Here is a 72,089-nt window from a genome sequence, read left to right on the forward strand (position 1 = left end):
TCTCTGACGAATTCAAGGACTGCTTAAAAGAAAATAGGATAGTATCACAATTAGCTCCTCCTGCTACACCACAACTTAACGGTGTTTCAGAGAGGAGGAATAAGACCTTATTAGATATGGTCCGGTCGCTTCTCATACACTCAGAGTTACCTACATCCTTTTGGGGTTACGCATTAGAGACTGCGATTTACGTGCTGAATCGGGTTCCAACCAAATTGGTTCCGAATACTCCATATGAACTTTGGACCGGAAAGAAACCAAGCGCCAGACACTTGAAGATTTGGGGTTGTCCAGCACATGTTAAAAAAACGAGTGCAGACAAGTTAGAATCCAATACCAACCGTTGCCTATTTGTAGGCTACCCAAAAGGCTCTGTAGGTTACTTATTCAATGACCCAAGTGAGCAGAAAGTGTTCTGTAGTCGAAATGCGCAATTCTTGGAAACCGAGTATATCCTGGACACCCATCATCAGGAAGTTGTTCTTGATGAGGAGAGCTCAGGAGCAGTGGGAGATGTCCTACAAGTTCCAGGTAGTGACCAACCTAGAAGATCCACCCGGGTATCCAGGCCATCAGTCCATTATGGTTATGCCAGGATAGTTACCTGGTGGAAACCTTGACTAGTGAGGAGGATCCCGTGACTTACGCGGAAGCTATGTTGGACATAGATTCCCATAAGTGGGTGGAGGCCATGAGAGCAGAGATGGAGTCAATGGAGACCAATGGAGTTTGGACTCTAGTAGATCTGCCCTCCGGGGTAAAAGCAATCGGTTGCAAATGGATTTACAAGAGGAAGAAGGGCCCCGATGGTAGGATTGAGACCTTCAAAGCTCATATGGTGGCAAAAGAGTACACTTAGAAAGAGGGCATCGATTATGAGGAAACCTTTTCGCCTATGGCCATGCTTAAATCCACTAGGATCCTACTAGCTATAGCAGCATACCATGATTATGAGATTTGACAGATGGATGTCAAAATTGCATTCCTGAATGGAGATCTTACTGAAGATATCTATATGCAGCAGCCGCAAGGCTTCATTGCTGTAGGTCAGGAAAACATGGTATGTAAACTTAATAGATCCATTTATGGACTTAAGCAAGATTCTAGAAGTTGGAACATCTGTTTTGACTCTGCTGTCAAATCGTTTGATTTCGAGCAGAATCCGGATGAACCCTGTGTCTACAGGAAGTATAGTGGAGATAAGGTTAGATTCTTGGTTTTGTATGTAGATGACATTCTACTCATTGGGAATGATGTAGGAATGTTAACTACGGTGAAAGTATGGATTTCACAGCAATTCTCCATGAAAGGCCTTAGAGAGGCCTCCTATATACTGGGTCTTCGACTTTATAGAGATAGATCGAAGCGGATAATAGGATTATCCCAATATGCTTATATTGACAAAATAGTCAAAAGATACAGCATGGAAAACTCTAAGAAAGGAAATGTTCCTTTCAGGCACGGAGTCACTCTCTCCAAAAAGACGTCTCCCAAGACTTCTGAGGAGATTGATTTAATGAAAGACGTTCCCTATGCCTCTGTAGTATGGAGCATCATGTATGCCATGCTGTGCACTCGTCCTGACATTGCTCAGGCAGTGAGTGTAGTAAGCATATTTCAGACCAACCTAGGACATGAGCACTGGACTGCTATGAAGAACATACTTAAGTACCTTCGAAGGACAAAAGAATTTTGTCTAGTAGTCGACGGTAGCTCACTACAGATCCATGGGTATACAGATGCTGATTTCCAGTCGGAACCATATGATAGAAAGTCTACATCTAGATATGTTTTCACGATAGGATCGTGTGTTGTTAGTTGGAAAAGCAACAAACAGGGGTCCACTGCAGACTCCACAACCCAAGCCGAACGCATTGTCGTAAATAAGGTTGCCTTATGAATGAAAGTGTTCATTCCTGAATTTAGAATTCAGGACACCACCCATTCCACTGTTATGTGACAACACTGGACCTACAGGAGGATGGTCAGAGGCAGCATCAGTGGAGAATGTGGTAGGCCCATTGCCTAAGCCACTATCACAGAAAGTGTTTGAGAAACACGTGGAAAGCATGGGACTCAGGCTTGTACCTGATTGGACCTAAGTGCAAGTGGGAGCTGTTAGACAGTTTTGTATGCCCTCAGCTTCAATCAGAATGATGTATTTTATGAGTTTATTGTAAATGAATAAAAGTGCATGTTTGATTCATGTTCCCTTGGTATGTTTCTGTGTAATCCCCTTAAACTGGACACTTAATGAGACTCGTGTTAGTTTAGAATGTTCACTGCCATTGGGTCGGTCTAGGGAACCTACCCTGACAAGGCTGACACTGTGGTGCCACCAAGTCGGTTGGGGTGGCCTGTCTCAGCTGCCAGGGTGAGACCCTAGGCACATACAGTGTAGGATTAATTGAATCTATGAACTGGACCAGATTTCCAATATTGCCCTGGACTTTGGAGATTGATGGGCAAAACTAGAAAAGTTACACCCGACCCATAGACTCGATTATGATACTACACTAGGTGTCGGATTGAGCTGTCTTTGATGTATCAATCAGTGAGATCCTTAGCGGGGCTCAAAACCTGAGTATGTTGGGACAGTCTGAGAATTCATCTGAGTGGGTGATCATAGTGACAGGATCAACCCCTTTGTCGGATAAAGGAAATGATCGGGGGTGCACTCTCACTGATGGAAACCAAGACTATCGGTATCCGATTTCAATCGTTGAGATTTGTTTTGCAAAATATGTTTTATATGAGATATAAAAGTATATATATAATGGTTTCTAAAAGAGTTTGCAAAAGGTTTTAATTCCCGGGATCCATACAAGTAGAGACTGCAACACTGTTCCTTGCAGCCGAGGGAGAGGTCCTCTCTTGTCGGGCAGTGTATGATCATTATAGGCTGAGTGGTCAAATATAAGACCATTGAGGATAATGTCTGGTGGGTTAATCTTGCATCTGCCCACAGTCCCTAGGTGTTACAAGGTGGCTTGGCCCAGGGACCACTTAGGGTAAGTGTTGGGCCCATAGAGCCCTTTTGATGGGTTTTAGGGGGTGCACTGTCCGTAATAGTGTATTCGGCCAGGCCTTGTAACAAAGGCTGGGCCGAACCCATGTGGCTGATGTGTAGATCAATGCTTGGGTCCCACGCCATACAAGGAAGTCCAACTGGGTAGCAGTTTGGAAGGTTAAGTGAGCACATAAGATTAATGGGCCTAAAGCCCATTTCGAACTGGGCTATTTAATTAGTTAATTATGGGGTGAATTCTGAGATGGATTAGTAGATAGAATATGGTCTTGACCCTATCCACTCAGAGAGTCCAGATCTGAATGTGATTCAAATCTAGAAATCTCCTAATAAGTTTAGGAGAAAGCTGATCTAATCTTCAGATAAGATAAGGGTTTATCCTTAGCACCTAAATAGAAGGTTGATCCAAATATGATTTGGATAAGCAGCTCCTAATTGGATTCATAGCTGATCTTTTAGTTTAACAAAAGAAGGAGGGGGTGGCAGCCTTGAGAAGACACACAATCAGATCCTCTTCTATGCTGAAATCACAGAGAAGAAAGAATTAAGCAACCTTGCAGAATTCTTTCTTGCCGCCCTTGTTTGCCAGTTTGATCTCCAGTTGTGGGAGAAGTCAAGATTTGATTTTGACATCAGTTCTTTGAGAAAGAATTGATAGGAAGTTGTGCTCACGTGCCATCCTGTTGATTATTGCGAAGGACAGAGTTCTTGGAGAAGAACACTGCTGATTCTGCTCCATCCTGCACTGCGTCATCTTCAGTGAGAGCAGTCTTTGGATCCTTCATTGGGCGTGAACACCTTCGTTGGGGGATATTATTTCTCCGTATCAGGTATAATCCTCTCCTACTCCTTTTGGTTCAGATCTGGTTCAGTTTATGATTCAAGAATGATCATTGAAAATCTGATTTTCTAAATAGGGAATGCGATTCTTAGTTGAAAGGAGAAAAAAAATTTTGAAATTCGCCCCCCTTATTCCACAATCTTTGGGCGTCCATACGATGGATCTCTCATCCCTTCAGAAGAAAAGAGTGTAAAAGTGTAAGAGTGTAGGTCGCAGTAGATCACTATGTCTCAAGATTAACTCGTGAGCAAGTAAGAGTCCAAGTTCAGATCTCATTCCAGAGAGCCCTCTCCTCTTCGATAAAAGGGCTTTTATAGGGGCGTTCTTGTCAAATCGGGCGTTACTGCCACTAGGCTCCTGTCGCAGTCGTTACCTGCCAGGGCTGCGTAGGTGATTGTTACAATGTATTGCCCGCTTGGATGAGTGGCACGTTTTAAAGGGATAGGCACGCCACCATCTGTCGAAAGACGTGGATGCAGACTGTCAAATGGGTAGGGACTGCATCGTCAGTTGGGAGATGTGGTGCAGCCTGAAGAGTATGGTCTTGTTAGATAGAAGCTTCCTGAGACTATCGCGTTGCTTAGTCGCGAGTTACTTTGCAGCGAGCTACCCTATCACGCAGCGAGCTACTTTGTAGCAAGCTCTTAGGAGTATTTCGAGGTGACCCTCTTCAAGGTTGGTCTTTGGGGCAGTTCTCGCTGGAGCGAGCTGGTTTTCCTAGCTCGCGAGTTAAAATAGTCTTGGAGTATTCCCTTCTTCTTGGTAGCTCGGGGGACCTGGAGCTTGCGTTGTAGCAAGCTCCCCCTATAGCGAGCTATGATGTAGCGAGCTGCTCTATAGGCTCGGTACTTAGCTGGGATCAGGCCATGACGCTGAGCTGTTGCTCGTGCTGAGTCAGATCCACGTGTCATCATCTCAGTAGGTTGGGTCAAGTCATCCTCCATCAATTGCTCTCCACTCCTTGGGCTAAGAGTGTTGCGTTAGCGTGAGGAGTTCTTGAAGTGTGACAGGTTGATTTAACCGAAATTCAAACTTGATTGATTGCTCATATTAAATGCGCGCACGGGAATCAGGGGATTTCTGACTTTTTGAATACCGAAAATGTGCTAAAGCGGCTCTTAACTCTGGATGTCGTGCTGCCGCCATTTCCTCAATCATGGGAGATGTGCAGCCAGTCACATTTCAGTTTCAAAAGGTGTGCGGTCAGTTTGACTACGAACCGTCGGATCTGTCTTAATCTGGGTCGTTGATTCGGGGACGTAGTGGCTATAAATAGGAGGGCCCCCTAGGCCTATTTCCTTTCATGCCATCTTGCTATCTTCAGATTCTGAGGTCGTGAACCTTTCTAGCCTACCCAAGCTCTTTCGTTCGCTTTGTTTCACCTTTCCCGGTGAGTCTCAATCGCTGTCAATCATGTCTGGGTATCCGTACCATACCTATTACCGGGATAGTAACTAGGACGACGATGCTCCCTCGAGCTCTGGGGGAGCTTGGGAGTAGGTTCCGGAGGCTTGGGAGACCTCCGGTGATGTGGCCTCTACTTAGGGGAGGGAGCCTAACACCTTCGGTCCTTCTTCTATGACGACGGAGAGACTCAGGTCTTTAATCCGCTATTTTCACCTTCTAGGGACCTCGTCTACAGTCTCCCCACTAGTAATTTTCCTTTGGGAGCATGGTCCCGATGAGATAGTTATTTACCAGGAACAACTCGAGGCTAGCCTGCATCTTCCCCTACACCCCCTTATAGTGGAGGTTCTAAACCACTTCAATGTTACCATCGATCAGCTTCATCCCAACGTTATCCGGAACATGATTGGGACCATTTCTTTGTGTTATGAGTACTGCCTCCCCTTGAACCTTGACATTTTTGTTTCTATTCTTTGTATTAAAAATGTCACTCCTAGAGTTCCTCCGCAAAGGCGTTTTTACTACCTCTCTCCCCGCCACGGCTACAAGCTCTTGTACGAGCTACCAAATAAGATTCTGTGTGGAAGCCGAATTATTTTGTGGTCCACAATCCTAAGGGGTGGCCCTTCCCAACTTCTTGGAGGGGCGCCATCCAGGACCCCGGGGCCGAGCTGGATCCTAAAACTCGAAAAACGATGCTGTCCTGGGCATCGGTAGGCTTCCTCTGTTCGGACTACTTGACTGAGGAGAAGCTCGCGCAGGCCGGTTTGAGCCTGGGTAGGTGCCTTTTTAGGTCGCATAGTGCCTTGTAACAATATTGCGTATACATACATTTTGTTTCTTACCGAATTAATATCTTGTGGACTTTTTGGCAGCTATCATGTCTAGTGTTGATGTGTGCCGCCTCCTCGCAAGCAACTAGAAGCGCAAAGTGAAGAGACCGCGTCCTGACCGGACTCCCACCTTTGGGGGTACTGAGTTCGGGTCTGCGGAGCCAGACTTCACTTCCCCACCGCCTGAAGTTCTGTTGCCTCTAGACCTGTTCTTGGGCCGGGTGGCCCGACGGGCCGACCCGGCCCCCGGATGGGCTTGAACAAGCTTTTTGGCCCGCGGGATTAACCTCGGGCCAAAAAGCTCAGCCCGTATAAAATTCAAGCCGGGCTCGGGCTTTTCCAAAATAGCCCGGCCCAAGCCCGACCCGACCCGACCTATAGTTAAACCTAAGTAAAAACCCTATGTGATGTTCATTTGAATAAATTTTTTGATTTAAGAAGGTTGTTGATTCACTTGTAGGCCCATTGTTCATTTAAATAGGGGAAAAACATCTGAATTAAAATAGGTAATGTCCATTTGAATAGGAAAAATTCGAATTTCTTTTATTAGGTCGGGCTTCGAGCTTGGGCTCGGGCCCAAGTTGTAGGCCCGTTGGTCGGGCTGGGCTCGGGCTTGGGCCTAACATTTTTCTGTTAATAAAGAGTAAATGCCCAGCCTGAGCCCAGCCCGACCCGGCCCATGAACAGGTCTAGTTGCCTCCATCTGAAGGAGGTGCGGGCGGAGTTGGCCTCGAGGAGGGCGAACTCCCGCAACAAGGGGTGATTCCTCCTGGTCCTTCTGAGTTGTTCCCCCACCTGCGGCTCCCAGTGGGGAACTGGGAGGGTATTAATGACTATGTAGTGGCCAGGCAGAAGAGCTGAAGGGCGATCTACCACGAGGAGATCACTTAGTGGGGGGAGATGGATCCCGGGGAACCTCGTCGGACTCGCCTCTGCTCACTATATGTTGGTAAGTGGTCCTTCCCCTCTCCTTGTTTTTGCTTCCTTTTGTTGCCTTTTGACCTTAGTTTCCTGTTGGCAGGTGAACTCCGCCATCCACGCCATGGCCCTCCAGATGAACATCCACTCCGGCAACGCTCGCAACAAGAGGGTCATCGTTCAGAAGCTCCAAGGCGAGCTCGACCGGACCTGGGGCGAGCTCCATCACACTCGTAAGGGGAGCGAGTCCCAGGAGCAGCTCGTTCGGGACCAGGAGGCACAGATTGCCAGGCTTTCCGAGGAGAGTGCATGCTATAGGGAGGAGTCATCGAGGGTGGCTGCGGAGAGGGAGCTCCTTCATCAACAGGTTCGGGACTTGGAGTCCACTCTTCTGGACCAAAGTCGGAACTTCGACAACATGGTGGAGGCCGAGTGGGAGAGAGAGGTTTGGGACTTCAAGGACTCCCAGGAGTATCACAACCTCCAAGTGGAGTATGGCTCGAGCTCGTACCACTCTGGATTCAAGTTCTGCTGCTGCTTGGTCTGAGAAATTTTCTGGGCTCAATCTTGATGGCATCACCATAAAGGGCCTGTCTCCCGAGACGGCGGACCAAGCGGAGGAGGAAGAGCCTGACTCCCCGGAGGATGAGGACGAGATGGAGGAGGTGGACCCCTGAGGCTGGCGGTGTTGGTTTTCTACTCTAATTTCTGATGGCTCCCGGGTGCCATAAACCCAGTCTTGAAAAGATCTTGTTGGGTGGTTGTGCCCTTTTACCACATGTTAAACTTTCTCGAGTTGTTTAGCTTGAATTTTTTTTTTGGAATGGTAGTGAAATTTCTTTTTTGTTCGAAGTATGGCGTGCTCCCTTTATTTTTTGTCAAAGCGATCTCATCACCCGAGCTATTAGCACTGCATATTCGAAGTAGGACTTTTCGGTAGTCATTATCCCGAGCTGTCCCTTACCGTTTAAGGCATCTCTATGGTATACCGTGAAGTGATTATCATGTAAGCCCGAACTATATGCTTGTTGGTGATTCCTTAATCCAACGTACTAAGACGAGCTATGCTTTGTGGGGTTTAAACCTGAGTTGCTTACGCCTATGATATTTCATAATTTGCCTTTACCACTGAAGTGGCTAAGTCTTTCTTGATCTCGAGATCTTAGTTAGCTTGGTTTTCTAGCCCTTAGGCTGAGGGAGTGACTTATAGTCTTCCCTTGGAGTTTGCCCGCCATGGAGGCGACTAGATCTTATTGCACTGAGGTCGTGTTAGCTCGGCATTCTGGCCCTTAGGCTCTGAGAGTGACTCGTGGTCTACTCAGTAGCTTACCTATGCCATGGAGGCGATTGTGTCTTGTTGCGCCGAGATCGTGCTAGCTTGGCATTTTGGCCCTTAGGCTCTGAGAGTGACTCGTGGTCTACTTAGTAGTTACAAGTAATATCGCCTTAAGTTGACAATATTCCATGCCCGAGGTACTTGTTTCCCTTCGAGGGTTTCGAGCTCATATGTTCCTTTCCCGAGTACCCATTTCAATCGGTAGGGTCCTTCCCAATTCGGTCCGAGCTTGCCAGCGTCGGGTTCAGGTACCATAACTTTACGAAGGACAAGGTCGCCGACGCGGAGGTTCCGCTTCTTGACCATGGCGTTATAGTACCGAGCTACTATTTGCTGGTAGGCTGCAATGCTGATATATGCGAGGTCCCTTACTTCGTCGAGTAGGTCGAGGTTGGTACGGAGCTCGTCTTCATTTGCCTTGTCGCCGTATGCTTCCAGTCGTAGCGACGGAACCTTGATCTCAGCTGGGATGACTGCCTCGGTGTCGTAGGTGAGGTTGAATGAAGTCTCTCCTGTGGCGGTTTTGTTTGTGGTTTGGTAAGCCCATAGAACACTAGGTAGCTTGTCCGCCCATAATCCTCTAGCTTGGTCTAACTATGCCTTCAGTCCGCGAAGTATAGCTCTGTTTGTGACTTCTGCTTGGTCGTTGCTTGAGGGTGCATGATCAAAGTGAAGTTCCGTCAGATCCCCATGTCTTGGCACCAGTTCTGGAATTTGATGTCCTCAAACTGCTTTCCGTTATCTGAGATTAATATTCGAGGTAACCCGAAGCGGCACACTATGTTCTTCCAAAAGAAGTTCTGAATGTTTCGGGCTGTGATTGTTATAAGAGGTTCGACTTCTACCCATTTGGTGAAATAATCCACTACTACTACTAGAAATTTCCTATGGTGTGTTGCTGGTGGAAACGGTCCAAGTATATCGATGCCCCATTGCACAAAAGGCCATGGGCTAGTGAGATACTTGAGATCTGCAGCGGGCTGATGGTGGACATTGGCATGTCTCTGGCACTTGTCACACTTTTTGATGAACTCAACAGCGTCTGCTTTCATTGTTGGCCAGTAGTATCCCTGTCGTAGTGCTTTTTGGGCGAGAGCCCTACCCCCCAAGTGTCCGCCGCACAGGCCCTCATGAGTGTTGCAGAGTACGAGTTTGGCTTCGGAGGGTCGCAAGCAGTGCAGGTAGGGGAGCATGTAGGATCTTCGGTATAGCCATTCGTCTATCATGACGTATTTGGCTGCCTGACGCTCTACCCTTCTGATGGCATTGCGATCTGCAGGGAGGGTCCCATGTAGCAGGAAGCTCATGAGCGGGTCAATCTAGTTCGACTCTGCTTGAACGACAGGAGCAACCTCCTCGCACCCCCCCCCCCCCCCGAGAATGCTAGGCCGAGGCAGGTTCTCTATGTACACGGTTCTCATGGTGTTATCGCTGGTGCTGGCTAACTGGAACAGGGTGTCGGCCTCAGCATTCTTGAACCTCGGGACTTGCCTAATGAAATGTGACTGGAAGTTGGGCAAAGTCTCTCTTACTTTGGCCAGGTAGGCAATCATAGTCGATTCGCGAGCTTCGTATTCTCCTGTTACCTGATTGACGACGAGATGGGAGTCACTGCAGATGATAATGTGCTTGGCTTTCATTTCTTTGGCTATAGCTAGCTCGGCTATCAACGCTTCATACTCTACTTCATTGTTAGATGCGGTGAACTCAAAGCGTAGTGCGTGCTCTAGTTTTGTGTCGCTTGGGCCGTGCAAAACTATTTCGGCTCTACTGCCCTGCTGGTTCGAGGAGCCATCTACGTGAAGGGTCCAGGGCTCCTCATCCCAGTTTTCTCTTGGCCTAAATAGGAGAGATGCTGCACTGGCTTCTACCTCACGGTGCTCGGACTCAACCAGCCTGGGAGCTCCGGGCTCGCCTGAGCTGGGGGCCTCGTGCTTAACCGACTTGGGGACTTCAGAGCTGAAAGTGCACTCCGCAACAAAATCTGCTAAGGCTTGGGCCTTAATAGCAGTCCGTGGCTTATATTAGAGGTCGTACTCGCTGAGCTCAACAGCCCACTTCGTCAGTCGACCAGAGACCTCGGGCTTAAGTAAGACTTGCCTCAGGGGCTTGTTGGTGAGGACGGCAATGGTATGAGCCTGAAAGTACAGGCAGAGCTTTCGAGCTGCAATGACCAGTGCATACGCTAGTTTTTCTATATCTGGATATCTCGTTTCTACTCCCTGCAACACTTTACTAACATAGTTGATAGGTCATTGGACCCGATCTACTTTTATTAGTACCGAGCTGACCACTTCGTCACTTGCCAAGAGGTACAACTCTAAAACATCGCCCTCTTCGGGCCAGGTCAAGACCGGTATTCCAGCGAGGTACTTTTTGAGCTCGTCAAACGCGAGCTGACAATCTTGGGTCCATTCAAATTCTTTGTTTTTAATTGCTTTAAAGAATGGTAGGCAGTGATCTGCTGACTTGGACATGAAGCAGCTCAGGGCGGCTATCTGGCCATTTAGCCTCTGAACCTCCTTCGTTTTTCGGGATGGTCTCATATCTAAGATGGCCTTTATTTTGTCCAATTTGGCTTCAATGTCGTGCCGGTTTACGATGTATCCCAGAAATTTACCCAAGGTGACACCAAAGACACACTTATTCAGGTTTAGCTTCATATTGAATCTACGCAGGATTTCAAAAACTAAATTCAAGTCTTATATTAAATCGCATGAGAGCTGGGGTTTGACGACCATGTCGTCTACATAACATTCTATCTTTTGGTCAATCAATGGCTCAAACAGTTTGTTCACAAGTCTTTGAAAGGTCGCCCCGGCATTTTTTAGCCCAAAGGGCATGACCTTGTAGCAGTACAGGCCGAACTCGGTTATGAAGGCAGTCTTTTCTTCGTCTATTGGGTCCATCCTGATCTGATTGTAGCCCAAGTAGGCATCTAGAAAACTCAGCAACTCGTGCCCCGAGGTCGCATCCACCAGACGATCGATTCTGGGGAGTGGAAAGCAGTCCTTTGGGCAAGCTCGGTTCAGGTCGGTGTAGTCGACGCACAGGCGCCATTTACCGTTAGCATTTTTTCACCAGGACGGGGTTGGCCACCCAACTCGGGTAATGGACTTCCCTGATAAAATCGGCTGCAAGGATCTTCCCGACCTCCTCGTCAACTGCCCTTCATCACTCTGGGCCTAACTACAGGATCAATATTAAGTTTATGAGTTATGATGCTAGGGTCTATATCGGGCATTTCTATCGCAAACCATGCAAAAACATCTAAATTTTCAAGTAAAAAGCGTATCAGTTTAGATTGCAGGGGCTCCTTAAGGGAAGCACCGATTTGAAGAGTCCGGGTTGGGTCTTCCGCCAAGGCTGGGATGGAGACGGTCTCTTCTGTGGGCGCAGCTTGCTCCTTGCTTTGCTCCGTAGGTCGCTCCAACTCGAGGTCATTGGCCACCTTGGTTTTTCCCTTAAGGGCGGCGATGTAGCATTTGCGAGACTCAAGCTGGTCACCTCGTGCTACCCCAATGCCGAAGTCCGTGGGGAACTTCATGGCCAAGTAGTAGGTGGACACCACAGCCCGTAAGGTATGGGTAATCGATCGACCTACTATGGCGTTATACGGGGAGGGGGTTGCAACCACTAGGAAATCATGGTTGAGCCTCACTATGCTTGGCCAGGTGCCGACTTCCACAAGTACTGTTACCCTTCCCAGGGGCCGAACTTCCTCTCCACTGAAGCCTACCAGGGGAGTGTTCACGGGCTTTAGGTCGCTCTCTTGAAGTTGGAGTTGGTCGAAGGCCGCTTTGAAGAGGATGTCTGCTGAGCTGCCCGAATCAACTAGGACACACCTAACTTCGAAATCGTTAATCTTCATCTTTATGATGAGCACGTCATCATGGGGGTAGTGGACCCCGCGCGTGTCATCCTCTGTAAAGAAGATGGGGTCTTCTGTCCTTGGTCGCTTTGGTGGGTTTCGCTCTTCCCTGCCGGTCTCGCGAGCTTATGCACGAGCTGCTGCTGAAGTGCAGCCCGCCACAATCGAACCTCCAACTATGACATGGATGGTCCCCCGAACTGGTCTCTCTTTGGGGGGCTGCTTCTGCGGCTGTTCCGCCTGCCTACTGGACTCGGGAGCATCTCTACTTTGCTCCCCTTGTCAACATGATTTATTATTATTATTATTATTATTATTATTATTATTATTATTATTATTATTTTGTACAAAATTTCTCAAATATTTGCGACGGATGAGTTCTTCTATCTCATCACGGAGATTTTTATAATTTTCGGAACTATGACCGTGATTTTTATGAAAGATGCAATACAAATTTTTATTCCGGGTGCTAGGGTTGGCCTTCAGCCGAGGTGGCCATTTCACGTACGGGGCATCTTTGATCGCCATGAGGATCTCGGCCCGCTTTGCGTTGAGGGGTGTATAGTCCCTTTCTACTACTGGAGCTCGGAAGGGCTGGACTGGCCTTGCCCCCCGAGCTGTGTCCTTCTTCTTCCTGCTGTTGCCTTGAGACGGGGGTTCTGGCTCCCTCTTTCTTTTTTCTGGGGTTTGCTCGCCCTTCTGGTTGATTTCCTCCTCTGTCCCTATAAACCGATCTGCGAGCTTGAGGAACTCGGTCACGGTCTTAGGTTGGTCGACAACTACGTGCCACTTGAATTCCTTGTGGGTGATGCCTCGCTTGGCTGCTGTGAGGTGAACTGCGGGATCCATGTCGAGTATCTGCAAACAAGCGTCATTGAATCGCTTGATGTAGCTCTGGATGGACTCCCCTTCCTTTTGCACTATGCCGAGGAGGCTCTCCTGAGTTCGCATGCACCTTTTGCTAGTGATGAAGTGAGAGGTGAAAACTTGCACGAACTGCGCCCAACCTCTTATTGAGCCGGGTGTGAGGTTTCGGTACCAGGTGTGGGCTACTCCTTTGAAAGTGGTGGAGAAGGCCATGCACATGCAGGATTCGCTGGCTCTTGCCAGGTGCATCTAGGACTAAAAAGCGTCCATGTGGTCATTTGGATCGAAAGACCCATCGCCCAGAGGAGAGAGCTTGAAATTCCTTGGCATGGGGACAGCGAGGAGTTTTGGAGATAACGGGGAAGATACTGAGAGAAGAGGGGTAGCTTCCACTTCACCTGAGCATACCTCCTCTTTTCCTTTGAGCTCATGAGAGACTAGAGTAGTAGTTCAACGAGCTTGCTGACGTCTTCGCTGCTGCTTTGCTGGGTCGGCGTTGGTGCTTGATGCTTCAGTATCGTCGAGCTCGATAGGCTCAGACTGTCGGTGGTGACTCTAGACCGAAGGGCCCTACCTATAGTCTGCGGCCAGGACCTCGAATGGATTCTCCGCGAGCGGGAGCTCGAATTGCGAAGGCTGGGGTGATACAGGCTTGGTTGGCTGGGTGGTCCCCGACCTGCCTATAGGCTGTGAGGCGGGGGTAGCTAGCCTCTCCTTCTTGCTAGGGGAGGAGGCTTGGCTCTTGGCAGGATCTTGAGCCTAGGAAGCCTCTCCCTGGCGAGAAGGTCACTCACTCCGGCGGGAAGGCTTGGTCTGCTTTGTGGTCGGATGCTGAGGGGGAAGCGACGGTTGGGCCTGAGGCAGAGAGGGGAACTATTGCTGGTATTGGTACTAGGAGACCTGGTGCAGCCCTTGCTGTTGGTAGAGTTGGAATTGTTGAAATTGCTGTGGAAGGGAGTGGAGCGACCGCGGGTGCCACTGTAAGAGGCACGTTCAAACTGGGGACTCCGTCCACGAAGATGGTGATGGTGAACTGTCCAATACAGATAGTAGGAAGTTGGGGCTGCTCCCTAGAAGCATTCTGGCTGGTGCCACGCCCGACATTGCTGGAAGAAGCCATGAATGCTGAGTTTTTTGGAAGAGAAACTGTGAAAACTTAGAGGAAGGCTTTTAGAAGCACTTCCCACAGACAGCGCCAAATGATGCGGCACGATCCGGGCACTCCTAGTTGACTGCTAACTGACTCCTTGTTGGCAACGAACGACACCTGAGAAGAGGAATATGAAGGATCCCCAGGGGATTTACCCGACGGGAATACTCCGAAGCTTAAGTTAGAACACTGGGGAGGAAGAAAATAGTGTAAAAGGCTAAGAGTGTAGGTCGCACTAGATCACTATGTCTCGAGATTAACTCGTGAGCAAGTAAGAGTCCAAGTTCAGATCTCAATCCAGAGAGCCCTCTCCTCTTCGATAAAAGGGCTTTTATAGGGGCGTTCTTGTCAAATCGGGCGTAACCGCTACTAGGCTCCTGCCGCAGTCGTTACCTGCTAGGGCTGCGCAGGGGATCCTTACAATGTATTGCCCACATGGATGAGTGACACATTTTAAAGGGACAGGCATGCCACCATCTGTCGAAAGACGTGGGTGCAGACTGTCAAATGGGCAGGGGACTGCACCGTCAATCGAGAGACGTGTGTAGTCTGACGAGTACGGTCTTGTTAGATAGAAGCTTCCTGAGAGTGTCGCGTTGCTTAGTCGCGAGTTACTTTGCAACGAGCTACCTTGTCGTGTAGCGAGCTACTTTGTAGCAAGCTCTCAGGAGTATTTCGAGGTGACCATCATCAAGGTTGGTCTTTGGGGCAGTTCTCGCTAGAGCGAGCTGGTTTTCCTAGCTCGCGAGTTGAAATAGTCTTGGAGTATTCCCTTCTTCTCGGTAGCTCGGGGGACCTGGAGCTCGCGTTGTAGCGAGCTCCCCCTATAGCGAGCTATGACGTAGCGAGCTGCTCTACAAGCTCGTTACTTAGTCGGGATCAGGCCATGACGCTGAGCTGTTGCTCGTGCTGAGTCAGATCCACATATCATCGTCTCAGTAGGTCGGGTCAAATCATCCTCCATCAATTCCTATGGCAGGATCTCTATCTGTGTAATCCACGATGTGAAAAAAAAATATCCCTATATAAATTTCTATAGGCCTTTTGCCAGGGTGCTCTCAATTCTCTTCATGCATGGGCAGATCAGGTCATTCCACAATTATGGATTGCCAGTTTGTCTTTCACATTCAAGGTTTAGAGTGGTCTTCAGAGGTGATAATTGGACATTAGAACATGCTTGGTGCTACCATGGTTGAATCGGATTCTCATTTGCCTGGCTCAATCTTGTGAAAAGCATAGTTTGGTTTGCTGCCTTGTTAAATTTCACCATCTTCCATGGTAGTAAATCCTACCCAAGACATCTAATTGGAGTAAATAATGGTTAAACTGACCCCAGTCCAAGGATCATAATATTGATACAATACACCCCTTATCGTATCAGTGATCATGAAGATGTATGGATACACTGATACACACAGGGTTGGGGGTTTTTGAAGGTTTGGTTTTATTGATAACATTGATACCCAATAGTTGGTATCGGGCATATCAAGATTTTTATCTTTTGGTTCTTAAAACACTCGATGAGTATATTGCTAACATTCCTACCGTTTGCATTGAACCCCATGGGAAAAAGAAAATTATAGTGCAAAATAAGATATATTGCAGTTGAAACAGGTTTAAGTTTTGTTTTGTTAATCTAATATTCAGCTATAACTAATTGACTGTAAATTAGGGAGATGAAGTTGAAACAAGTGACTTCTTTCTCTTTCCGAAATGGCTATAGATTCTGATCAGTTCATCCTTATGTTGAAAGGCTATGAACTGTATCAATAACAATTAGAAAAAGGCCATTGTATATAGAAAGTTGCCCAGGATTTCTTAGGGGTCCGTTCGGTTCATTGGAATCAGAATTCAACAGTTTGGCTGGGCGGAATTGGATGGCATTCCCTTGTAATGGCCACCCCCCACCCCCCACTTCCTTTGGATTTGGGAATGAGGAGAATCCCATCATTTATCTGAACCAAACAGGAGGGAGAATGGACCATTTCAATTCGGATTTGGATTCTAACTGCAAACCAAACGAACCTTTAGTAAGTGTTAATTCTATTCAGGACAAATTTAGATGTGTCATATTGCATCTCTTATTAGAGACTCAAGTTTGAAAAGAACAAATTTTGACATTATTTATAACACCTCCTTTGGGGTTTTTTGCCTTTCTAGTGTGGAATCTATTGGAATGTGGATATACAATTACAGAAACATGCAGCAGATGAATATTATAGAGAATAGACATAGCAGTTGTCTTATTTGGTCAAATTGAAACTGTAACCCTTACTTTGTACCAACTGTCCCCAAAAACAGTCACAAAAAGGTTGTAGTACTTTTACAGCGCAAAAGGCTGTTCTGTAATAAGCCAGATTGTACTTTGATCGGAGTAAGACAATGTTTGAGTGTTTAAGATAAAAATAAATGCTTAGATTGTTTAAGTTAAAAATAAATGTTTATTGAATAAGTGCTTAAAAACAAGTGTTTATTCAAATATGTACTTATTTACATTTGGCACCCAACTTTTTTAATTGCTTATTTTTTTAAATAAGCACTTAATTTATATTGGGTGTTTGGTAGTAATAAGCACTTAAATATGCATTTATGACTATTTTGTTCTTCATTTTCTTTCAAATTTTCAAAATATATTCTTTGAAAGCACTTTTAAGAAAGTACTTTTATGAAAGCATTTTTATGAAATCACTTTTATAAAAGTACTTTTATGACAAAATAAGCACTTCTATGACAAAAGTACTTTTGTAAAAGTGCTTTTGTTAAAATGCTTTCATAAAAGTACTTTCTTAAAAGTGCTTTCATAAAAGTCAGTACTTTTATGAAAGTGCTTTTGTAAAAGTGCTTTGTTAAAATGCTTTCAAAAAAGTACTTTCTTAAAAGTGCTTTCGTAAAAGTGTTTTCATAAAAGTACTTTTATAAAAGTGCTTTTGTAAAAATATTTTCATAAAAGTATGTTCTTAAAAGTTCTTTCACAAAAATGCTTTTATAAAAGTGCTTATATAAAAGTGTTTTCATAAAAGTATTTTTATAAAATTAAACTAGAGATAATTTTATAAGTGGTTTTTTAAAATTCAATTAGGGATAATTTTGGAAGAAAAAAATTAAATAAGTGTTTATTGTATCAACACTTAAAAAAATCTGGAAATTTGGGTTTAAAAAATAAGCCCTTATTTTTAAAGTAAGCACTTATTTCGAGCTTATTTCCCAAGTGATTAATGGCTCAAATAAGCACATATTTTTAAACACTCCCAACCTATGTCCCGGGCTGCAAACCTGCAACGTTGTAAGCTTTTAAAAATTCACCCTGTCAGGCCTGGGCCTAGAAACTAGTATATTCAAATTGACCCAAGCCCGAGGACAGCTCGAATCTTGACAGAAATTCCTGATGGGCTGGCCCATTTAGTAGAGCCTCCGGTTTAATTCCCTGAGTTCGACTTCAGTCCAGGCATCCTTAGTGAGGGCATTGTTCACACATTCAAAGGACACGCCATGCGCCCTCCGAATCGTGTGAAGGGCTGAAGCAATTGAGGATGCTCCACCCCATTAGTGAGACTTGCTGTTAGTTTAAGTTAAGCAAAATGAGCATTTTGCTCCTCTCCTCTCCTCTCGCAGATGAGACATCTCTGCCGTCGAGGAACTTAAACATGTCGAACCCATCATCGTATTGTGATGAAAAGCGATTTTCCGGAGATAGGCGGTAGTTGACGGAGACAACCACGGCGGGGATCTCCCATGTGAACCGGTGGCAGACGGGATAGTATAGGAATGAATCAGGGCAAAGTGTTGCGAATCCTCCACCGTGAAAGAAGAGTATGACCAACAGGATAATGTTGGACGTGGGTTCCGTTGGAGTGTAGAGGCAGAACCAAAGGTCTCGGGCGGGATCAACTGTTATATCAACGCTCGTTAGACCATTATGTGAGATTGGTCTCGCCGCCGGTGATGGTTGTAAAGTCACCGCCAGGTGGATGGTTGCCATCCAAAACGATTAGGTTTAGTTTTCATGGAAGAAGAAGAAATGCAAAGAAAACAATACCTAAGATTGATCCTGTTGCCGGTGATGATTGTTTGTTGCCGGCAGTGATAATTGTTAAGTCGCCCCCGGGTGGATGAGGAGAAAAAGAGGAAGGAGAGATGTCTCGTCTGCGACAGGAAAGGAGAGGAAACTAACGGCAAGTCTCACTAACGGGTGAAGCATCCTCGCATGCTTCAGCCCTTCACAGGATTGGGAGGACGCGTGGTGCCTCACTAAGGGTGCTCTCACTAAGGGTGCCTCGACTGAAGCCGAACTCTAATTCCCCACTTCCCCAGCTCTTGTGCCCTCATGAGATGCGTGTTTCCTTTACCAAGAACCTGGTGGGCCCGGCCCAGAATCCGGTTTGTTGCCGGAAGGAAAAGGACAGATTGTAGGCATGTAAAACAGTATCAGACGGATAGTAAAATAATGAGTAAATATATGGGCTTGGGCCTGGTACAGATATGGGCTTGGACTGTTTTGGTGATGCGTAAAGAGTATCCACCATTGTAGTTTCTATTTTCTAACATTATATTAATTTATTAATTTATTTATTGTTCGTCAAACAACTGAAAAAACGCTTTAAAATCTTCTGGAAGAGACAGAAAAGAAAGTTATAAAATTTTCAAGCAATAGCTTCAGAAATCAATGATGTTATATTGGTCTTTTCATGATACCATCATTCTCTCAGCAATCATAACAACAAACTCTAGGTTAGAAAGGTTAGATCCATTCTGACCTCGTAGCAAAGGGGTGGGCCACTGATTGAATGATCCAAGACCTACATCAACGTGATGGTCTGATCAGATCTCGATATGCTGGTAGGGGCAGGCATATCAGCCTGTATCGAGACTCGCTTGTCCCTTTTTTTTAGTTTTTTTTTTTTTTTTTTTTTTCAATCTAGTTCAAAGGGATCGGTTTAAGGCGTTTACCCCCTGAACCATGGTCTAACCCAAAACACTCCCTGTAGAGGCATATCTGGAAGCCCCCGACACAATATGTATCGAAATTTTGAAACTTGGATCCTTTTGAAATGTGGGATATGATCATAGAGCCAACCAGCTCCAACCAGCTCATTTCGATGTGGAAACTAGCAATCTACCAGATCAACTCATTATGGGATGGGAAAGGGGTAAGAAAAAAATGTGTAATTCTGTATGTAGTATCATGATATGCATACCACAAATACAAGAACACAACTGTTCATGACCTTGAAAATGTCTTGCCCACTTCTTTCCAGTTATTTATTCATGTGGGCCCCACTATTCCCTGGAAAATCTTTTTCCCCGTGTGTGAACAGGTTCCTCCTCCATCTTCTGCCAAAGGGTCCTAAATGGAGAGAATGGACCACAACTAAGAGCTGGCTATTTTCCCAGACATGCTTTCTGGTTTCTACACTGTTTTTGTATTATTGGAATGATAAATAAAAGTACCTTCTATCAGGGATCAAGCTTTAATGGTTTGGGCTCTACTGAAATTAAGGCTGTCAATGGTTGTACACATAAAATCAAATTCAAGTGAAATATGATCAGAGGGATTCTGATGGGACTCAAATTAAACAAAATCAAGTTAAACATGTTATAATATTTGATCCTAGCTACAAACTATTAGTTGAAAATCACTCAAACAAGATCTTAAATGGATCATGTAGGGTGAATCTGGATGTGATCTGATTATAAACAGGAAAACTACGCAAAATCCATGTTTGATCCGTATTTGGATCATGATCCAATCTACGGACAGCATTGTTTCTCTTTTACTAAACTCAGAGATTCTATGGCTTTGGTATTCCATAGTTAGTTAGCCTTGAGAACATGTTAGAACAGCCTAACACAGGATTCAGTTGAGTTCAGTCCCTCACCCAGTCAGATTTATCATTTATTAGTCCAAAAGTAGGCAAGTTACAAGGAAAAAATTACTTTATTCCAGTCTGTCAATGTAGCTCTCTGCAAAATGATGCAACTTGAATTCCATTTGGTGATACAAATCAGGAATTGCCTATCCCAGCAATGTCCTACTATTCTCTTGGTCAAACCAGATGGAATGTGGAAACCAAGAGAAATTCTGGTATTTTTCTAGTCAAGAATTTTGCATCTCTAGTCACTCCATAAACTAGGTTGGCATGCTATTTCTTTAGCACCTCTCATGATCTCATGATAAGTTGATTCATAACTCATATAAGGTAAATAAGCATTAAATAATTTCATCCCAAGTGCAACTCTATTTAGAATACTGGGTGTGCAAGCACTCCTCTAGAGTTGACCAAGTTAAGTAGACGGCATGTTCCCCTAAACACGGGTTGAAGTTGAACAGCCTTGAACTGATCATAATATAATCATGTCAACCATATATAAGGGAAATCATTAGGATTCAGAAACTACAAATCACATTCATCCAATCTGAATGCAGAATATACTGAGCATTGTTCTTCAGATCACCATCAACTATGGAGCACAACCACCTATATGCTCATTGGAAGAGATTCAAACGGTGTTTCTGGTAGACCCTCTCATTGAAATATTTAAGTGATAACTTGTTTCATGGTGCAATCATGCAACTATTTCCTTGGGAATGTAACAAATTTTTTTTGACCAATAACATGAAATTTTCATTAAATAATGCAAGAAATAATAAGTACAAAACATAGAAGTACAGAACAAAGACTGAAAGATAAAACCTCTTATTTCCCCCCATCCCAACCCAACTCCCTTACATCTGTGCCCAGAACAAAGAATCTCTCCCCACCCCGTGTTTAGCTGAAGCATCAGCTACAGAATTAGCATCTCTCTTAACCCATCCAATTCTGAGTTCCATATCTCTGGTTAGCCACTAGACTCTTTTCTTTTCATTGTTGAAGAGCCACATTTTCATCTCCTCTTCTTGTGCCAATTGATTACCAGCTTTGGGTCTCCATCCACAAATAAATTAGTAATGCCCATCATCCTTGCCTTTGTTATGACTTAAACCACAGCCATCACCTTTGCTCTCTCAGAGTCTCCATCCCCAAGTCCCAACCAGCCCAGTGTATAAAGCAATGAATTTACCTTCCTCATCTCTAAATACACCTCCTATACCTGAACGTCCTGGGAATTTTACAAACCCTCTATCCAGTGGAGAGCATTGATGATTAATAACTGTTTTATAAGCAGCAGAGTCCACTTCTAGTTCCTCAGTAGGTCAGTTGTTGAGATACTCGAAAAACCTTCCAAAGACTTCAGCCGTGGCTTTCAAGTGCTTTTGCACATATGCTGTATTTCTATATTGTAGGTGTAGTACTGTATTTTTCCCATTTGACCAGAGGAAGAATATTTTATTTTTTGTATAATATACAAGTTCACCATTCATAATTAATAAAAAAGTTGAGATGGAATACAATTTGAAAAAGAATAAAAATATTTTGTCACAACCATGGAATTTATCCAATCAAGAGGGGTTTAGTCGCCAATCAATTTCTAAGTAAGTACAATCAAAGGAACCTTTGACTCTGTCCAAAGCTGCTTTTCTGTGTTGCAACAGCAAAAGTGATCCATTATCCATATACTTGGATGTATCATCTGCTTTCCGTTTGCGGGGCAACTTCTGAGAGATGCTCTTCCATTTTGATTCAAACTCACATGCTAGAAATAGGGAAAAAATCAAATTATATCTCAAAATAAATGCTTTTAAAATGCTTATGATATAAAACGAAGGTTGCATACTTTATATCTCAAAAGTGTGCAGTTTTATCATAGAAGAGAAGATCAAATGTGAAGCAAGCTAGCTTTATTCCCATTTTATGCTAACAAATATGAGTCTTTGATTATGAGCATAGTAAAAATCTGCTGAACCAAAACGGCAAGCAGCAGCAGGTGCCTTCCTCCAAGAACCAACCAGCATAATAGATTGTCAGGGACTAATCAGTCAAATAGATTCTCTCCCCTTAATGAAAGGGAGCTATCTCCATCTCTAGGGGAAGCTAATGACTTATGCCCCTACCTCCATTCGACCACAGAATTTGTGGTAACTATTCAACAAGAAAAAGCATCTCTAATTCTCGACTCTATAAATTCGGACAGAGTAATACAATGTCTTGCCTCTGAATATTTTCATGGAAACCATTTTCCTGTCTATGACCTAAATAAGGATCAGAAATATTATGAAGAGATCCTTATACAAACAGGATCAACAAGAATTCAGCATTATTTCTGAGACAAAGAAATCAGAAGTAACTTATTCTAAGCTTCTTATAGACAAAATTCTCTCAAAAGAGAATAGGGGAGAATTTGATAAGCCTAAATTCATTTTAAAGCCCTTTGAGAGAAGACCCAGGTTATTTAATTACTGTGATTACCAGGAAGACTAGTATAAGGTATTCTTCATTCAGTGGCAGTTAAAGAATGAATTCAGATGTTTCAAGCAGGTTTCTAAGAATATGATAATCCAAGTAAAGTAGATCTGCAAACAGTGTGGCAGATGGGCTAGATAAACGTGGAATTCAGAGACAGTCCATGTTTTTGGGCTGTTTTGTAAATATTGTCAGTGGTTTTGGGCTTGATCTTTGCCCACAACTCCTTATTGTACTCCTTTTTATGATTAATACTAAATTTTTTCTTATGTTGCTGATAAAAAAAAAGGTATTCTTCATTCAGAATTTCATTTTCAAACACTCCTGATTCCTCCGGCTCTCCGACAACTTCAGAGGGGAAAAGGAAAATATGCCTTTGATCATATCAAACAGTTCAATTTTTTCCAAACCTATAAACTTCCCTGGATTCTCCAATGGAAATACAGGTTAGACAGCTCGTGAGACCCTCCTGCCATCGGAAGAGAAATTGAAATAAAATGGTGGGATCAATTCGACCTCTCACTCACTCTAAAGCCTATTCCGGAAGAGGATATCTTCCAATTGATATTTGAATCTTATCAACAGCGGCTTCGAGACAAATTTCCTAACTTAGCACCAGATCAGCTAGCTGAAATGTCTCTTCAACTAGCAGAGAAAATGAAAGGCAAAGCAAAGATTCCATCAAAGACTCTGACACAGACAACCTGATGTCTGTCTCTTTGGAGTAAAGAAAAATTGTTTTGGCCAACAAAAAAGACATCTAAAAGAAAAAGAACTATGGATAAAAAGCACCATCCCATCCATTTAAGGACATTCCCATTCCCAAAGGAGGGCATTGAAAAATTCTGTTGAGATATCTCCCTTGAAAGAGTTTCCTTCTAAAGTCTTTCCTCTCTTGGTGTATTTTTCTTTAAGTTCTCTTCTATTATTTTAATATAGTGAGAGTGTTCTTGAGAGTGCATTCTTTAGGGATGTCAACTGTATTCGAAAATCCGATTTCGAATTCGATATTCAATATAATCGAATCAAATTCGGATAATTCGAATATATAATCGGTCGAATTCAGATATTCTATTCTTACCGAATAGTTAATCGGATTCGAATACGGATATGACCTGATTCGATTCGATAAATATTTGAATTCAATTGATTATTTAATTCTTATATACAATATATTAAATATTTATATAATTTATATATTTATATACTTTATATCAATAAAATATTTATTTTTATATTTATTAATTATCTAAAATAATTAATTAATCGAATTCGAATCGAATCGAATATTCGAATATTTAATCGGATTCGAATTCGGATATTAATTTTCAATATCCGTCGGATATCGGATTTTCTAATCAGATTCAAATTTGGATATTGCCTTATCTGATTTGAATTCGATCCGTTTACACTCCTAGTGTTCTTTCAATTGTTCTAAGTTTGTATAATTGTTCAAGTATTTGCTTAAGCTTGAGTGATCTCTACGTGTGTGACTGTTAGTAATAGTATTGCATTAAACTCACTGTAAGTCTATTATGGTAAGATCAATATTGTGGAAAACTTGCAAAAGAAGAAACCTTCTTTGTGTTTGTCCCCAAATTGGTGCTTTATGTGTAAAGTGAAGGGTGAGGACTGTAACCATTTGCTAATATCGTGTTCCTTTGCTGCCAATATTTGGAATTGGGTTGTTTCTTTATTTGGGTGCAGGTGGAACTTGCCCTCTGAAGTAAAGCTGCTGTTCACTCCAGATGCTCTTGGGAGATTGACAAAAAGTGGGTAGATAATGTGGAAATGTATCAGAGCCACCACCTTGTGGATTTTATGGGAGGAGAGAAATGCTAGAACATTTCAAGAAAAGGAAAGAAGTTTTGCTGAAGTCAAGGAATGTATATTGACAAAGACAATTTCATGGCTGAAATCTTCACAATTGTTGGCAGATTTCTCCTTTGATGGCTTAAAGAGAAATTGGGAAGCAGTGGCTTCTACAGTCTCCACTAAAAACAAATTACAAGTTGAATGGAAACCCCCACCGGATGGAGTGGTAAAATTGAACTTTGATGGCAGCTGCCAAGGTAACCCAGGGCCATCCGGAATTGGAGGGATTTTGAGAGATAAAGACAGAAATATGTTGTCTCTCTTCTCAGGACCAGCGGGTGAAGGCGATTCTGTAAGGGCAGAGCTACTAGCAGCAGTACAAGGCATACAGAGGGCTAGTCAATTAGGAGTGAACAATTTGTTAGTAGAAGGAGATTCCAAAGTGGTAGTGGGCTGGCTGAATAGCCCAGACACAGTTTGTTGGGGCTACAGGGATCTGTTAAAGAAAGTTAAATGGATGACAAGAAATATGACTGTTAGGTTCCAGTGGGTTAGCAGATCAGAAAATGTAATGGCTGATTCTCTAGCCAAGCAAGGGGTGTCAAGGGGTGATCTGCTTTGGGCTACTTTGTAATTTGTATCTCAGGTTTGGGCATGTTTTAGTTTTTATGATTCAGTCCTTGGGGGAGGTAACATCTTGTGCCTCTTCTTAGGCAGCTTGTATTTCTGATTTTATTTCAATAAAATTACTCATTTATCAAAAAAAAAAAAAAAAACTCACTGTAAGTCTCTCTTTACTGTAATAATATTGTGACTTTGTTCGTAATTATTGTTCACTGTTGTTACTATTTTAGTACTATTCACTTTTACTATTTATCAGTCTAATTACTGTTCAAATTAGTTTGATACTAGACTTCTAATTCATAGTCAAGTATAGTGAATTTGGTAATAAGCTAGTTTGACCATCAGGGTGATAGATTAAATTCTAATCTATATGGCTAATTTGAAAACAGAAAGAAAACGGTATACAATGGGGATGCAAATATAGACCTGTGAAGACATTTTTGTTGCTCATTAGGAAATGCAATGAGACTTTCTTTGGGATGGAGGAGGGGAGAAAAAGGATCATTTAGTAAATTGGAAGGTGGTGTGTAAACCAAAAAAGGAAGGTGATTTGGGATTAGGCCATCTGCTTGAAAGAAATATTGCTTTGCTTGGCAAATGGTTATTGTGATTCCCTTTGGAGAAAAACTGTTTGCTGGCCTCCATTGTATGCAGTAAATATGAAAGGAATGATAATGGTTGGAGCAGCAACTCACTCCTAAACAGATTATTCTCTCAGAACCCTGCCCAAACTTTCTCAGTCTATTTTGTAAGATCTTGCGTTGGGGATGGTAATCTTACCAAGTTCTAGACAGATACCTTTTTTTTTTTTATCAATAACAAATTCATTAATTAATCATAAGAATAATTACAAAGAGGAAGAAAAACTTTCTTATCTTCCAATTACAACTTGAGCTCCCAAGAAAGGGAAAGAAGAAAGAGAAAAAATTAAAATTACACCTGAGCCCAAAACATTGACTCCCTCTCCACCCCTTGTTTAGCTAACCCATCAGCAAAAGAATTAGCTGATCTTTTAACCCAGCTAATCTTAACTTCCATCTCTCGAACCAGCCACCCGAATTTCCTCCTCACATTGCTGTAATTCCATAAGCCACTGTTTTCTTTTATTCAACCACCCTACCACCACCTCCGAGTCCCCTTCAATTATGAGTTTTCTAATATTCATCTCCCTAGCTTTCTGGATTCCTTCCATAACTGCATAGATCTCGGTTCTGAGGGAGTCACCCACTCCAATTGGGCCTGACAACAAGGCAGAAACAACCCCATTCTCATCCCTGAAAACACCCCTAATCCTGATGATTAATCATACTTTTTCAGGACTTGGAAATTTTAAATGAACCAAAGTGGCTTGGTTCTCCTGATGATTAATCATACTTTTTCAGGATTTGAAAATTTTAAATGAACCAAAGTGGGTTGGTTCTCCTGATGATTAATCATACTTCAATTCCTAACACATCAGACCAATGCGGATGATCCAAGATCCAATATTATGCAGGCTATAGCTAATGTTGAAAATCATAATATTCTTAACATTAACTGACAGAGCATGTAAATCTCCAGTCTTGTTATTCAAGAGTGGTTGATGAAAATGTGATTTGCCAGGGCTCTAGTATCATACATGCTAGAAAGACAAGTCTGGGCTTATGAAAGTTCCAATGGAACACTTAATTTTAGTTGAGTAGAACATTCAAGACCAACTAACTCTCTGGCAGACAGCTTAGCAAGAAAGAGGTGAGACCGTGAGAGAGGTTTTGTAGGCTGGAGTCTCACATACTTGACTGATATTTCCTCATGTTCATGATTTTTATTGTATTAATCTTTGTTGGTTTTCAGACCATTTTATGCTCCAACTTCCATAGGATGAAGATGAAGGTCTTGCTCTTCTACCTTAGATTTAATACATCATTCAATCATATTGCTGGTCAAAGAAAGAAACAGAACAGATACATGAAGGAAAACTGCAAGCTAATGCTTCTCATGGATTTAGGTAAAACTAGTACCTTCACTTTGGTCCTTAAATCCCCGAATAATGCATGCACAAACCCAAGGCCTTCCGGCACGGGAGGCTTTGGCTCCACCTTTCAGTTCACCATTATGTTGTTTCAGCCTACAGAAGAGTTGCAGACTTTTAGTGGAGTATATGATAGTTGGAAGGAACAAGAATGAATCAATATCTGCAAATTAGTACTTGAACTCAAACACTTTGAGTTGGCACTTGATGTGAAACTAAAAACCATAACCCAAAGGATAAAAGTACTATTTTAGAAGGATAAGAACCAATATTTTTTGATAAGAAGAATAAGAACCAATATTAGTGGACACAAGTTATTATAGAAAGAGTTTTTTTAAGTAAAAGCCAGCAAAACACAAATTATGTTAAAAGTGGTGTTTTTAATGAATAAAAAATATTTCCTAATATTGATAAAAAAAGAGAAATATAAGACAGGACTACCCAGTCCCTACTCTAGTGGCAACTTCAAGATTTTTGGGTTTTTAATTCTTGGTATTTTAATACAGATGTTATTTTTCAGTTTGAAGAGCCATATTAGGGTAGATGGAATTTAGAGTAGTTGAAGGTGTAAATTTTCCATTTCTGTTCCCTAAGTTTTAGAGGTTAAAGACCCATAAAAAATGTTAGGGTTAAAGCTTGACCATTTGACTTGATTTTGGTGTCAATTTATAGGTTTCTTCAGTTAATTATTCAATGAGAAGATCCTGTAAATCTGATGTGTTTAAGAGAGTCCCTGCCATTTTTCTAATAGGGTATGGTACTGAATGGTCTATTTGGAGTTTTGTTATTTAGTTTTGGTAGGAAATGGTTGAGGTAGTAAAATGATTTAAGGGCCCAGAATTTTATAATGGGTATGGCACTGATGGAACGGAATGGTGAAACAGGACTCATGTTGCTGACCCCATAGTTGGAACAAGGTTTAGATGATAATAACAAGTTTTGGTAGAGTTGGTAGTGGGTATTTAAAGCTGTTTTAGGAGTTAGAATCCATACTCGTGTTCCTGTGAGTCATATAGGGGATTATCTTTGTCCTAGCGCAATTAGGATCTATCTTTAAGCAGCTGCGTCCGACCATCTATATTGAGTCTATAAACAAAGTGATAAAGTTGAAACTGTCTGAATTGCCAACTTACCTCCTTTCCTGTTGCATGAAGTTAACTGGCTATCAATTCATATAAAAGTCAAGTGATCATTCAGATGGAATTGTTGAACTGTTAAATTGTTTGAACCAGTCCAAAGTTTGCAACACCAATCAGTAATAGTAATATAGTATTATTTACCTCCTCTAGGATTTCTTTTATGTATTGCACAAGTGACATTTTCAACCCTAGATCATATTGCAGAGATTTGTTGAACTTCATATCTAAGGGTAAAGTATTATTCCTAGATGTGGAGTGTGCAGTGGTTGAGAACTAGATCTAACAGCTGATCTAGGTTGAGCTCAAATATGATAAGAGATAAGCCATTCAACATTGACTCTATCCGGCCACCTAAAATATGTGGAAACCAGAAACAGAGGGAAGGGAATTTATTTGAAATGGACCAGCAGGAAATACTATTTGGTTCAGTTTGGGCAAGTGTGCAGCCAAGAAGAATGGGGGCATGTTCTCTGACTTATCCAACTAATGAGTATTGACTTAGTGAATGACTATGGAAGCTTTGTAAAGGAGCCTATTGTTCTACCGAAGACCTCAATTGTAACCAAATATGACCATGATGCACGTGGGAGACAACTGGCAACCCTTGGAGGTGTTTAGAGTCAAATAGTTGGGGAGCATATTTTCTAAAGCATACGGTCAACTTAGACAAGCATATGTTTTAATGTTACAACTTGGGAGAGACAACCATGAAGGATTTTCAGAGATGGTGTCGGTTTCTTGTTATATATGAAGAATTTCCATAGTTCTACAGTATAGTTGAGAAAAAGAGTCCAACCACTAGAAGTCCTGCAGCATGGTGACAAATGAAGTAGTGTGCACCCCAAGGTTTAGAAGGCCTTTGAATGATGGCAAAGCTGATTTAGTAGATCTTTTGACTTGCATTTAATGTATTACAATCAAGGTTGCCAACAAAGATAGGAGGGTTTGATATCCAACTTGAAAGGTTATTTCATGATGAAATCTTACTCCCTCATAGTGAACAATGATGCTACTTCTCCCTTTCCAAAGCATCAGATTTGGGCACCAAACATCCTGTCTAAGTCGTCCTTTTATGTGGAGAGAGTATCTGGATAACATTCTAACCATCAATCACCACATCCATGAAGCAGAGGTTCAAGACATATGCTCCCTTTTCTATACTCAAAGGAAATTTGTTTAGCAACTTCCTTTTTCGATATATTACCTTTTTCTTGTGAGAAAACTTTTACCAGCAATGGATAATCCAAGGCAGCCTCTCATCCCTTATTGATTCATGGCCCAATAGGGAGTTTAGCAAGAAAGTTAATATCATATGGAACTTTAGGATTTTTGATGAAAAAAGGTGCATTGAAGTAGATGTAATGGAAATATTAGAATGCCTCTTCCAGTTTTGATCCTCCATGCTAGAGGAACTTTGAGGATTGAACATCAATTTTTTTTAGTTATTAGAACAACATTGTTTTGCGTCTGTCTTGATGTATATGCCATGGTTATCTTTTTCATAAGGATCTCAGGTCCTTCCTCTTTTGTATCAATACAATCTCACTTCACCAAAAGAAAATTAAGTATCTATGCAAATGTGTGCAGAGTCCTATGTTCCTCAAGTGATATACATGTTCCTGGAACAGTTGTTGGTTTCCAGGTCAGTGAAGAATGTAGAGGATATCAAGCTTTCAGACATGTTATGATTGTAAAACTGAGCACCATGTCAAGGGGCTTAAAAGGAAGCAGGCTCAGGGGGATCATATCAATTAAACACACAGCGGCAGCACCTCATCTAGTGACAAGGTCAACAAAGATTTTGGTGAATGTAAGTTTGCTCAATGTCATTGTAGTGACCATCCAGCCTGTGTCATCTGGATAAATTTTTTAAAACGCAGGGGCGTGATGCAAGGTATTCCACTACTTGGAGGCATGAGGCATAGTTCAGAACGTAAGAGGCATAAGCCTCCCAAACACAAGGAGATGAAAGCTTCCTTAGGAGGAGGGGGATGAGGAGGAGTAGGAGGAAGGAGGAGGATGGGAAGGAGGAAGAAGAGGAAGGTGGATCTCATCTTTATCGTTTTTTTAAATAAAGATCTGTATATTAAGAAGAATGAGGATCACATCTTTCTCTTTTGTTTATTTATTTATGATAAGAAGTATCAATTCATTAAAAGTAGAAGTACAACCCAAGGCTGTACAATGGAGGTACAAAACAACATTCTCTTTTTTTCTTAAATAAAGATCCTTATATTAAGAAGAATAAGGATCTCATCTTTCTCTTTATTTCTTTCTTTTTCTTTCCCTTCCCTTTTCCTTCCCTTCCCTTCCCTTTCCTTTCCTTTCTTTTTTCTGTCCTTTTGTATGAGGGGTGCATGAGGTATATGCCTCAGAGGTACACAGTGCACCTCCAGGCGTATGCCTCCCACACCTTTTAAAACACTGATCTGGAAATTAGTACAGCATTTCTATATTGTTCAGGAAACTTCAATTTTTAGTGTGAATTTCGTGTGGACTACCTTGTCTGGCATGTCCTTGCCATGTACAGATAAGCATAGTCCACCTATCAGCTTCTCCATGGATGCCCAGATGCATCATCCTAGGTCCTACTTAGCTAGTTCATATAGCACAACTTCTAAGTAACATAGATGAGCATCTAACATCGAGTTCAATTCTTCCCGGCACTTTCCCTTTGCCATGTTGCATTTCATTGTATGAAAACAGCAAAATCCCTGCTCAGCCAGCCATACCACTGGTAATTTGGCAGTCTACATAAGCCAAGCTTGATAGAAGAGTTTTGGTTTCTCAACAAGCAAACAATCTTAAAGTTTTACTCCTCCTGATCTTCCCTAAGTATACCCTTTTCCCCATTGGCATCCTGACAACTGGAGCCTCAGTTGAGGCAGCTAGTAGAAATTGCCTCTGCTGCTTATAACTTATTAAAATGATTAAACTGAACCAGTTAAAGACTTTAATTCAATCCTAAATGTTTTACCAACCTCGTGGTCCTTATTGAAAGAATTTGATGTTCACCTATGGAGAAGAGACCAAAAGGATATTCTGATGAAAGGGAAACAAGGAAAATTGACTACCACAGCCAATCTATAGAATAATGAAACTGTAATAAAACTCTCATGGAATCCAAATTGTCAATGTTGATGCATTTGGTCAATCTTTATATGTTACATTCAAATGTTAAAAAACAAAATAAAAGAAAACAAAGATCCAATAGTCAAGTGCACAAAGAATCAAAACAAAAAAAAAAGGTTCTGAATTCTTTATCGAGGTACGTTTTCTCAACTCTTAACATGTATAAATTCAGAAACTATATTGGGTATTGGAAAACAGGGTTCCAAAAGCAATTTGAGGAGCATAACTAGTTGATTGTTCAAAGAGATCTGGCCTTGAACCAGACATAAATTTGTATAAAAAAATTGATATTATTATTTATGGGTCCTACTACCTATCTTAGTTTTTCTCCCCAACTAGGGTTGTTGCAAAACTAGTTCAAAATTATATGGTGGGATCTGTATCCGTTCACAATTCACTCAAAAATGCATGACCCAGACCCTTAATTTGTTCAAATTTGAACCTTTTAGCTTCTGAGTTATCTATAAAATTGGGTAACTCTGTGTAGAGGAAAGAGAAGGCGGAGAATTTTCTCACCGACGAGGGAAATCGGTGGTGACACCAACGTATGTTTTGATGGGTGTGTTGGTGGAGAGAATGAGATAGACGGACCATGATGATGATCTGAGCGCTGCCTGTGATGATCTCTTTGAAGAAGAGGACGGTGAAGATGGGGATGCTTTTGGTGGCTGCCGGTACCGGAGGTGACTCTTCAGAGAACGGAACGTCTTCGACAGCAGCCTCGTCATCTCCGGTTCAGCTTTGTGTGGGCGGACTGGAAATCTGTAATGTGGTCCGTTGGAGTTTGATCGTTATTTTATTATTACAAATTATCGTTAGAACTAATAATCAAAACATGACTCCATGGCCCAATGGATAAGGCGCTGGTCTACGGAACCAGAGATTCTGGGTTCGATCCCCAGTGGAGTCGATCTTGAATATTTTATATCTCCATTGATCCCACCCTTGGACGTGGCGCTACGGAATCAAACCAGAAGCTAGGTGGCGTTTGGTTTCATTGCGTTTTTTCGAGAAAAAAAATAACGCAATGGTGCCTTTTTTGTTTCATTGGTTTCATGGTTTTAAAAAACGATCCGAAACTGGTTTTCGGGTCAACGGTTCAACCACCTGAGTTAATGGATCGTTGATTGATTCAATAATTTTGGTCAGAGACCAAGTTTGGGGTAAAATAGAACTGGTTGTTTGGACGGTTTCTGGACCAAATGACCAATCATCTGGGTCAATGACGATTTGAAAACCGTGATTAGTTACATTGCATTTTTCAAAGACAAGGGGTACATTTTATTTATGTTGCCAGAAGCTAGGTGGTGTTTGGTTTCATTGTGTTTTTTCGAGAAAAAAAAATAACGTAATGGTGCCTTTTTTGTTTCATTGGTTTCATGGTTTTAAAAAATGATCCGAAACCAGTTTTCGGGTCGACGAATCAACCACCTGAGTTAATGGATCGTTGATCGATTTAATAATTTTGGTCAGAGACCAAGTTTGGGGTAAAATAGAACCGGTTGTTTGGACGGTTCCTGGACCAAATGATCCAATCATCCGAGTCAATGACGGTTTGAAAATTGTGATTGGTTACATTGCATTTTTCAAAAACAAGGGGTACATTTTGTTTCTGTTGCCAAGAAAATGGCACCACATTGGTGCCACGTCAACTACCATGCCTAAAAATTTTGAGATGATGGGCTGATTTTTGAGAAAATAGTGATGCGTTTTTTTTTGTTGCCTTTTTTTTTTTGAGAAAGCAGTTAACCAAACAATACTAATACAATTTTTGCCGTTTTTGAGAATATCTGATGTGGCTCTTTTGGTACCACATCAACCACCATACCTAAAAATGTTTTGAGAAGGAAAAAAAAAAAAAAAACATTAGTAACATTTTCTGAAATGGAATGATTTTTGAGAAAAAGGAGATGCGTTTTTTGTCATTTTTTGAGAAGAAAACCAATCAAATAGCATATCGTTTCTCTTTTATTTCCTAAAATTGGTTTGAATTATTTTGTCCAACCGACCGACCGAGATACCCAAAATATTGGGGATTTTGGGGCTTTCTTCTACGTTTTCTTCATCCAAAGGTTGACGCTTTTGCACTGCACTTTCTGGGCTTAACCTATCAAAGAAGAGTGTGTAAAGACGTAACATTTGGAAGGATGCTTAGATTATAGTTCAAGCCATACAAGTTATAAGCAAGGTTCAAATTATCGGATGGTTGGACCGGTTGACCCATAAACTGGACAGGTAATCACTTATGTTTCACCCTAAAATTGTTCCTGGGCCAAAACCGTTGATTGTCAGCAACCTATTGACTTAGGCAGACAAATTATTAACCCAAACAAATGGTTTTTGGCCATTTTATTGTAGTTATTTTTTATTTTTTAAATTAGAATAGATTGTCTATTCAAACCGGATGGTCAAACTATTTGACCAGGAAACTGGTGGTCAAAACGGTTCCATGTCCACTCTGATTTTTAAAACCTTGGTATCAATTTTTATGCTCATCGTTAAACCAACTACTGAGATTTAGGTATTCTTAATAGCTTTAAACATTAATATTCTTCTATATATGTATGTATGTATGAATTATCAAAGTTTTTCCAACTCAGCCACTAATCATTATTGGTAAATCTTAGCCACTGATTTAAATCATCTTAAGTACCTCAGATTGAGTGCATTGAGGAAAAAAAATCCTAAGGCTCAGTTTGGGAGGAGTATAAATACAAATATATATGGTATAAATACATACAAAATAAGAGGCTTTGCAATCTCATATTTGTATTTGTACTCATTCCAAACTGAGCATAAGCTGCATATGGATTTGTCTTGCTCTTCATGAATCATAATAGTAACTATTTCAAAGAAATTATTGTTTCTACTCGTGCTTTTAAGTTGTAGCAATTTTTCATTAGGCTCCATTTGGGAAAATTGCAAATACAAATAACCAATGTGTATGAACCATACAAATTTGTATTAGTATTTGCACTCTTTCCAAATGGATGCTTAATAATAATAATAATAATAATTGGTGTTAGCGTATGAGTGTGTTTTAAGGGCGGGCTTTTGTTTGGTGTAATAGTAACGAAAAATGAAAAAATGAACCATAAAGAATGCAGGTTTGTTTTGAGAATGGCCATTTTGTGTAAAAAAATGAAAAAAATAAAAAAGAGCCAAAGACTAAGGTAGTATTTGATAAATCTGAAATTTCAGATCTGAAAAATTAAAAAGATAGTTTTTTTGTCTAAAATCTGAAAAGAAACATAAGTTCTTTTTACTTTTTAGAGGCTCTGAATCCATAAGTTTGTTTGTGTTAGATCAACTCTTTACTATCTGAAATTTACTGATTTTATTATTTCTCTTAGAACATACTATTTGAAAATGCTGAGTTCAATTTGCATTATCTCATAAAAATAAATTTCAACCTCAAAATAATATTAAAACAATACAAACAAAAATTTAATAATTAATTAATGAAATGATTAAAATTAAAAAAAAATTAATGACTATAAAAATATTAAAATAATTAATAATAATAATAATAATAATAATAATAAGATAACCATTAGTAGTAGTAAACTTGTACAAATACAAGTCCTACGCGACTCTAACATTCATGTATATATTCAACTGTAAATCAGTGAGAATTATCTTTGACTCGTCCCACTAAAGTTATCTTGATATTAAAGCTCAAAGAAAATGGCTTTTCCATCTCTTCGACTTCTTCCTCTTCCCCAACTCAAACTCCCTTTGGAAATCTCTCCAATCTGATATATGTTAAGCTCGACAAACATAACTTCTACTTTGAATAGCACGATACCAAGTACCAACCCCTATTGGGTGTGATCGTTATACAAACCTACGACCCCACAACAAAGATAAATTTGACTTTTGCCCGACTCATAAATGTTATTATAGATGTCTTCACATGCCCACTGGATGGGTCTTCGTGTCTCATGACGTTGTCTTCAATACTGGTGCTGCCTCCATCTTCTCATAGCACGTCACCATCTCTCTTGGGCCTCCCCTACATCTTGTTCAGCCCACATTTGATACATTAGACCATCATATGGCTTCTGGCTCTTCTACTGAACATACTAACAGGTGTGTTTTTGAATTTGCATTTCCTAATGGGCCCACTACTAACCCACCTGAATGTGTGCCTATACCTACTATTGGGCCCGCTACTTCTGATGGATCCTCAACTATAAATGATGAGCCTACCGCTACTAATGCACCTGTCCACCATATGCAAATCATGAGTAAGTCGGGTATTGTTCGCCCCAATCCTCTCGGTATGCATTATTTACAACTCCACTCCCTAAGAGGAACCCAAGTCTTTGATGGCGTTGTCAACACCTAATTTTTATTGGTCTTTTGTTTAAACCCTCAATTCACCTTTGAACACCAATTAAACCATTCCGATCTTACCGAAATTCAGAGAACCCAAAAAACCCAAATTTAACCCCCAAATCCTTGAAGTCCATCATTGAACCCACCTAATACCCTTAAATCCCAAAAATACACCTCTCCAAATTATCAAAATACCCTCAATTAAATTTCCAAAATACCTTTTTTTTAAATCCCTAAAATACCCTTAATCAAGCTAACAAAATAACCCCTTTTCTAAAATCACTAAAAAAGCTACCAAAATATCCCTTCTTTCCAAATCCCCAAAATACCCATTGACCAAATTACCAAAATACCCTTATTTGCCAAAATTACCCAATTACCCTTAATCTACCCTTTCAAACCCAAATCACCAAATTGCCTTACGATTACCCAATGTCCTTTTTATCCCAAATTACCAATTTACCCCCAAGCCTTAAATTCCAAAATTACCCCTTCTGACCAAATTTTCAAATCAACTTATCTCTCCAAATCCCAACTTGCTAAAACCCCAACCCACCTTGAGTTTTTCTGAAAACCCCCTCCCTCCTATTATAAATATGAAGCTGACAAGGTGGTAGAAGGAGGTTGGATGGGAGGAGTTTGAAGAGGAGGTCAGATGAGAGAAAATTTGAGAGGGGGTCAGATGAGAGGAGTTTTAAAAGGAGAGGTCGGAGGAGTAGAGAAGATTTGAGAGAGAGAGAGAAAGAGAGAGAGGGAGAGGGAAAGAAGGTCTTTGGGTGGAAGAGGGAGAAAATACAAAAGAGGGGAACACGAGAGAAATAGGGTTTCCTGGAAAGAGAGATAACTCTCGAAAATGAGAGAGTGACCTCTTGAAGAGCTTTGAGAAGAGAGAGAGAGAGGGTTCTGAGAGAGAAATTGAGAGACGAGAGAGGGTTTGATGTTTGAACAAGAAGGGAACGCTGTTTGGGAGTCTGCTTCTTCCATCTTCCTATTAAACACAGGGAGCATCTTGGTGTTCAAAGCTTTCGGTAGGAGGATCCCCTTTCCTCTGTCGTCCGTGGGATACATCCCGATACTTGTGCCTTGGTCTTCACCAGTTTCCTATTCGAAGTCGAGTCGAAATGCCTCTATCTGAAAATCGTTCTCCCAGGAGATTAAACCTTCAAGATCTCTTGCAGCATCGTCGATCCTTGAAAAAGCCACATGAGGCGAAATTGATTGCCTCACTTTCCATGTTTCGATTTAATGGCTAGATTGTGGTTCTGCTTGCCCTCAGTTGTTAGATCAATCTTATTTTCTTTTTTCGTTGTGCGTTTAAATTCGAATTCGAGAATCCTAGCATTCTTCGGCAACCAACCAAGTCCGAGGGTGGGGGTTCTGATAGAAAAGGGGCAAGAGAGACATCCCTCCCTCGTTCTTTTACTTATCCCCTGGATCCAAAAGTGGATTGGTCTAGAAGTGAAAGTGAAGGTAGAGGCATTCTGTCCCTTTCAAGTGGATAGAGGATTCGGGTATTTTTATTTGAATCCAAAGTGAAGAGGGGAATCCAATATTTACACCAACAGGAGAGAGGGGTGGTTAATCCCTTCCCTCTCCCCCTCTCAATTTACCCAGATTGGTCCTGTCCTAGTTGATTGATATGGAGTCACTAGCATCCCATCACTCCCATTTATCTACTTTGGTGGGTGGCAATTCCATCTGTTCAGCCATGAACTGAACTATGGGGATTTTTCCGATGTTCATAGGCGTGATGCAATGAACTCTTAAGTTTCATGCCTTATTGCCAAATGGCACATGGTCCCTTGTGCCTCTTCCTCTTGACAAAAATGTTATTCCTTGCAAGTGGGTTTTCAAAATGAAAAGAAAAGTAAATGTTTCAGTTGAGTGATTCAAGACCCTATTGGTGGCCAAACGATTTTATAAACTGGACGGCGTGGATTTTAATGAAACTTTTACTCCTATAGTAAAGCTTTCAACTATTTGGATAGTTTTGTCCTTGGTTGTTTCTCATGACCATGTGCCAACTTGAAATCAGCAATGTGTTGCTTAATGGCTTTTTAAAGAAGCCTCCATGTCCCAACCACGCGGGTTTATTGATCCCTCTAAGCCTTTTCATATTCATAGATCCTTGTATGGGCTTAAACAAGTCCCATGAGGTTGGTTTCAATGCTTGTGTGATTGCATTCTAGCTTACGAGTTCCCAGAGTCAAAGGTTGATGCTCCTCTCTATGTTTATCATACACCATCCAATATTATGTTCATTTTGGTGTACCTTGATGATATTATCAATGTTCTAAGAACTGGACCAGGCATAGAATTAGAGAGGGAATAGGTTCTTGGGTCAAAGGTTTAATCAGGATCAAATCAAATGTCAAACTGTGATGATGTGACATATATATATATATATATATAGGGTTCAAATCTCTTAATTTACATTTTCTTTAAATACATGTGTAAAAAAATAATATGTACAATAAAGAATTATTAATTAATGCAAGTTAAGAGGTGGAGTAATGGTAATTATGCAATATATGAGGTCATAGGTTTGAATCTTTATGAACACATTTTAAACTTTTTATTAGTTAAGGACCTAGGTGGTTTTATGAAATTGGGACCGGTTCACCAGTTTTCCAATTAAACCATCCATTCAGCCGGTTTTTTAACCAATGCAGTTAATGGGTATGACTTAACTGGACAAAGTCCCGAGTCACGATTCAACCATTCCAACCAGCCGGCCCAGCCCGATTTTCTAAACACTGGTTATTATTGTTATCGGATCCAATCCAATTGAGGTTTTGGTTGTGATTGCTTATCTTTCTGCTTACTTCTCTCTCCGTGACCTTGGTATTCCTCACTACTCCCTTGGTATTAAATGCCATCATACTTCTCGTAGCCTACATTTTTCCCAACAAAAAACTATGCAGATGGACTCTACTGATTTATTTCATGATCCTTCTTTATATCACCAAGTAGTGGGCACTCTCTCAGTACCTCACTGTTACCAAGCCAGATCGCTCCTTTGTTAACAAGGTGTCTCAATTCACGGTCAGTCCATCCAATGCACATTGGATTGCGCTTTAAAAATATTTTACGCTATGTTAAACACATTGTGTCTCTTGGTATCATATTCAAATGACCCTCCTCTCATCAGCTTCATGGTTTTAGTGATTCTGAGATTAGGTTGAAAATCATGATGATAGGCGATCACATGGGGGCTTATGTGTACTTTGGCACGAATCCTGTTTTCTGGTCCTCAAAGAAACACTCTACCTTATCTGGTTTTAGCACTGAAGCAGAATACCGCTCTCTCGCCATCTTGGCAGATAAACTTACTTGGATTCAAATGTTTGTCACAGAAATTGGGTTTCTTACAACCTCTTCTCCAATGTTATGGTGTGATAATATTGGCGCCACTTATCTGACATCTAATCCTATCTAGCATGCTCGTATGAAACACATGGTAGATTTTCATTTGTATGTGAAAAGGCACAATGGCGATTATTGGCTGTCAAATTTCTCTCCACTGTGGATCAAACTGTAGATTTTTTCACCAAACCCCTTCAAGCCTTCATACTTCACGGTTTAAGAGATAATGTTGTTATGCTATTAACAAGATAGCCACTAGCTATAGGTGTCTTGTATAGATACAAGCCCTACACGACACTGACTGATTGACACTCATGTATATACATTCAACTGTAAATCAATAAGAATTATCTTTGACTCGTCCCACTAAAGTTATCTCTGATGACCTAGAGATCTATTCTGGGTCCTAGTTGTTTGATGGTTCTTGGCTAAGCGATCTAACCAGCAATCAAACCCCCTCCGATTTGCTTTTGCAAGTGTTTGTCTACATGAGAAATAAGTTTTGAAAATAGAAACAATTTTGTAAATAAAGCCATTAATGCATCAAAAGTGAGATAGGTGCCTGTCCCAAACGATAAGAAATCAGGTTGTCCCGGTCCTGAACCAGACCCTATCAGGATTATAACCACCAAACCCAGCACCGAACCGATGTCTAATCGATCCTATCGGGTCTGGCCCGGTAGGACCAATTATGTTCTACACCTATAACCTGTAATTCAAATAGTCAAATCAGAAAAAAAAAAAACAATGAAAACAATGTTCTTAATTCATCGATTAAAAAGAGGAAAAACAATAACAAAATAAAACACTAAAACAACGATTATTGGAACACAAAATACATTAGAACAATGAATACAATGCTTTGAAGAACAAATAATCAAGCTTAAAGATTAAAAAAAAAGAAATAAAAGCAAAAATATAACACAAAATTACAAATATGGAGACAAACACAGTACAGACCGACTGTGAAGGATTAGAATCAACAACTTTTTGCATACATTGTTCCTAGGGGTGGCCATGAGCCAAGCTTGTCACAAGCTATTCGAGCTCGGCTCGGCTCGATTTAAACCAAGCTTCAAGCTGAGCTTGAGTTCAGTGAAGTTCAGCTCGTGAGGCTCGCGAGCCTAGTATAATAAATAAACAATTTTTTATTATATATATATATATATATATATATATATATATATATACACACATATACATATAAATATATATAAAATAAATAATTTTTATTATATATATAATAATATTTTTTTTATATAATGTTTTTATGCTTATGTATAATAGTAAATAATTTTTATAATTCTTATTTTTTTACATATAAAATAAAAACACTTTATATATATATATATATATATTTTTTTTTTTTTTATATGTATAATAATAAATAAGTTTTATAATTCTTATATTGTTGTATGTAAAATAAAAAAAATATGTTTATATGTATAATTTTAATTTTTTAGAAAAAAATTGGCTTGTAGTCGAGCTCAAGCCAAGCCAAACTCGAACTTGCAAACTTTGAACCAAGTCGAGCTCAAGCTCAAGTCTCTAACTTGAATTGAGCTTGAGCCTAAAACTATTTCAACGAGCCAAACTCAAATGGCCAAGTATTTGGTTTGGATCTTCTCAAATCCACCCCTGATTGTGATTGGTGAATGGATAGTTGAAGGAAACAAAAAAAAAAAGAAAAAAGAAAAGAAAGAATCAATGAACAACCATATGGACGATTTTTCTAGGAGTCTCCATTCTTCTTAGTTCTTTGTCTCTCAAATCTGTCTTGTTCCTTGCATTTGGTGACTGCCTGACTGGACACACGAAAACGAATGGATCTACGATGTTAGATGGTCGGAGCTTTTTCTTTATTAAGGTCGGAGCTGCCGGTGGCCTGGGTGTGTCGCTGAAGCATTCTTAGTCTAATACAAAAGATGATAAGTTGGGCATTCATCGATTTAGGCAAGTTTTTATCATGCTTATTGTATTTACAATTTTAACCCCCAAAAATTATCTAATATGACATGAAAAACCACTATAAATCACAACACCTATCAGTTTGGTTCTGAGTCGGTTCGGAACAATCAAAACCGGTCTCGACCCAATAATAATCAGGACACAAATCTTGAAACCGGAACCAATCCAATGATACAAATTATAGAATCAGAACCGATATAAATGGTTTGATTCGGTTCAGTTAATCGGGTAGAACCGACCCATTGATAGCCCTAAAATGAGAGCATAGTTTGCTTCCATTGGAAGGTAAAACCCTCAACCGTTTCAATGGCTACTTCCAAACTTTTAAAGCATACAATGGTAATGGAAAATCAGCAGTTCGCCTTATATGACCTTCATCAATACATGCATTTTTGGAATGGTTTTTCTCTTGTCCTGATTCCTAAATTTCAGTGTTCTTAAAAATAGAAAGTCTAAGAAAGGCTTTATAGCAAACAAACCATTAGAGGGAAAGCATCCAAGATGGAGAAGCTTCATCTTATAGATTTTGAGCATCTGAGTGGATTATTTTTCCGGCAAAAGGTCACATCAAATATTTGCATGCATTGATTTGTCATGGGGTTTTTATGCTTGGATCTAGGGGTGGCCACGAGCTGATGAGATATTCGAGTTAGGCTTGCTTCGGTTTAAACCAAGCTTCGAGTCGAATTCGAGCCTAATATATAGGCTCATTTGCTAGTCAAGTTAAGCTCGAACTTAATAAAGCTCGGCTTGCGAGTCTATATCACCTTGGTTTGGCACCTTAGCTTGATACCTCGGCCATTGAGGGTGACTTCAGCTCGGCACCTTGGCAATTAAGGGAGAACTCAGTTCGGCACCTCGACTGTTAGGGAAACTTCAGCTTGGCACTTCAACAGTTGAGGGAGACCTCAGCTTGGCACCTCGGCAACTGAGTGAGAGCTTGGCACCTCAGATGCTAAGGAGACCTCAGTGCGACACTTCAGCAACTAAAGGAGACCTACAATCAAAGGTAGTCACGCTCGAACTTCCAAACTTTTGACTCAAGCCGAGCTCGAGCTCAAGCCTGATAGTTTATGAGTGAGCCAAGCTCAAATAACTAGATATTTGGCTTGAATCCACCCCTACTCAGATCTGTGTGACCGATATTGGATGTAGCTTTGATCCATTAAAGATATGGTTTTTGTATGTTTATATCTTGCATGTTGGCCTTCATGGTATAGATGTTCTCATTTGTCTTTCTTTTTCATTTTCCATTTTCTATTTACCTGAAAATAAAAAATACTGAGAAGTATGTTTTCAAGCCGGTCGTTCTCTCGTGATGTTGCAATTCAAATCCTGATCAAAATTAATTGAAATCAATGCCATCTGAGCCCAGTATGCACACCCCTGGCTTTTCGATTGATAGAGACGTCCAACACTCAAAAAATGTGTTCTAATTATTTGTTGATTGAAACAAAAATCGTGCACATAGGGCAGTGGGGGAAGAGATGCAGAGTGGGAAAGACAGGAATGTGAAGGCAAAGCTGCAAAGTACCTTTGGCCCCGTTCGTTTACAAATGTTTGTTGGTTAACACTTGTGCGAGTAAGTTCATTTAGTAATGTTCTTTTGATTTTCAAGTAAGTTAAAATAACTTTTTATTTATAAAATGTTAATATTAAAACGAACAAATTTGTCTGAGAGATGGATAAGTTTTACTAGGATAAATGAAGATGACTTTACCATGGGGCCTATTATTTATTGGAAAAAAAAAAAAAAAAACATTGCAAAGAAGGTCAATGAGAAAGAGACACCCATTAATCAACTTTCTCCCTCTTATTTATAGGGCCTAAGAGTTACTCCATTAGTAGTTTTCACCCACATTGAAACTGGGAGAGACAATGCTCTATCACACATGTGCATATGCATGCACACACACCGAACAAACAAATTTATTTGTTCTATTCATTTGTCCAAAAATTCCATTCATGTTAGTTTGGTTGACAACCAAATGCACTTGTAAAAATTTTGGCGTCGGGGGTGGAGCCAAGAATATTTTTTGTTAGGAGGGGCCAAAAGCTAGTAAACAACGCTTTGTGTGCAAGAACAAAAGTTGCCACCCAAAGTGTTACGAAAAAATAAATATATGATTTAGCTAATTAAATAACTGTACCTTTACTATTTATTAAACTACTTTATGATTTAGCTAATTAATTACTCCCCTATTGTTAAGGTTTCGCGTGACTATTATATTTCAAGAAAACGACAATAATACCCCTTTTCCAAAATATATTAGAGAACAATGCCACACCATTGTTCGACTGGTGGTCCAAGCATAGCTATCAAGGAAAGCTGGTGGTTGTCAAGATGCAACACTTACAGATGATTAACTAGATTTTTGTTGCATCTTGGAGCAAGCTACAGTTAATATATCTCGGTGACAATCGCTTCTCGGGCGAGATACACAAGGAATTAGCCCAGATTCTTCATGGAGGGTCAAGCTTCACACTTCACATTTTTCTTTTTAATTCACAATGGTATCTTCATCGGTAATCGAGGTGGAAGGAGAGAAATTTGTATCAGCTTGGAGTTGGAAAGGCTCCTGATGAGAGGCATTTTGGTCAACCCACTTGTTGATGGACATGTGGACGTTGTCAGTGACACAGTATCTCACTCAGCAAGACAGTTCGTCGGCTCGATTTACAACAGTCAATATCAGGTACAAAGCCAAGCTAGAGCGAGCTCGGCCCACAACGTCTAACACAACAAAACAACTCGTTGGAGTAACACATGGCAATCAGCATCAAATATGCCGCCGAGCTAGGGCAAGCTTGACCCTCCATCAACCACCATTTCACCCAAAACAACCCCCCAAACAACGCTCGTGCAAGCGCTATAACTGCAACACATAAAAATGGTCCACCGAGTTGACCGCCCCCATACCAGCAGACGACTTGTAACCGCCGCATGGATCTAGCAAATAATTGACCAATACACCCCGGGGTTTAGGAAATAACTCCGTACAAGGCTCAGAGATATTACCAAACAGCATTCGAACCTCATGTAGATATAAAAAGACCTCAGGGCCACTCCAAAAGATATGCACACATAAACTCTCACTCTCTCATATTCTCTCACACAAAAGATCATTCACTAACTTAAGCATCGGAGTGTCCCCTTGGGTAAAAATATACCTAGGTACTCTAACCTCTCCTCCTTTTCAACTCTCAATTCGGCATCATAACTCGGCACTGTAGCTCTACTTGCACCACAGGCTAAACCCAACCCGAGCCACCTCATCAGATTAGAGGGAGTGAATAGATTCGGTGCTTCATCTATTGGTGGGACATTTTTTTGGCCTCATCAATTGGCGTCACCTGTGGGAAACGTAGCAAAAAGCCTGTGTTCCCTTTTATTATTCAACTTTTTACCTCTCTCATCTTACTCAGAAAATATTCTCTAAATGGCACTTTCAGGAAATCCCTCCAACAACATCAATGGCCAAATCCCGACCATCACCATCGGTCAAATCGACTTTCCACTACCACAAGCAGAGAATGTGAATATACCTCCCCCACCCATGGAACCAACGACACCTCCTACAGTAGTGGATATGCGACAATTTGATGACTTGGTACGATGCGTCAATAACATGACTGAACAAATAAGATCATGGGAAAATCGATTCGTATTTATCACTAGACAACAATAGCAGTCACACCAGCAACAGGCCCAACAACAATTCTGTCAGCAATCGCAACAACTCCATCTGCAATCTCAGCAGCGAAGTCAACTTCGGCGCTCGGCGATGTTCGAACTATCGACAGCCAACCTTACGACAATCAGCAGCCCCCTCGTCCAACCGCCAGAATCAAGAAGGTTTGCCTTAGTCTCAAATGCGTAGCCAGATCCACATTCCAAACGGTGAAGGCATTGCAGCACAAGACGAATAAGGACTAGCGGAGAGCCAAGCATAGGCCCCTACTAAATCTAATGCAACGAGCTTAGCCGAGCTTACTAGAAGAAAGAAAAAGCACCATGCAAGAAGAAAGACATGGCTTGCCCAGGCAGGAGGCAAAGCACAACTGAGAGAAGGCAACACGACAATGGGGAGAATAATCTCCTTATCTGATCAACCTAGTCTAACTAGAGAAACCTCGCTTCCACCAGAAATCCTCAGAGCTCCACGCCCTAAAAACTTCTGGGCACCTACCCTAGAATCTTACCAAGGGAAGTCGAATCCGGTGGAGCATGTTAACATCTTTCAAGCTTTAATGGTCCTTCACGGAGCTAATGATGATAGTATGTGCATAGCGTTCCCCACCACTTTGAAAGAAGAAGCTTGGTTATGGTATTCAGGATTGGCTCCAGGATCTATAAAAAAATTGGGACTAGTTTGACCGACTCTTCATCAACCAATTCATCAGATACGTGCATGTTCAACATAATTCAAAAGTCCAATGAACCACTTAGGGAATACATTTGGCATTTCAACATGGAAAGGTTGCAGATCCCTAATTTGGATCCCTCTGTACAATTGATAGCAGCCAAGAAAGGTGTTTGGCACAAAAAGTTGAAATGGGAGCTAGAACTCCACCCTCCATCTACCATGGAAAACTTCCTCACCATCGCCCACGAATACATTAAGGCAGAAGAAGCAATATGTGGGGAGACTGAGATTACAGGAAAAAGGAAGCAAACAGATAAAGAAGCAAGCAGCAGCCAAACCAGGCAAAGGAGTAGATCGCCTCATAAAAGCATATCCCCGAAGAGAAGGCACAACAGTTCGCCACGTCGAAAAAGTAGGTCACCAAACAGAAAAGCAAGACGACGATCGAAAACACCTCCCACATATAGCAGGATATTTACACCGCTGAATGCTCGCTGAAAGGAAATTTTCATGCATATCCAATCAAATGATTACGTGAAATGGCCTCCCAAGATGAGGGGAGACCCCAGCACCAGGAATCCGAACAAGTATTGTCATTTCCACAAAGACTACGGGCATGACACTAAGAACTGTTGGAACCTGAAAATTGAAATCGATGACCTTATCAAACGAGGCTACTTGAAACACTTCATCAAGGATGAGAGGATTCAAGGAGCAGAAGCCAATAAGGAAGCACCACAAAACAACAAGCAGCAGGAACCACCAACTAGAACCCCATAGGCCCCAGAAAAGCAGGTTAGAGGAACAATCAACGTAATCATAGGGGGCTCCATTATAGAAGGATGCACCTCATATGCTAGGAAAAATGCGGTACGCAAGCTAGAATAGGAGAATAACCAGCCCCACAAACGTCCCAGTATGGAAGAGGTCATTTATTTCATAGATGATGACATGTGGGGGATCCAATACCCTCATGATGATGCACTGGTGGTAAAATTGTTAATCAATGACTTCAAGGTAAAAAGGATTTTGGTAGATTCAGGCAGCTCGGGTGACATCTTATTTGTCAAGGCCTTTAAGAAAATGAAGTTGAGTAAAGCCGACCTGCAAACTACTAATATTCCTCTGGTAGGATTCAATGGGGAAGTAGTTCGCCCAATTGGTAAGGTTAGGTTACCGATTGTAGCCGGCTCCCCGTCCCACACAGTTTGCTTGGAACATGATTTCTTAGTAGTAACAGCATCATCACCTTATAATGCGATCTTGGGACAACCAATTCTACATGCATTGCAAGCTGTAGTATCCACATACCACTTAGCATTAAAATTTCCAACAGACACTAGGATATGTGTTAGACAGTTTTGTATGCCCTTAGCTTCAATAAAAAATTGATGTACTTTATGAGTTTATTGTAAATGAATAAAAGTACATATTTGATTCATGTTCCCTTGGTATGTTTCTGTGTATTACCCTTAAATTGGACACTTATTGAGACTCGTGTTAGTTTAGAAAGTTCACAGCCAGTGGGTCAGTCTGGGGAGACCTATCCTGACAAGGCTGACACTGTGGTGCCATCAAGTCGGTTGGGGTGGCTTGTCTCAGCTACCGGGGTGAGACCCTAGGCACATACAATGTGGGATTAATTGAATCTTTGAACTGGACCAGATTTCTAGTATTGCCCTGGACCTTGGAGATTGATGGGCAAAAACTGGAAAGTTACACCCGACCCCTAGACTCGATTATGATACTACACTAGGTGTCGGATCGGGGTGTCTTTGATGTACCAATCAGTGAGATCCTTGGCGGGGGTCAAAACCTGAGTATGTTGGGACAATCCGAGAATTCATCTGAGTGGGTGATCATAGTTACAGGATCAGCCCCTTTGTTGGACAAAGGTAATGATCGGGGATGTACTCTCACTGTTGGAAACCAAGACTGCCGGCAGCCGATTTCAACCGTTGAAATTTGTTTTGCAAAGTATATTTTATATGAGATATAAAAGTATATATATTATGGTTTCTAAAATGTTTGCAAAAGGTTTTAATTCCTGGGATCCATATAAGTGGAGAGTGCAACACTGTTCCTTGCAACCGAGGGAGAGGTCCTCTCTTGTCGGGCAGTGTATGATCATTATGGGCTGAGAGGTTAAGTGTAAGACCATTGAGGATAATACCTGATAGGCTAATCTTGCATCTGCCCACAGTCCCTGGGTGTTACAAGGTGGCTTGGCCCAGGGACCACTTAGGGTAAGTGTTGGGCCCATAGAGCCCATTTGATGGGTTTCAGGGGGTGCACTGTCTTAACAGTGTATTCGACCAGGCCTTGTAACAAAGGCTGGGCCGAACCCATGTGGCTGATGTGTAGATCAATGCTTGGGTCCCACGCCATACAAGGAAGCCCAACTGGGCAGCAGTTAGGAAGGTTAAGTGAGCACATAAGCTTAATGGGCCTAAAGCCCATTTCGAACTGGGCTATTAATTTAGTTAATTAAAGGGGCGAATTCTGAGATGGATTAGCAGTTAGGATAGGGTCTTAATCCTATCCACTCAGAGAGTCCAGATCTGAATGTGATTCAGATCTAGAAACCTCCTAATAAGATTAGGATAAAGCTAATCTAATCTGCAGATAAGATAAGGGTTTATCCTTATCACTAGAAGAGAAGGCTGATCTAAATATGATTTGGATAAGCACCTCCTAATGGGATTAGGAGCTGATTTTTTCAAGTTAACAAAAGGAAGGAGGGGGCGACAGCCTTGAGAGAGACCAAGAAACACATCAGATCCTCTTTAGTGCTGAAATCAAGAAGAGAGAATTCTGCACCCTGCGAATACTCTCTTGCCGCCTCCCTGCTCTTGCCGCCCTGTTTGCCAGTTCGATCTCCAGCTGTGGGAGAAGTCAAGATTGGATCTTGACATCAGTTCTTTGAGAAAGGACTGAAAAGGGAAGTTGTGCTCATGTTCCATCCTGTTGTTTCTTATGAAGGACAGAGTTCTTGGGAAGAACACTGTTGATTCTGCTCCATCCTGCACTGTGCCATCTTCAGTGGGAGCAGTCTTTGGATCCTTCCTTGGGCGTGAACACCTTCGTTGGGAGATATTACTTCTCCGTATCAGGTATTATTCTCTCCCATTCCTTTTGGTTCATATCTGGTTCAGTTTAAGGTTCAAGATTGATCATTGAAAATATGATTTTCTAAATAGGGAATGTGATTCCCAGTTGAAGGGAGAGAAAAATTTTTGAAATTCGCCCCTTATTCCGCAATCTTTGGGCGTCCATGGGATGGATCTCTCAACCCTTCAATATGAGTGCTACATGGTGATCAGCTAGAATCTCGAAAGTGCTATGTGGCCTCATTGAAAGCTAAAGGGAAGATGATAGTCAAAATCGACCTAGATCCACCACCAGAAAACATTGAGGAAAGAGCTCGCCTAACCGAAGACATTGTAGCAATACAAGTCTCCAAAACTGACCCAGAGAAAGTGCTACAGATAGGAGCTCACCTAAAAGATCCTACCAATCCAAATTGGTAAGTTTTTTATTAAAAATTTTGGATGTTTTTGCCTGGTCGGCAACTAAAATGCTTGGAATTGAGCCTAAACTAATAAATCATAAACTGAATGTGGACCCTACAATTAGACCATGCCCGACAAAGGAAGAGAAACCTTGCCCTGGAAAGGTGGGATATAGTAAATGAAGAAGTAGGGAAGCTATTAGCTACGAAATTCATAGAAGATGTACAATACCCGAGCGGAGTAGCGAACCCAACCTTAGTGAAAAAAGCAAATGGCAAGTGGCGGATGTGTATAGATTTTATGGACCTAAACCATGCCTGCCCAAAAGACAACTTCCCCTTACCCAGCATAGACCGCTTGGTGGACGCAACCTCAGTATTCAAACTACTCAACTTCATGGATGCCTATTCGGGATACAATCAGATCCTGATGGACCCTAAAGATCAGGAGAAGACCACATTTACTACTGAGACAGGCCTGTACTGTTACAAGGTCATGCCATTCGGTTTAAAGAATGTTAGAGTGACCTATCAACGATTAGTGAATTGTGTTTTTTCCAAGTTAATTGGTAATAAAGTAGAATGCTTTGTGGATGATATGGTTATAAAGACTGTTTTCAAAAGAATTGGTTTCCGATTTAAATCTTGTATTTGAAGTTTTGTGAAAACACAATCAAAAATTAAATCCAAACAAGTGTGCTTTCAATGTAACCTCTGGAGAATTCCTGGGCTACATCGTTAGCCAGCGAGGCATAGAGGCCAACCCGGAAACAATCTAAGCGATCTTAGATATGAAACCACCCAAGATGGTTAGGGAAACCCAAAGACTAACAGGGTGAATAACCGCCCTGAATCAGTTTATGTCCAAATCAGTTGGAAGGTGTCTCCCCTTCTTTAAGGCCATAAAAAAGAACCAAGACTTCAAGTGAGTAGAGGAATGTTAGCTCGCCTTCGACGAACTGAAGCAATACCTCAACTCATCTCCTGTGTTGACCAAGCCAAAGGTGGGAGACGAGCTCAAACTCTACCTCTCTACAAGTGATAAAGTAGTAAGCTCAGTCCTTGTCAGAGAGGTAGACAGGACACAACTACCCGTATATTATGTTAGCAAAGTACTCCAGGCTACTGAAATGAGGTATCCAAACATTAAGAAGCTTGCCTTCTCCTTAGTAATAGCCGCCTGGAAGCTGAGACCTTACTTCCAAGCACACTCCATAGTGGTACTAACGGACCAACCGCTAAAACAAATTTTCCTAAAGCCTGAGATCTCGGGAAGACTCACCAAATGGGAAATCGAGCTCAGTGAATATGATATCCGATTTTAGCCGCGCACAGCAATCAAAGCACAGGTCCTAGCAAATTTTATCGCCAATTGTACCTTCAGCTCTTCATCGCCCGGGCAGATGGTGCTAACAACGAAAGCCTTATCCAGAATTGCACCCCCACCTCACAAGAAAGCGAGCTGGGACAAAGAGCCCTGGATACCTCACATGGATGGCTCATCTCATCGGGGCGGAAGCGGAGCTAGGTTAATACTATACGGACCCTATGGAACAAAGCTAGAATGCGCACTCCGGTTTCTATTCCGAGCATCAAATAACGAAGCTGAATGCGAAGCCCTATTAGTAGGATTGGCATTAGAAAAAGAAGTAGGAGCCAAACACATGGTGATATGCAACAACTCACAGCTCGTGGTAAACCATGTAAATGGAAATTATGAGGCTCGAGACTCCATCATGGTGGCATACCTCACCAAAGTTAGAGAACTCCTATCAGTTTTCAAGTCATGGTATCTCCAACAAATCCCGAGATCAAAGAATACAGAAGCTGATGCCCTCTCCAAATTAGTGAGCATGTTGGATTCGACAAAATGAACCATCTACATCGAAGAACTACCGCGACCCTCGATAGAAAAAACGAGTAAAGAGGTTGCCAATATCAGTATCGTTGGGCCAAGTTGGATTGACCCACTCTTCAATTACATAAAACATGACACGCTACCAGTAGAAAGAAATGTAGCTCACCGGGTAGAGCGACATGCAGCTCGCTACATGATAGTAGGTGAGCTGCTCTATAGAAGATCCTTCATGATGCCCTACTTACGATGCCTAAGGCAAGATGAGGCAAATCAAGTTTTACGAGAAATCCACAAGGGCCTATGTGGAGACACCTAGGGGGCAGGGGCCTCACCCAAAAAGCCCTACAACAAGGATACTACTGGCCCACCATGAAAGCAGACATAGCCAAGCTGGTCCAGCGCTCTGATCAGTGCCAATAGCATGCAAACATCCTTCACCAACTCATTGCCGACCTGAGATACTTGACCATCCCATTGCCATTTGCACAGTGGGGCATACATCTATTAGGGCCCTCCCCACTGGCCAAGGGACAAAAAAAGTTTTTGGTAGTAGCTATGGATTATTTCACTAAGTGGGTGGAAGCTGAACCCCTAATGGCAATAACATCTCACAGCGTACAAAATTTCTTCTGGCGAAACATAGTGTGCAGGTTCAGCCAGCCAAGAGTGCCAATATCTGACAATGAAAAACAATTTGAAGACTTTAAATTCCAAGACCGGTGCAAACAAATGGGAATAGAACAAAGATTCACATTAGTGGCACACCCCCAAGATAATAGGCAAGCCGAAGTTACCAACAGAGCAATATTACGAGGACTCAAAGCTCAGTTATCTCGAGCCAAAGGACTATGGGTAGACGAGCTACCCAGCGTGCTATGGGCCTATAGGACCACTATCAAAACGGCAACCAGTGAAACACCCTTTAACCTAACTTATGGGATCGAAGTCGTATACCAACAGAATTAGAAATTCCAACCCTGCGATCTGAAGTGTACACTAAAGGAACAAATGGGAAAGAGCTACGAGCTAACCTCGCCCTACTAGAAGAAACAAGAGAACTCACCTACATTAGGACTGTCACGTACCTACAACGTGTTGCACAATACTATAATGCTAGAGTCAAAAAACGAAATTTCAGGACCGGCGACCTAGTACTCAGGAAAATCATGGTACCTGAGCCTAGAGTAGGGAAGCTCAGTTCGAACTGAAAAGGACCCTACAGGGTTTCTAAAGTTTTCGGTCGCAACGCATATGAGCTCGAGACACTCGAAGGAAAAAAGTTCCTCAAGCCTGGAACATAGACAATTTATGATGATACTATGCATGAACAAGGATTTAGGTAGCTCGCCCGTACCAAAAAATAGCTCGGTAGGCAGCATAAGAACTCGGAACGGTACGACACGATTAAATGGCGCAGAATAGGCATGCATGAAATATCAAAAAAAAAAAAATTTCTTTACAACAAAAAAAAGAGAGTTCTTTAGTTCGGACAAATAAGGAGCATGCAGACCCCCAAAATCTTAACAAGAGCTCGAAAAGCCCCCAGAAACAACAGAGAAAAACCACCAGACATCACAACAAACCCCTCAGTCGAGCTAAGAAGCAAGCTACTCGTCACCGTTAGCACCGTCATAAGCCTCCTCACCCTCTCCCCCATCGAGCTCCTCTTCATCGTCTTCCTCCTCCTTTGGAGTTAGAGGCTCTTCATCCACCTAGGTGACGAGTTTAGGCGGCACCCTTCTTCATTGAAGGGACACTGTCCAGCACCCATTGCTTTCATACTCAGGAGACTTTAGGTAAGAATCCACTGCCTCCGCCCTAGCTCGCTCAGCTCTTGGACACTCCTTTTGAGAACACCTCGACCTCGCCTCGAATAGGTCGCATTGCAAACGTTGACACACTACATGCTCCCCTTTTGAGTCCAACTTGAGCTTTTTCACCTTAGCGTTGAGCAAACCGACGTTGACCTGGAGGCCAGCCCGCTCCTTCTGAAAGGAATAGGCACGATCCAACAAGGCCTGGCCGTAAGAGTTCGCCTACAAGAGAAAAAGAACTAGGGTAAAGAGAGAGAGAGAGAGAGAGAGAGAGAGAGAGAAGGGGGAGAGAGTGCACCTGCATAATACATTGGGTCATCCGGCCTCCGGCCTCTGCAAGGTCCATCTCGACAATCCGCTGCATGTCCACTAGGAGTATCCCCCTACCAATCTGGAGCGCCACCCAAGCATCACTTAGCTAATCAATCACCTTGGCATTCGGAACGCAAGGAGTAAAAAGAGGAATTTCGGAAAGATATGGGCCCACCTTCCACATAGGTTCCGGGACAGTAGAATTCGGCTCAGCAAGCATCGGGTCCCCCTCACCTTCCAAGTCAACAATGGGGGGGTGTCCTAGAAGAGGAAGCACCCCGCAATAGCCTGCACTTAGCTCAGTGCTTCGAAACAGACAAGCGACCTGAACTGAATGTGCAATAAGTGGCCAGGCATCTAACCCACCTATCTGGCTCAGGCCCGCTTGCACATGCATCGACTCAGCCAGAAAATCATCAATTTTAACACATTCTCGGATGAACCGCTAAACAATAGCCCACAACTTGTCATCCTTGCACTTAGGAACATTTTGAGGACAGATGTACAAGCGGTAATACAGCCCCAACCACCTGCCTTCTCAAGGAAAGGATACGATTCCTCCAATTTCTAACCTTATTTGGGAAGTTAAGCATTTTCTTCCCACTACGAAATGGGAGATAAAAACAGAAGGGACCCGAAACTCGCTTCACATGCACTAAAGCCGAGAAGGCCTCAATGCTCAGGGGGAAACCACGATGATGGAACAAACTGATTAACCCAACCAGCATCCTAACCCCAATGGGGGCGAGCTGGCCCAGTGTAGAAGGGTAGATATAAAAAGACCTATCAGTGATGAGGGGCAGAGATATTACCAGACAGCATCTGAACCTCGGGTAGATATAAAAAGACCTCAGGGCCACTCCAAAAGGTATGCGCACATAAACTCTCACTCTCTCATATTCTCTCACGCAACGGATCATTCACTAACTTAAGCATCAGAGTGTCCCCCTAGGTAAAAATATAACCGGACACTCTAACTTCTCTTCCTTTTCAGCTCTCAGCTCGGACCACCACCTCGGCATCATAGCTCATCAGATCAGAGGGAGTGAACAGATTTTGTGCTTCATCTATTGGTAGGACCATTTTTGGCCTCATCAGCTTTGATGGGTATCTCTAGTTCCAAATATGAAATATCCCTACATCTATTGAGGGCATGCATACTCTTCATTCTAGTAATCTTCGGTAAGCTAGATTTTGTTTTGAAAATTTAAAGAATAATGATATTTTTCATCTGTTGGATTTTATTTTGAAAATTTAAGGAATAATGGAGGACAAATTCAACATTTTAGTTTTTTCCATTAGTGCTTAATAGTGATGTAAATTGGGGGCACTTTAAGACAATATGTAAACAGTAAGGGTAAAGTTAATCAATTAGTTAAACCATAAGGATAGTTTAAGAAATTTTCCCTTGATTTAATTACTACATTTATGATACCAATTGATTGGTTACAAGTAGAAGTGTAAAACGGGTCGTGCCGGCCTACGGGCTGTGCCTCCCTCCCCTGGGATATTTTGGGGGTCGAACCACCATGGCCCGAGCCCGTACAGGCCCGTGCCGGGCCAGGTTGGTTTGTGGGCCAAGCCAGGCCATGGACCAAGCCAAAGGTATTTATTTAAAAAATTGAGAAAAAACTTAAAATTTTGATTTTATATGAATTTTGATGTATACAATTGCTTATATATACAATAATTAAATAAAATAGCATAATAAAATTGAAAACAATTGTTTATTTTATTAATATATTATATACTATATATTATATAATTATAATGTATATAATATAATATATTATATATAATATATATAAATATATATATATATATATATATAATATATAAATTTATATATGGGCTATGCCACAAGTGACATGACATGACAATGCAAGCTGTGCTAGTCTTACCCGTCAACCTGAAACCCCAAGCCCGACATGACCCATACAATCGTATTGTACCGTAACACAACCCGTGAGCCATCAAACTGAGCCAACTCAAAATCGTGCCAGGCCAAAAGCGACACGGCCAATTTACACCTCTAGTTACAAATTTTCTAGTATCATGCCTTTCGAGTCCAACCCATGAATAAAAGGGAATCAAAGGAGTCCTACCATGAATTTTCTCAAGGGTGAACTGCTGAAACCTCCCTAAAGTTTTTAGTTGTTGCTGAAACCTCCTCTGAAGCTTGGAAATTGCCATTACCTCATCTGAACTTTCAGATAGTTGCAATTAGACCCCCTTGATGGAATACTCTAAAAATCAGGCATAAAATGTCCAAAACACCCATACAGTTGTTTTTGACCAAAACGTTTATTTCCAAGTTTTTCCATATGAAACGCCAGCCCAAACCCTTCCAATATTTTTTTCTGAATTTGATTTATTTTCCAAATTTTCCCTAGATATCAATCATTCAAAGGTAAAATTGCAACTTTAAATCCTCTTTTTTCTTTTGTTGTTTATGAAGTTTTTATTATTTTTTCGTAAAAAAACAGTCTCAATAATAATTGCATGAGCATTTTGGACATTTTTGTGCCTCTTATAAGAAGATTCTAACAGAAGGGGTATACTTGCAACGGTGTCAGAAACTTCAGGGGAGGTAAGTGCAATTACCAAACTTTAGGGGAGATTTCAGCAACGGTCAGAAACTGCAGGGGAAGTTTCAGTCAAATGCAAAAGAGATTTTGATTGGTTAAGTGTATTACGTATAATATCTTTTTTGTGCCATAGACACTGCTCAAAGGGTAAATGCTAACAAGCAGAACAGAATAAAGGCAAATCCCATCAGCAGATCATCATGGAAGTACGAAACATATCCCAAAAAACTGTGCAATCTCTTTCTAAGAAGCAATTAAATAGGCTTACAACCACATGTTCCATGACCATCAAGTTGAGTTGCGACATCATGGAAAACACTAGCCTGTTCAGTCAAGTTTTACTATGCTCAACTACAGGGAGAATTTGGATCACATCTTATTGTAGTTCTAGTGTCTTGACTGGCATGTATCCCTACCACCAAAATCCAGTTCAGAACATCACACAGCCTGAAAGAGCAGTCAAAAGAGTTTAACTTAGATGAAGCAATAGTATATTCGAGGAAGAAAGAAATGGTAGGATCAATTAACACAACTTTAGCCATTCCTACATAAAAAAAATACATTAATTTGCGATTTCTAGCAATAAACAGTGAAAATAATCCTTACATTAATGTGCCAAATTAATTTCACCATGTCAAGCAAACAATTCACTACTTTTTGATACCAACAAAATTATTGGAGATCCTTTTTGATGGAGGAATTACAGAATACATATGACATAACAGTAGAGATAATGAATCACATTCTTACTAGAAAGCTAATCATGAACCAGGTTTTTGCCATATCCATATCTAGAAGGGGCTTTGAGTCTAAATATGAGCTATGCATGAAACTGCAAGCAGGAATTCATACCGTCTCTAACAGATATAGTTAAGCTTGTACCACATATGGTCTTCGATTTAGCCATGGTAGCTCAGCCTATTAATGGAACAGATCAAGTCCATCCCTACCTTCTGTATCAACTAAGATTTCTCATCCTAACTAGGCTAAGTTCAATTGTTTCCTTCAAAACAAACACTTTATTGCTTGGAATTGAATTTTCTTTTTCTTCTTTCAATAACAGAAGGTTAAAAAACAGAAAAAGCTCTAAACAGTAGAAGTAAAAGGTAATACATTTTTTACTTGCAAGAAGATCTGCTACATCATTTTTTACTTCTTTTGTTTCTTTCTTTCTTTTCAAGATACCTAAAAGGTAATACATTATACGGCAACAAAGAAGGTTGTACAAGAAATGCAGAATGACTGGACAAGCAACAAATACCTTACAGAAAAATAGTTGGGTAAAGAATTGTCACTGGAGAAAAATAAAAACTCAACCCCCGATTTGGCTAACCCATCTATCATTCAATTTAATGCACTGGGGAATGTGTATCAGAACTAAGACACCGATTGTTGTTTCTCTTATTTTATTCAAGAAATGAACCAATCTCCAAGATACACTTCCTATGCTGATGCTCCATATCTGATTGCATTTGTTGAGCTAAAGTCAAAGCTTAGGTAGATAAACTGCAATTGTTTACCTGTATGGATCCCATTGAGGAGGTTTCTCACCACTGCTTTTGTAACATCCGCATTGCTAACCTCCATACACCCAAACAATGCTTCTTGAAAGCAAAACCAATTCCTGCTAGCCCAGGTGATGCAGATACAGAAGAAAGGAAAGAATCCATAGAAATTTAAAACAGATTTCTAATTCCTTTACCAATTTCAAAAATTTAGGTGATAGGGTGTTATTATTTTCAAGTTTTTGTAATTCAATTTCTAACTGTATTATCTCAAGAATAGGGTTCTAAGTTTTCCAAATATTTACTGTTATTTCAAAACTACTATTTATGCTAACTTTGTTCTTACTATTTATAGTAATTCTCATAATTACTATTTATAGTAAAGTCATGAATTACTAGTTTTAATGGGATTAAGAAAATATTAGGGTAAATTGTTGAAACCTCCCCTGAAGTTTGGTATGCAATTACCTCCCCTAAACTTTTTGACACAGTTGCAAGTAGATCCCCTCTGTTAGAATCCTCTAACAAGAGGCATGAAAATGTCCAAAATACCCATGCAGTTTTTTTTTGAAAAAAATAAGGTAACAATTTTATTAGAAGAAAGAGAGGGGAGTATACAAGTAGTATACAAAAAGCAAAAAAAAGCAAAACAAAACACACATACACATCCAGCCTAGACCCCCTTAAGCAAGGCTGGGGGCACAAAAGACCAACACATAACCATAAACCCAGCCAAACACATCCAGATTAATGAATTCTGGTTGTTATGAGGAACTTTTCCCTTTTTTCCCCTCTTACCTCTTAAAGTGATCTATCTCTTGGCCATTTACCCCAACAGCAAGAGTTCTTTTTCTTTATAATCTTTTATTCATTCTTTGAACCAGAAAGGACGCAGTTAGAAATGAAGTTATATGAAGGAACCCAGGAGTAGCTCCAATAGGTGATAAAATGAGAGGATGTAGGTTTGATCGCATGCATAGAAGACCATCTAGAGCAACTATTAGAAAAAAGTCATCAGCTTCAAATTGAAGGGGCTATAAGAATTACGGGCAGACTGAAAAGGACTTGGGTGGAATTGATTAGAAACGATCTAAGAACCCATAATTTAATGATGGATATGGCATTTAACAGGCAACCCCCATATAGTTGGGGCAAGGCTTGATGATGAGGATGATTTTTTTATCATTCTTTGGCGGACAGCAAGCTGTTTGATTGTTTTTCCATCCTTATTCTTCATTCTTAATCACCCCACAAATCCCACTACCATATCCAAAATTTGTAGGGCCCCCACCCGTAATCCTACATCACCAGGATTCTAAACTGAACAACTACCAACTTATGCCTAGTAAGTCCTTGAATATAAGTGGGAAATGTAGCTGTAGAGACGAGATCACAAGGGGATGCTTGTAAGATTTATGGGAGGTTCCTACTCAAGATGCAAATGAGATTTATTTGAACTCTTCTTTTAGCTGGAGACCATGACAAAGTAGGCCAAGGACCTTTGCCTTCAAAGAATCAAATGATTTCATCAAAATTCCTCCTATTTCTTTCTTCCTAGACTGCCAACAACTTTACAGGCACAATGATCTTCCAATCGTCCCCTCTACTACCAGAATGTCCTCTCCATTGGACTACCATGTCTTTGAGATCTCCACAGGGCACACATTGCAGTGTAAAAAGTCCCAGGAAGAAGTGTCATAGCTTTCTAGTCACCTAACAGTGTAGGTGTAGGATGAGGTTGGTAAGAAATTTCCTTTTAGATTCTCTTACCATGTTCTTTGCTTCTTTATGCAGTCTGCCATTTCAAGCCACATATCATTAATCATTCCATATAAACTCCATTTTCATTCTACTATCACAACCTGTCTCTAAGGCCAAGTTTGGTAGTGCTTAAAAAACAAGTGCTTATTCTAGTAAGGACTTGTAAGCGTTTGCTGAAAAAAGCACTTATTTTAAACAGGGATAGTATAGGTATTTTTAAAATGATGTGGCAGGCCAAGATAGGTCAGAAAGGACATAAACACTTAAAAATAAGCTCAAAATTTGGGCTTCTCAAATAAGTGTTTATTCTGAGAATAAGCACTTATTTCGGGCTTATTTCACAAATGCAAATAAGTGCTTATTGGTGTGGTTCTGGCCCAAAATAAGTGCTTATTTGAATAAGCACTTTTTTAAGCACTCCCAAACTTGGCCTAAATTGAGCTAGTTTTCTCCTCCTAGGTTTTCCTATATAATGCAGACACTTATTTTCTTTTCTCAACCAGGTGTGGGATTACATATTGATAGATTTCATAACAGGCTTGCCGAAGTCCACGAGGAAAACTGTATTTCTGGTAGTGGTAGACCAGCTTAGAAAATATGCCCACTTCATGGGCCTAGCTAACCCTTACATAGCTGCCCAAGTGGCTCAAACGGATATCCAGAATGTGCCAAACTTCACAGCACACCAGTTTCTATTGTGAGTTGTGACAGACCAAGACCTGGCCTTCATGAACAGATTTGGAGAAGAATATTTCAGGGTTCAAGGGGTGGATGTGTGCCATTCCACAAAGTACCATCCATAGTCAGATGGTCAAAGCAAGGTTGTTAACTGATGCCTAGAGACCTATCTCCGGTGTTATGTGAGTGAGAAGCCAACCCGGTGAATGAAATGGTTAGCTTGGGCTGAAATACAACACATCATACCATGCTGCATCAGGGACTACACCTTTCAAGGTCCTTTATGGTCATGACACTCCATTTTACCCTATGAGGAGGAGTCTACCTCTGTAACAGAAGTAAAAACCCAGCTTTCAGCTCGAGATGACATCCTCAAGGCCCTAGAACTACACCTACAGAAGGCTTAGCAGCAGAGGAAACTAAGTTATGATAAGCATCAAAGAGAAACTTATCAGGTCAGGGGCATGGTATATCTGAAGTTACAATCTTACCAGCAGACTTCTATTGCTAAATGGGTGTGGCAGAAACCATCTCCCAGGTATTTTGGCCCCTTCTGGGTAATAGAGCGGGCTGGTTCCATTGCCTACAAGCTGCACTTGCCCCCATCTTCAAAGCTTCATCTCGTGTTTCTTGTCTCCCTTTCAAAGCCTGGGATAGCACAGTAACAAGTCTAGTTTTGCCCCCATTCAATGCAGATGGAGAGGTGGAGATTAAACCACACCAGGTCCAGATCACAGACTTCAGGTAGGTTAAGATGGACCACAAAGTTGTAAAGCAAGCCATGGTCCAGTAAAGTGGTCTTCCAACCGAGGATGCCACAAGGTAAGACGACACTAAATTGCAGCAATGGTACTCCCACTTGAACCTTGAGGATAAGGTCCATCTCCAGGGGGAGTAACTGATAGAATCCAGTCCAGCCCACGGCCTCGGGATCATAAGGTTCAGGTCCTGGGAGCCCAACAGCAGCCCAAGGAGCAACGACTCAGGTTCAGCCCATGAAGCCTACCATTTGGCTTGTCTACATCAGAAAACCACATGAAGGGCATTAGAGTGGAGTGAGGTGTCATGTCCATGAGATTGTTGTAATAAGGCCAATACTATACTAGGCCTGGAGAGTTGGTTGTGCTCAGACATGTATATTCCCCTTTTCCATTTTCCTTTTTCTCCCTTGTTCAGGAGGCAGAGCTCCCTCAAAGAAGCTCATCGTTTCTGAGCTGAAAGCTTACCAGTCCTCAGACATTTTCATCAAGTATTAGTATCGCTAAAAGATAGAAAAAGTGCAAAGAACCAACGTCTAGGGCTGCAATGCTGGTGCATGTATAATAATCTCACAAAGATGGAGTTCATTGAACATAACTTGGGAACTGATATATCAGAACAGTTCAGAAAGTCTTTTGGAATTCCATCTACTTCCAAATAAATGACTAAACAAGTCCCAACCTAAATTCCAGCTACATAAAACATAACTTGGGAACTGATATTTTAGAATATCTCAGAAATTCTTCTGGAAATCCATCTACTTCCTAATTGTAGGAAACTCTACGCTAAGGTTTATTCTATCAATTGTTGATATTGTAGGGATAGGGCTTAGGAGCACTCTGAAGTCTGAACAGAATTAACTCAATGACACTGTAGATTTTTAGTGAATAACAAAAATTGCCCATATTAGTAGCCATAAATCACACCATAATGGGTGCGATATAGTAATGTCAATGATTAGGTATCACTTAATATTTCTCTTTTCATGAAGCAATTGCCTCAAATAGGGTGCATATCAAGCAAAAAATGGGAAATTGTAACCAATTCAAGTGGGCCAAATGGATGCAATTCTTTAAGCTTCAGTGTCACAACAAAGAATCTGGTCTCAGAAGAATTTTCACTACAAGGTACAACTATTAATTGACAACAGTAAAGAACTTAAATGATGGACCAATATGTGCCTGCAAATAATGCTGATTTGCCTATCATTTAAAGCAACAAACCTCACTCAATATACCAGTTATTCAACAAGCAACATAAAACCAATATGAAATAAGTTATCTAAAGGCTAACCTTAAAAAATATCTCAAATGGTTTACTGTGAAGAATCATTTGCAGGAGGCGGAAGATGATTCACAACCAAAGGAGCGCGTAGAGCTCTGTGGGTTGCATCCTTTTGCTTCCGAGCTTTGTACATCTCTTCTGTTTCAATCATGACCAATCTCTTTACCTATCAATTAGAAACAAAAACAAGGAGAACCCTCATCGTAAACCAAAACCCAATTGATTAAATCAAGAGACAAATCTGAAAACATAGAATTTGCTTAGAACCTGTTGGAGCATTCCCCTAACAGTAGGTGTGTTCCAGCGCATGACAGTTCGGTTGCACTTGCGGAGGCGCAGGGCCTCCAAGGTGCGTCTGTGAAGCCTCCTAGTGCCTGGAATACCTCTAACCAGGGTTATATAGAGGTGAGGACTCCATGCAATCGGAACACAGGCTTTGAAAGCCTTGAAAGCGTTCATCTCTTCCCTCCTTTTCTCACTCTACCACCAGCTTAAATCAATAATATAAAGTGATGGCCCTACGCGAGTTTGCTTACTTGCAGAGCTGACTGTAAAGATACAGATAGGGGTGTCAATTGACCAGATTGTGGTCCAATCCAACCCAAATTTAATGGACAGAGGGTTGACTTCAATTCATTTTAATGCAAATGAACCAGATTGAACCCCATCCAATCCAAATTGATTGAAATAACATAAATCACATAAAAAATGTAAAAAAAAAAAAAAACAAACATAAAAAATTATAAGAAAAAACATTAGAAATTTCAGGAAGAAATAAATGGCACCATCAACAATATGGATATATTTTAAGTTCTTATAACACCTAACAGTGAAATTGAATTTTCAATGATGTAATAAGAGATGTATTCCAAGTTCTTATAGAACCTAATAGTGAAGTTGGATTTTCAATATATATTGTTCTTGCACATGTTTTCTTTGAAAACAAATTTAACCATAAGATCATTTTCATTCATTATCTCCTATTTGCATCATTATACCTGTTCATGGGCCAGGCCAAGCCAGATTTGGGCGGGCTATGAGTTTATATCAACAGAACACATTCAGGCCCAAGCCCGAGCCTGAAGCCTGGCCAGGAAATTGAGAAAAAAGGTTTTTTTCCTTTATTTAACAACAAAACTGATTTATTTATATTAAATGACCTCAAAACTAAAAAATACTAAAAGATCTCACTACAACTTGAGAAAAAAAAAGAAGATGAACAAACAAAAAATATATTATTTTATTACATAAAACATAGTTTTTGTTATATAAAATATTTTCAGGTTGAGCTTGGGCTGGGCTTTTTTGAGAAAGCCCAAGCCCATCCTGAAAAAGAAAGCTGGTCCAGGTGTTTTGGGCCCAATCCCGAGCCCATGGGCCTAAATTCCTATCCACCGTTGGGCTACCTGGCCCATGAACAGGTCTATTCATCAGCAGTTAGCTTTCTTCTCACTATAATACATTCCAGTTTCATTCCATGAGCATTCATCTGTGTAGCAATAATGTCAATCTGATCCTCTTTTGTTCCTTCACAGGGCTCTTTAATACAGTACTGGGCATTCATCAAAAGGCAAAGATATTTCTTTCCTTTGCTTGTTGGTTCAAACTTCTATATCAACAATTCAGCATATCCATTCATTATAGCATTTTTTAAACAGATAGCATCCTAGGTATTCAGCTACAGGGAACAAGCCAAACAGATCAGAACAAAATTCACTAAACCTGTATATCTTGCAGGCAGAGTCTCTGGTAATACCCGAGCACGGGCAAAGTTCCTGCATATTTTTGTTCCTGAGGAAATTCCTGTTTTGGAACAGGAACTCTGTTTCTTATTCCTGGAATAATTGACTTGTTTGGCAAATTGTTCCCAATGAACATATTTCTATTTGACAGAAATATAAATGATGTTTGGATAGCCCTGTTAATTCCTAAGATTAATTCTTCAGATCAATACACATACAATAGATTGTTACAAGTCCTCAAACCTAAAGTTAACAAAAAAAGACCACACACCCTGTAAGCCTTTGCATTTTTAAAACCATTATCAGATAAGTGTTGAATAAAAACAAGAAGACAATGTATCTGAAATAAAATATAAAGCATAGCTTTCTCATCAAGAATATAAATGCTTTAAAATATGAAAGAATGGGCATCCAACAGCTATCTGGTTTTCATGGTTCATACTTCTTCCACTTCGAAGCAACCACACTTAACAACTTGGATTAAACCCCCCACTAGAAACAAGATCGTTCTCTAATGCTAAATGCCATGAACTGCCTAAGAAAAAAAATACTTGCTTTCAGAGCATCTCCATATTATGAAAAAAAAAAACTCAGGTCTGTGTTTTTCTTTTTCCCGAATTCAATACTACAATTTACCCAGACACAGGTTTTGTTGCAGAGATAAGCCCATTAATATTATGAATGATTTCATTTTAAAATCTCGAACGCCCAATGTGAAATGAACACGTAAACCCATTAATTCAAAATCTGGAAGCAAGAAATATGGAAGAACAACATTACCCAGATTCAGAACAAGCTCGAGAAGACAAAAAACAGAGTTCGTTTTCTTGTTTCTATTATAAACACATCAATAGAAGAAAACAGATTTCGTTTTCCATGCGTATCATAAACACAGCAATAGAAGAGAAAAAAAATCAATGTAACTGTTACCTGAGAGGTACTTGTTGCCGAAGAAAGAAAAAAAGTCGGGCTATTGGTTTGTGATGCCTTCTCTATGCGTCGGTAGAAGAAAACCAGTGAAACAAAAAAAAATGAAGTTATAAGGTGGACAAAAGAGAAAGCACAACATAGAAAAGCGGTAAAGAAACTAACATCTTAGAGAGATGGACGACGATGATACCTGGGGATCTCGTCGCCGGAGAAGAAAGCAGTTCCCTTGGTCAGTGTCTTGCGGCGATAGGGGGTTGTCGATGGAGAGACTGTTGCGAGGAACTTAGGGCTTTAGAAAGGGTCATTACTTAGACACCCCTTATAGTTTTACGTATTTATTAAAACCTACCCTCTAGTTTCCATTTCACTAAAATACTCCCTATAGTTTGTAATTACATTGATAATTAAACAAACTATATTGGTTAGGGGTGAGCATATAATATATATATATATTATAAAAATTGAAAAACCAAAAAGCCGATGAATCAAACCAACAATTAAATTGAACTGATCATCGGTTAACCAATTGGCTTCGATTCGGTTTCGATTACTAGTTTTCTAAGAACTGGTAGTACCGATTTAGTTATAAGAAAAGGCACCAAATCGTTAGCACCCCTAAATTATTAGCAGAAATATTTACATAGTCCATTACATCCCGGACCCAACAACCGTAGCTACTAGCTATTGAACTTAAAAAAGTTAGGGCCCAGCTAGGAACTTTTTATGAGGGGGCCAAAAGATAGAGTAGATGCGGGGAGGGGAGTAAATATTGATGGGCTCCTGAGGTCCCCCAATAAATCTTTTTCTTGTTAAGCAACTATGTATATGTTTGGTTTCGTTTACGTTTATTGAGTAAATGTTTATTGGCAGTGCCACATAGGCACCTCATCAACAAATGCCTCATTAATTGCATGTGTGTGTCGTAGTTTACAAAAGCAAACTCTGGTTTCTGTGTGCCTCTCCCGTTATAGGAAGCTTCATTTTGGAGCATCTTGAAATGGGTAGGCGTTTATTGGTATTTTGCTAATGTGGTGCCTAATGGCACCTATGTGTCATAAACGCCCTCATTAATTGCTTTTCTTGGTTTTGCAGTCACACAAATACAAAACATTTACTCAATAAATGTAAAATTAACCAAACACCCTATATATGAGTTGAATGTTATATTTTTTATAACATAACAAGAAGAGAAGAGTTGAATTGATGTAATAGATCTTAAGTTTGACTGCAACAACTGTAAAACATTATACAAATTCGAGTAAACGAGAATATTTCCTTTTTTTTATAAAATGGGAGATACAAGAGGGCTACATGGCTATGGGGTAGCACGTCCCCAATAATCCAAACAGTTAATAAAAGCTAAAGCTCTAGGAACCAAACCAAATTTGCTAACCAATCTACAGCTTTGTTGGCTTCTCTGTAGACATGTTGATACTCTATTTTCCATCAAAGCTTTGGTCAATCATCTTGCAGTTGTCAATCTCCACGGTGGCTTGGTCATTTTTTTAGGCAATCAATGACATGCTTGGAATCCCCTTTGATTGAAATGCATCTATTATTGAAATTTCTAGTTAAATTGTGGACTTCCCATAATTCAGCTAGACAACCTAGTCTAATGGTGGTTGATCCTATTTTATAGGTGTAGGTACCATGGTAAGGCGGAGGTTGGTCAGTCTCCGAAGGTCCAGAGATGGCGGTGGGAAAGAGAGGAGAAGAGAGGAGAGGAAGGAGAGTCCCTCTCTTAGAAACCCTAGGTCAAGGTTTTATTGTGTTGTTTCTCCTAGGGAAGAATTGCTCTCCCCATTTTATAGAGAAAAAAGTTAAAGTTATCAAGGAAAAAGTTCTTTTATGTTAGGAAATGATATCTTTTTTGTTAGGAAAAAAGATCTTTCCTTTTGTTTGACTATTAAAGAATCATTATTAGAGAATCCTATCCTTTCCAGATTCTCTCCGTATGTGACCATATTATATTGATGTGGTGTGGGTGACATCATCATTTGACGTTTGTACTTTCATTAAACCCACATTTGTAATTTAAAATTGCATGTGTAACCAAAATTTATTCCCGATCTACTGTGATTCCACAGTTCTATAATGGTGTCGGGTTCATCGGTGTTCGGGGTTCATCGCAAATTCCCACGTGTTCAGGGTCCATTGCAAATCCGCACGTGTCTTATAGGTCATCATAGATTCACACATGTCTAAGCTTTATCAAAGATTCGCGCTAGCTGAAGTTTATTGCGACCTATCCCGGGTATGAGTTCATCACAATCGCAGATCTGCAATGAACTCAGCGTAAACGTGCAATGGGTTATGGATTCATTGTAGGCATCCATGTAGTGTTGGTTTGACACCCTTTGTACTTTGATGGTCTTAGCGATCACTATGTACCTACATTAACCCCCCTGCTTATTGGTAAGTGGGAACTTACTAATAAGCATTTTTTGTCGTCGTGTTTACTTTGGGGTTTCACGATGGGGCGATGAGGAACAGTTTTATAGATGTTGTGGCATTCTAATCTTTTCGTATTAGGTTTGGTGATCGTTCCTGTTCTTGGTGAGATGCTCTACAATCTTTGTGTGCAAAAAAAAATTATTTTTGTATGTTTGGTAGCCCCCCCTGCTTATTGTGCATTGTGGTATTTGACTTAGTAATGTTCTTGGATGGGAATCGAGAGTTTTCATTTTGTGATTCAGCCCCCCTGTCTTTTTGACAAGGTGTCGTATTGACTCATACTTGCTTTTTGGGTCATCGGAGTTTTTTGCAGGTGTAAGTGACAGAAACATCATAAGAGCATTTTATAAGGTATAACTCAATATTTTCTCAATTTCAGTCCCCCTGTTTCTTGATAGAAGTCATTGCATCAAGAGACAAGTGAAATGAATAGTTGGCTTCTTTAATGTTCAGCCCCCCTATATCTTGATAGAATGTCTTCTATCGAGAAACACTTAAGCTAGGTGGTGGTTGGATACGTAGTGAAGGCGAAGGATTTGATGGACCTCAAGACACGTGGGCAAGGCGAAGGAGTTATCTCATATGCCATTGCGTGAGTGGGTAGATAATCAGTGTTCTTAAGGGAAGCTGGATCCTTCGTGGACTTGGTCGCAAATGAGTATCTCTAAAACTGTTGATCCTTGATTGTGATGAGGTACTATCACAAGTATAACTACACCGTATTTATGAACTATCGTGGGAGACAGAGTTTTACACTGCCCTTAGTTTCGGCATGGACATCATTTTAGAAGATGAAAGGTCATTAGTGGCAAGATCCTTGATGGTGTTCGAGTGATTTTCTTGAATGAGGTTATCATTATGTGTCTGTCGGTCTTCATCGCATACAAGCATTAGTATCGATGCGATAAATGTTATCGCAGATATCAAAGGCAAGCAAAGATAGTAAAATGCAACCGGTGGAAATTGCCTTAGATGCCATTACACAAATGATGAGATGATTTAGCAATTGCACAAGGATAGTCCCTACATTACTTTGTTAGTGGAACACAACATCGTTATTCATGAGTCTCAGTTTTTCGAAAAGAATTTGTCCATCGCATGAGAAAAACACTTGCTCCTTTCATGTGAGTGATACATGAATAGTTAGAATGTCATGGTGCTTGATTGATTATTGTTGTGGGTAAACTACTTGATTTTGCAACTTGTTACCTTTGGTTCGTGAGCGAATGCCTCTATATCTCAAAACGCTTTGAGAGAAGAAGGAAATTTGCTTATTGTTCCGTTTCATGAAACATCGCTAGGTGTAATAAAGTTATCTTGGTATGACGTAACAACTTAGTATGCACCTGGGAAAGGTGAAATTGAACCTTTTAACGTGGGAATATGATTTCCCGAGGAATGAGACAAATGTTGTCTGGCACGGGGAAGATAAGTCTCTAAGCGATATGGTTTAGGGATCAAGGTAGTCCTTTATTGCCTTTTGCGATGAGTTTTTGTCTCGAGGGAAGTATTTGATCAAGCGTTGTTCGTAGCTAAGTGTTATAATCTACGTCTCAAATTGTTACATTTACAAGTTAAACTGAGTATCTGTATTAGGTAGAGAACATACCTGATGTCGCTGAAGCATTCCTGGGATTTCCAAGGGTGTGAGTGCCCCTTAGTTTGGAGGCCCAATGCAAGTGTTAAACGTTGTTGAGAAGAAAGAAGCCAATATTAATAAAGCCCCCAAGGGTTGCCTAGGGATGTGAATATGCCTTGGATTGCCATGGAGTCTAGGTGTAAGCCTGGGGTTGCCAGGGTCTTCTCGGGATTACCAGGGAATCTGAGTACACCTGGGGTTGCCAGGGCCTTCTTGGGGTTGCTAGGGAATATGAGGACGCACCTAGGGTTGCCAGGGCCTTCGCATGGGGCATGCGGCATCCTGGGCAGACCAAGGTATGTAAGAGTGCACCTACCGAAACAGGACCTTTGCATGGAGCATGCGGCGTCCTTGGCGGACCAGGGTATGTAAGATTGCACTTGCTAGAAAAGGGCCTTCACATGGGGCATGTGGCATCCTGGTGGACTAGGGTATATGAAAGCACACCTGCCGGAACAGGGCCTTCACATGGAGCATGCGGCATCTTGGATGGACCAAGGTATGTGAGAGTGCACTTGTTGGAACATGGCCTTCTTATGGAACATGTAACATCCTGGCGGACCAGGGTATGTGAGAGCTCACCTATCAAAATAGGGCATTCGCATGGAGCATGCGGCATCCTGGCAAACTAGGGTATGTGAGAGTGCACCTTCTAGAACAGGGCCTTCGCATGGAGCATGCGGCATCCTGGCGAACTAGGGTATGTGAGAGCGCACATGCCGGAACATGGCCTTTGCATGGAGCATGTGGCATCTTGGACGGACCAGGGTATGTGAGAGCGCACCTAATGTAGGTACCATGGCAAGGCGGAGGTTGAGCAGTCTCCGAAGGTCCAGAGATGGTGGCGGAAAAGAGAGAGGATGTGGGGAAGAGAGGAAGGAGAGTCCCTCTCTTATAAACCTTAGGTCAATGTTCTATTGTGTTGTCTCTCCTAGGGAAGAATTGCTCTCTCCCTTTTATAGAGAGAAAGTTAAGGTTATTAAGGAAAAAGTTCTTTCCTTTTAGGAAATGGGATCTTTTTTGTTAGGAAAGAAGATCTTTCCTTTTGTTTGACTATTAAGGGACCATTATTAGACAATCCGATCCCTTCTGGATTCTCTCCATATGTGACCTTATTATACTGATGTGGCATAGGTGAGGTCATCGTTTGGTGGGCATACTTTCATTAAACCCGCATGCATAATTTACAGACGCACGTGTAACTGACATTTATTCCCAATCTACTATGATTTCGCAGTTCTGTAATGGTGTCGGGTTCATCACATCCGTGTGTTTCGGGGTTCATCACAAATTTGCATGTCTTATAGGTTATCATAGATTCGCACATGTCTAAGCTTTATCACAAATTTGTGCTAGCCGAAGTTCATCGCGACCTGGCCCAGGTATGAGATTGCAATGGACTCATCGCAAATGTGCAATTGGTTATGGATTCATTGCAAGCATCCATGTAACGTTTGTTTGACACCCTCTGTACTTTGATGGTCTTAGCGATCACTATGTACCTACAATAGGCTTTTAGATCAATGATATTTCCTAAATGGTCTCTTGCAACACATCCAATTGAACAATTTCCATTCACACAAGAGACATCAAAATTAACTTTGATGGCATTTAAGCAATGACTCATCCATCTTATATGAATCCAATTTTTAACCTTTCTTTTCATTTCCTTCAAACAAGATTTAATTTCCCAAAAGGAGATCAGAGGTCTATCAATGCAAACTTTCTTTTATATTAGGGTCTTGACCAATTTTTAAATCATTTTCAAACAAGTTCCTCCATTTTTCCTGGATGGATTGACTAATCCCATTTGTAAGCTTGAAAGTGTTTTGGATGACCAACCAAAGTTGTTTAAAGTGGTTTCAATTAACAAAAATATGATTTAAATTCTCTTCCGCCTCTCCACATATATTACAGGAACCATCTATCTTCATACCTCTCACCTCAATAACAAATTCTTTTTGAAGGAAGCTTATCACTTAAGCATATTCCTATCAATACTTTCCCTAATTGGAGTGTCATCAACCCAATTATCACTCTAGAAATTTATATCCTCACCATTACCCACTTTCCCAACCATACCTTTCCTCAATAAATCTTTGAAAGAAAGGATGTCTTTCCCAGCCCAAAAACTAAGTAGCATGCTGGATTCCTTGCAAAATAGCATAAAGTTCAGCTTCCTCCACAGATCCCAAACTTCAAGAGTTTTCACTCACAATACCTAGACAGGATAAGGAGTTGAATAAACATATAGCATCAAAGGAAAAAAAATGTCTGGGAATAAACTTCATTCATCTATCCCTACCAATTATGGGATGTATAACTAAGTTAAAAATATTATTAATTCGCATTAATATCCAATGCACTAGCATTTGTATATCCTTAAAACATTTTTCATTTCACACAAACCAAATATAATAAAGAGCCAATGCATAAAATTGCAACAATGATCTAGCAAAACATTTATCAAAGAATTAAGGAAATTCAACCAGGAATTTTGAAAAATATTTTGAAGGTTTATATCCCACTCTATAGCAAATAAAATAGATGGTTAATGGGTTTTAAATCTTGATGGCAAAGATTGAATTTCCTGAGGGGTGAAAATAAGACTTCCTTTATTGAAACAAAATTGTTTACCAAGTACCACAAAAATAATTGATAACCGGGGAGGTGGGGGAATTAGGAGGCTTCCATATCCACTTGAAACATCTTTTCCGAGTGGTGGTAAGAGGTTAGAAACTGTTTTGCTGAACTTTTACAAATAAATGTCCACTTGACCTCTGTTTTAAAGCGAGTGGAAAATGTTAAAGGGTTTGGATCTAAGGTTTGTTATTCCAAAATAACCTCTAAGGCCTCATTCATTTTGTGGATTTTAGTAGGGGAGAAAGTCCGTCAATGGGATTATCCCATTGACTGACTCTTCCACGTTCTTTTTCAGGATTTAGGTGGGATCCATGAAAAATATGTTTTCCCTAGGTATTACTTGTTCAGGGAAGTGTTACCCTTCTCTCACTTGGGAAAGTAAACTTTCTTGAGTGGAGAGTAAATGCTCAAAATATAATATATCAAAAATACCCATTAAAACAATATAATCCAAAAAGCATAGATTTGGACCCAAGGGTAAAAATGACAAAACATAGAAAAATTTTACCACTTACTTGGGAAAGTGGGTGAGGCAAATGAACATGGAAAAGTTGAGAGGTTAACAAAACAGAGCTTGGGTAAGTACACTCCCATAAATGGCCTCTTTGTAAATGAACAAGGCCTAAAAGTTATCATATGACATGTATTCTACCCCTTTTACAAACAAATTTATAATAAGGTCTGAAGGTTTATGTGTTTTCTAAAAGATCCATAAAATAACCATTACTATTAGGCCATTTTTGTGACAAAAACCTTGGTTTTGGCACGCCTTAAGGGGTTATGTGACCATTCCTATATATGGAAATACAAATAGTCATTGATGGAATGTCAATTAAATAAAATACATGCAAACAATATGGGTGTTTTAATAATACAAAAAATAGAGGATATGTTTCAGCAAATGTGTCAATATAGGGGGTATAATATAGAAACTCCTATCCAAGGTTTTTGCCGATCATAAAAACCTCTTCTAAGATTTTATTTTAATAAAAATCCCCTGCAATTTTGAAAACCTGCAGTTACCACCCTTTGGTTGTTTTTCTTTGGGAGAATGACTGTTCATCCCGCCTCAGAATTCTTAGCTCCACCATACAAGTGGGATGAATCCTAACCGTAGATTGATGCCAAATCCATGGGCAAGATGCGGTTTATAGGGCGGGCTACTAATAGACTATGGGGGGTTGTAATTTAAGAATTCTGCAGTGGGATCTGGGATGCAGTGTACTTCTCTATTTTTTATAAGTCCTTTGGTCATTGT

At 40.8% G+C, this 72,089-nt stretch overlaps 2 protein-coding genes and 1 non-coding gene across 4 annotated transcripts; 1 reads left to right on the forward strand and 2 right to left on the reverse strand.

Moving 5' to 3' along the window:
• Window positions 1-21,546: 21,546 nt before the first annotated feature.
• LOC148872327 (Excinuclease ABC, C subunit, N-terminal) lies at window positions 21,547-32,104 on the reverse strand. The gene is made up of 3 exons (XM_088967602.1): window positions 31,828-32,104; window positions 27,030-27,136; window positions 21,547-21,883 (listed from the first exon to the last, which is right to left on the reverse strand). Exons 1-3 carry the CDS (start codon window positions 32,037-32,039, stop codon window positions 21,690-21,692), a joined length of 513 nt encoding a protein of 170 aa, XP_088823728.1. The 5' UTR covers window positions 32,040-32,104; the 3' UTR covers window positions 21,547-21,689.
• Window positions 32,105-32,148: 44 nt separating this feature from the next.
• TRNAR-ACG (transfer RNA arginine (anticodon ACG)) lies at window positions 32,149-32,221 on the forward strand. The gene has a single exon. It is a non-coding gene; the product is annotated as a tRNA-Arg (tRNA).
• A 23,387-nt stretch (window positions 32,222-55,608) lies between these two features.
• On the reverse strand, window positions 55,609-64,401 carry LOC148872329 (ribosomal protein L30 family protein). 2 transcript variants are annotated; one of them, XM_088971212.1, is made up of 5 exons: window positions 64,286-64,401; window positions 64,096-64,152; window positions 61,691-61,971; window positions 61,433-61,589; window positions 55,609-55,883 (listed from the first exon to the last, which is right to left on the reverse strand). In XM_088971212.1, exons 3-4 carry the CDS (start codon window positions 61,880-61,882, stop codon window positions 61,455-61,457), a joined length of 327 nt encoding a protein of 108 aa, XP_088827338.1. In that variant the 5' UTR covers window positions 61,883-61,971; window positions 64,096-64,152; window positions 64,286-64,401; the 3' UTR covers window positions 55,609-55,883; window positions 61,433-61,454. The 2 variants fall into 2 exon arrangements, with proteins under 2 accessions (XP_088827338.1, XP_088827337.1); XM_088971211.1 differs by having other exon boundaries at window positions 64,096-64,157; window positions 64,286-64,390.
• Window positions 64,402-72,089: the final 7,688 nt, after the last annotated feature.

This window comes from Nelumbo lutea, chromosome 2 (genome assembly GCF_056320005.1).
Source record: "Nelumbo lutea isolate HS-2025 chromosome 2, American lotus-T2T, whole genome shotgun sequence".
NCBI classification, from domain to species: Eukaryota; Viridiplantae; Streptophyta; class Magnoliopsida; order Proteales; family Nelumbonaceae; genus Nelumbo; species Nelumbo lutea.

What these genes read in the sequence shown, in the direction of transcription:
- LOC148872327 (XM_088967602.1), bottom strand. Translation starts at nt 32,039, where the DNA reads ATGACGAGGCTGCTGTCGAAGACGTTCCGTTCTCTGAAGAGTCACCTC. An exon ending in ACCACCGATTTCCCTCGTCG is followed by an intron (nt 27,137 to 31,827) that starts GTGAGAAAATTC and finishes ACTCTTCTGTAG; the next exon opens with GCTGAAACAACATAATGGTG. An exon ending in ATTTAAGGACCAAAGTGAAG is followed by an intron (nt 21,884 to 27,029) that starts GTACTAGTTTTA and finishes CCCTATTTCTAG; the next exon opens with CATGTGAGTTTGAATCAAAA.
- LOC148872329 (XM_088971212.1), bottom strand. Translation starts at nt 61,882, where the DNA reads ATGAACGCTTTCAAGGCTTTCAAAGCCTGTGTTCCGATTGCATGGAGT. An exon ending in TTAGGGGAATGCTCCAACAG is followed by an intron (nt 61,590 to 61,690) that starts GTTCTAAGCAAA and finishes TCTAATTGATAG; the next exon opens with GTAAAGAGATTGGTCATGAT.